The sequence below is a fragment of the Lycium barbarum genome, chromosome 6 (genome assembly GCF_019175385.1).
Source record: "Lycium barbarum isolate Lr01 chromosome 6, ASM1917538v2, whole genome shotgun sequence".
NCBI lineage: Eukaryota > Viridiplantae > Streptophyta > Magnoliopsida > Solanales > Solanaceae > Lycium > Lycium barbarum.
The window spans coordinates 94,409,200-94,481,288 of NC_083342.1; the positions used below are offsets into that span (position 1 = coordinate 94,409,200).

At 36.4% G+C, this 72,089-nt stretch overlaps 3 protein-coding genes across 6 annotated transcripts in view; all 3 read left to right on the forward strand.

The window, feature by feature from the left end:
- Positions 1 to 10,051: 10,051 nt before the first annotated feature.
- Positions 10,052 to 19,016, forward strand: LOC132644874 (protein COP1 SUPPRESSOR 2). 3 transcript variants are annotated; one of them, XM_060361525.1, is made up of 7 exons: positions 10,055 to 10,240; positions 10,513 to 10,752; positions 14,599 to 14,722; positions 16,358 to 16,431; positions 16,756 to 16,913; positions 18,585 to 18,789; positions 18,926 to 19,016. In XM_060361525.1, exons 1-6 carry the CDS (start codon positions 10,173 to 10,175, stop codon positions 18,746 to 18,748), a joined length of 828 nt encoding a protein of 275 aa, XP_060217508.1. In that variant the 5' UTR covers positions 10,055 to 10,172; the 3' UTR covers positions 18,749 to 18,789; positions 18,926 to 19,016. The 3 variants fall into 3 exon arrangements, with proteins under 3 accessions (XP_060217509.1, XP_060217508.1, XP_060217507.1); XM_060361526.1 differs by lacking the exons at positions 18,585 to 18,789; positions 18,926 to 19,016 and adding an exon at positions 18,325 to 18,457 and having other exon boundaries at positions 10,052 to 10,240; XM_060361524.1 differs by having other exon boundaries at positions 18,585 to 19,016.
- Positions 19,017 to 22,876: 3,860 nt separating this feature from the next.
- LOC132644875 (uncharacterized) lies at positions 22,877 to 55,829 on the forward strand. Of its 2 annotated transcripts, none has more exons than XM_060361528.1 (19): positions 22,877 to 23,330; positions 26,312 to 26,443; positions 27,493 to 27,564; positions 28,114 to 28,184; positions 28,297 to 28,396; positions 28,491 to 28,589; positions 37,725 to 37,851; positions 43,974 to 44,107; positions 44,198 to 44,257; positions 44,529 to 44,764; positions 45,704 to 46,133; positions 47,751 to 48,074; positions 48,199 to 48,798; positions 48,881 to 49,054; positions 50,460 to 50,690; positions 50,770 to 51,053; positions 51,750 to 52,034; positions 54,305 to 54,419; positions 55,142 to 55,350. In XM_060361528.1, exons 1-18 carry the CDS (start codon positions 23,172 to 23,174, stop codon positions 54,372 to 54,374), a joined length of 3,588 nt encoding a protein of 1,195 aa, XP_060217511.1. In that variant the 5' UTR covers positions 22,877 to 23,171; the 3' UTR covers positions 54,375 to 54,419; positions 55,142 to 55,350. The 2 variants fall into 2 exon arrangements, with proteins under 2 accessions (XP_060217511.1, XP_060217510.1); XM_060361527.1 differs by having other exon boundaries at positions 22,878 to 23,330; positions 54,297 to 54,419; positions 55,142 to 55,829.
- Positions 55,830 to 68,940: 13,111 nt separating this feature from the next.
- The window catches only part of LOC132644876 (uncharacterized), a 6,214-nt gene continuing 3,065 nt past the window's right edge, over positions 68,941 to 72,089 (forward strand). Inside the window, exon 1 of the mRNA XM_060361530.1 lies at positions 68,941 to 69,517. Within this exon, the coding sequence (XP_060217513.1) occupies positions 69,074 to 69,517 (444 nt within the window). The 5' untranslated portion in view covers positions 68,941 to 69,073. The remainder of the gene's footprint in view (positions 69,518 to 72,089) is intronic.

Consider the following 72,089-nt stretch of genomic DNA (forward strand, 5'->3'; position numbering starts at 1 on the left):
TCAACATAAAGAGTCTATGTCCCTCTTTACTTCCAAATATAACAAGTAAACCTCACAACTAAGTCTTGTATCACCAAGGTGCTCCATTTTCTCATATATCATCATCAAGACCAAGTCATATTCAATATCAATATACATATGGAATGAGAATGCATGCCAAGTATAATATCACCATCAACTGTAATTCATACGTCAATTTTTTATCTACGTATTATGATAAGTTTATATCACAATTCAAGTCTAAACTTATTATCCTTCCTTTCTCTGATGGTATGTGTCACAATAAAAGAGAATTGGGTACAACACGTATCACAACACAACTATTCAAGTAGTAAGTCTAATCACAATAACAGGGCAGTAAGCCACCATCAACAGCAACCAAGATAATAGAATTCCATCCCGAATCGCCACAGTATGAATACAACTACACCTTCACAATGCGTAAATAACGACGACAAGCCCACATAATCAGAAGTCATACCAACCTAGCTAATATCCTACCAAACACAAGTATATAAACAGGGTTTCTAATTTAATGAGGTCCGCTGCAGTAGTCCCCGCTTCGCTGCAGCGAGAATCACTACTGCTGCAGCGAACCTGTGGTAGCAGAGGTCTGACCGTTACATCAGACAATGGGTAGATTTCTTCGTACTTCCTAAGTTAAAACCCTTAGAACCTTATCATTTCACTCCATCATTCTCTAAGTATACTTGGGAGATTTTGAAAGCCTTGTACCTGTTGTGTTAGTTTCAACTAATTCTTGCTATTACTGGTGTTGCTACTTGGTTGAGTTGAATAGATGAAAAAGATAATTGCACAAATGGTTAGAAGTGTTCTAGGCCGAGCACTAGGACATTCGAAGTGGTAAATCAATAATGAGGTTTGAATAGAATCAAGTTGTGGAGAAAATTTTGGAATTTGAGTTGAGGGCATTTGAGCAAAGGCGCCTTGGTGGGTATACGTCAGAGCAGCAGAAGGGTTGTATATGTGGTATGTTATTTCGACCCCACTCCCCACCTAACTCCAAGAGCAGTTCCCAAGAACCCTTGAAGCGAATTTTCTAAGGGTAGGTCACTACTCCTTTATCAAGGTAACTTTCCACCATTAGTTTTATTCGTTCTTCAATCCTGATAACTTCTAGCATCATTAAAAGCTTGTTAATGGAGAATTGAAAGGTTAGAATACCTAAGTTTATAAAACCCTAGAATAATGAATGGGTTATTGATATTATTGATAATTGTTCATCTAGGAGTTTATATAATCACTTCCTAGGAAGATAATTTCATATTAAATGGTGAAATTGTTGAATTGAAACCTAGGGTTAGCATAAAAATGGAATATTTGACCTAAAAACTATGTAAGGAGGGTTAAATCGATTAGAAAACCCATTAACTGGTTCAATATGATGACTGAGACTAGAATTAGGATGATTATGGTCTTAAGGATTAATTAACCAACTGAAAAGGGTAGAAGTAATTAGGTCTTCTTCCTCAAATTATTGTTCTTGTTTGAATAGAAGGTTTATCACTTACTTAGCATCATATTGCTAGACTTTGACCATTCTGAGGCACTTTGGAAACAGAAGGCTCGTGTGGAGAAGTTCGTGGCTCCTGTTCTGCATTCGAGGTAGGTTACGGCTTACTTTAGTTAGACTTTGATTAGCGAAACGTATATGTTGTGTAGAACTGACAAGAGAAAGCAAGATTAGGTTTTACTCATATCATGCATGTTTAACTTATATTCCGCATCAGTACATGTCCCATGTTGATTCAGCAAGCCATGTGGTTCGCTCGGTCACATACAGCAAGGCACCGAGTGCCGTGTTACGCCCAGACCATGGTTCGGGGCGTGACAGGATCTCTATTAAGAGCTTCACCAACACTAAATTTGTCTTCAATACTCAAAACAAGAACTAAAAGTTGGACTAATGAATGTTGAGCTCAAAGCCCTAGACAAGTATTTATAGTCAAAGCACAAAAAGTGTAAAAAAGGTTGAAAGTGACAAGTTGCATCGGCTCAGATGTGGCCGCATCTCAGGCTGCATATCGAGTATGCGACCGCTTTCCAAAGCCCTAGATCTTGAATTTTCTCTTAAATGGTTTATGCAGACCTGTTTATGACGTCGCATTCTACAAATGTGGTTGCATCCTTTAGTAGCCGCCTCATTTCCTACGCTTTTAGGTTGCTCACTATTTTGCTCAGGATCTGAGAATACGGCTACATTCAGAGTTTGTGGTGCCGCATATGCATCACATTCTGGCTGATTTTGACAGTATCTCTGATCTGCACATGCGACCAACTTACGATCACATTTGTAGTTTGTGTCACCACATTTGCGCTATTTCTGACCTTATTTCAGCTCTTTTGTTCTCTTTTCATCCTTCAACTCCAAAAACCTAAAACACGAGAAAACACGATAAAAACGGAAAATAATACTTAAAAGACTCCAAAAAAGTATAATAAGGGGATGTAAATGGTCCAAAATCCACGACATATCAGAGTATGAGAAGGATGGAGTAACTTCTAGAAAAAGAGAGTGACTTCATCTAGTGCTAGAAAAATCTCATGGACCCAATGACTAGGATATAAAGGCTATTTTCTTAAAATTGCACATGGCACCTCCTTAATTTAAACTCTATGGAGAATAAACCCTTTGTCACTCAATTATATAACTGGCTCAAGAAGATATTTATAAGCAAAAATGTAATCAATTGTAATGTACATAATATATCCAGAAAACTCGGGGTGTTACAATTCTCGACCCCTTAAAAAATTTCGTCCCGAAATTTACCTTATACTAGTCTCAAAAAGGCACTGCAATCAAGTCCACAGAGAAAAATTAGATCTTGAATCATGAAAGGATAATCTTTATAAATTCGGTTAACAACAACCTGGGGACCCAAAAGATTTCCGACAAGCACATCAAAATCAAGTCTCGTAAAAATCACACCTCTAGAAAATGCAAGTGATGAGAAACATAATAGTCTGTAGAACATAGATTAACAACCTCATTAGCTCTATTAAACAGGAGGCCATGTCTTAGTTCCTATAGAAGGGAAGATCACATTGCATGAGGGACATGTACATGATGCATACGAACAATACAACAAAAGTCCTAGAATCACAAACCTAGGCTCTGATACCAAACTTGTAGCACCCCCTTTTGGGAGGATGCTACTTACGAAACAAAAGCAAATTTCATACCTTAACATTCAGAAGAAATTTATTTGATAAGATATTCACAATAATTTAGTAGCGGTAGAGGCCCATGTAAACAAGTTTCAAAAGTGAATACCTAAGTGTGTCACATGGTCACATGGTTTATTACTATAGCATGAATAATAAGCCCCAATAATTATAGTTGTTGAACAAGGAGGGGAAATATGAAAGAAAGAGATGAAGAGATGTCTTTTTTTTTTCAAGACATCTAAATAAAAGGAGGTGGAGAAAGATGGAGTAACTTCTAGAAAAAGAGAGTGACTTCATCTAGTGCTAGAAAAATCTCATGGACCTAATGACTAGGATATAAAGGCTATTTTCTTAAAATTGCACATGACACCTCCTTAATTTAAACTCTATAGAGAATAAACCCTTTGTCACTCAAATTATATAATTGGCTCAAGAAGATATTTATAAGCAAAAATGTAATCAATTGTAATGCACATAATATATCCAGAAAACTTGTACTTATCGTTTACTTTTGTATGTGTGTCATATGAGAATGATCATTTGCATTTACATTATGTTCATCGCATATTCATATGATGCATGCCCTATGGACGATATGATGATGAACGCATAGTGCACATACCCATTTGCATAGTTATATGTTGCATGCCATATGGACGAACTATGATACACATGAGTGCATAGTAAAGGTTGACTATGGACGGCCTGATGATGAAACACGTAGTTCATCCCAGGCAAAGGTGAGCCCTTTGGACGGGCTAGCGAAACGCCTAATTGCCACCTCATGGTCTTTCATATGTACATGGTTGCGTTTATATTGTATGCTGTATCCCACGCATAAACTATACATCTTACTTGTTCTAAAGGAAGTATAAAGAACATATCTAATGTACGATGATCCCAAGTGCTTTAATGAACGATCCCAGAACGATGCTACACATAGCAACCCAACGATATTCTCAGGAAGAATCAAAAGAACGTTCAAAACGACTAAGTATAGTAAGATGTGTCATGTGACGTTCAAAGTATTCTTTGACTTCCTGATGTATTCATTTGATTGCGTTTCACTTGTATCTTCTTTCAGTTTCAGTATTTGCATATACTATCCAGTTTGCCTTACATACAAGTACAATTCTTTCTGTACTCACGTCCCTTTTATCGGGGGATGCTTTGTTCATGTTGCAGGTTCAAACGTACAAGTTGGCAGACTTCTCGCTAGATATTGCGGCATTCAACAACAGTATTGTAAACTCCATTTCTATTTGGAGCTGAGTCAAGCCTAGAGTCCTCGTGTATAGAGATTACGGGTAGGTCGAGGCCATGTACCAACAATATATTAGTTGTTTAGATTTAGTATCTTAGTGGCTTCATAGACATCTGTGGTCATTGTCAGTTATGTTCACAAATATGTATCAGTTATACAGATAGTTGCATACTAAAATATCTTGTTATTTGTTTTTCCAGATATCTCAAAATTGTGTACTAGTCATATGAGACAAGTTGGTTCGCTCGGTCAAGTTAAGGCACCGAGTGTCAGCCTCGCCTCCCCAGGTTTGAGGCATAAAAGTTAATAATTTAGAGGGCAAATTATGTATTTAAAATATTTAATCGAGATAAAAGGGGACAAAATTGTTCAATTGAGGAGGAATTTAATTTTTAAAGCAAAGTTCAAAGGAAAAATAATTTTCACCCAATTTCAATATCACATAGGTGAAATAAAATAATATCATCATTAAAAATTAAATGGAATGATTCTTTTTTCTTTTGGACTCACTAACAATAAAATGGATAAATAGGGAGTAGTATTAAAAGCTTTTAAAAATAAAACAGTGATCTCTGATTGTAAAAATTGAGCTCTTTCATCACTATATTATTGACGAATTACAGTAATATGATATATAATTGACACCATACAATACATTTCTACTACTTAGAAGAGTGAGATGTTAATCGCTCTTCGTCGTCTGTCGTCGTCCCATGTTAAAAAAAAATTGGGTTTCATATTAAAAAGGCCCATAACAAAAAACCGTCGTCGTCCCATATTAAAAAAAAAAATTGAGCCCCATATTAAAAAGGTCCATAACAAAAAAAAAAAATTGTGAGCCCATATATATTAAACCACAACTAATATTAAAAAAAAAGTGAACCACATATTAACAAAATCAAGCAATATTACAAAAAAGTGAGTCCCATATATATTAAACAACAACTAATATTAAAAAAAAAGTGGACCCCATATTAACAAAATCAAGCAATATTAAAAAAAAAGTGAATCCCATATTAAAAAATAATGTTAAAAAAAAATTGAACCAGTATTAAAAAAAAAAAGAGAAGAAAAAAAAGTGGAACCCACCACATCCAAACTCACGGGAAAAAAAAAACTGAACCCCATATTAACATAATCAAGCAAAAAAAATTGTGGGCCCTATATATATTAAACAACAACTAATATTTAAAAAACAATTATAGGCCCCATATTAAACACCAACCAGTATTAAAAAAAAAAGGTGGAACCCACCACATCCAAACTCACGGAAAAAAAAAAGTGGACCCCATATTAACAAAATCAAACAATATTAAAAAAAAAGTGAATTTCATATTAAAAAAACAAACAATGTTGAAACAAAATTGTGAGCCCCATATTAAACACCAACCAGTATTAAAAAAAAAAAAAAGTGGAACCCGCCACATCCAAACTCACGGGAAAACAAAAAAGTGGACCCCATATTAACAGAAGCAAGCAATATTAAAAAAAAAAGTGAATCCCATATTAATAAAACAAACAATGTTAAAAAACAAATGCTTAGAAAATCAAACAATTAAATCAAGAATGATGGACTCATTGCCACATGTGTATCAACCCATTAGTGAGAGCAAATGAAATTATTGTACAACAACATACTTAAAATACTTATATATTAAAATAAGATAGAATTTAATTACTTTTTCATTTTTTTCCTTACTCAAATAAATGTGAAAAGAGATTAATGTCATAAAATAAAAAATAATATTAAATGGAGATCAAATAATTAATAAGCTAAATTAGTGAAATTATAATTCTAATTAACATTTCCTTAAAAAACCGTGTAAAAAACAACATGACAAGTAAAATGGGTTAAACAAAAAATATTTACTAAAAATTAAAAAATAGAAGTTCTTCATGGCCCCATATTAAACACCAACCAGTATTAAAAAAAAAAAAAAAAGTGGAACCCACCGCCTCCAAACTCACGGGAAAAAAAAAGTGGACCCCATATTAACAAAAGCAAGCAATATTAAAAAAAAAAAAAAAAAAGGAATCCCATATTAAAAAAAACAAACAATGTTAAAAAAATGCTTAGAAAATCAAACAATTAAATCAATAATGATGGATTCATTGCCACATGCGTATCAATCCATTAGTGGGAGCAAATGAAATTATTGTACAGCAACATAATTAAAATACTTATATATTAAAATAAGATAGAATTTAATTACTTTTTCATTTTTTCCTTACTCTAATAAATGTGAACAGAGATTAATGTCATAAAAGAAAAAATATTAAATGTAGATCAAATAATTAAAAAGGTAAATTAGTGAAATTATAATTCTAATTGATGTTTCCTTAAAAAATCGCGTAAAAAATAACATGACAAGTAAAACGAGTTAAACAAAAAATATTTACTAAAAATTAAAAAATAGAAGTTCTTCATTTAGATAAAAAATCAAATTTCTACTTTGTTTGATCTTAAACATGTAAAATTAATATAATAATTTGAATTAGAATTATCCAAATCAAAATTTGATAAAAAATTATATGTATTACTTCACTATTACAACTATATAGAAGAGCCGGTTTATAGAGGCAAGATTGTCGTCCGTGTTCGGTCCTACTTTTTTATTCAAGAGTAAAAAAATCCTTTGTGGTCCCATCCACTTTTTTATTTAAGGGCAAAAAAATGTCGTTTTATACTTTATATTACCAACTCTTCTAAAAAGTAGATAGAAATACTTTATTATATTTCTATTTTTCTACTATATAGAAGCATCGGTTTACCCATGCTTCGTCGACAGTCACTCTTAAAAAAAAAAAAAAAAAAACTTGACCCCACCCTCCCCAAACACATGAAAAAAAAAAAGATGGACCCAATATTAAAAAAAAAAAAAGTGCACCCCATATACTAAAAAATGAAACAATATTCATGTAATTCCCAAAGTATCCCCATCAAGTCAATAATAGTGGATTCATTGCCACATGCATATTAACCCATTAGTGAGAGCAAATGAAATTATTGCACAGCAAAAAATATGGACCTCATATTATTACTTTTCTTCAAAATATTTAATTGCTGTTTTTGCTATTCCGCCATGTCATTTATTTGTTATTTTTACTAAAATAAATATACTTAAAATATATATATTTAAAAAATAAGATACAATTTAATTATTTTTTTATTTTTATTCTTACTCTAATAAATGTGAAAAGAGATTAATATCAAATGAAGATCAAATAATGAATAAGATAAATTAGTCAAATTATAATTCTAATTCACGTTTCCTTAAAAAATCATGCAAAAGACAACATGATAAATAAAAAGAGTGAAACCGAGAATATTTACCAAAAATTAAAAAATAGCATTTCTTCGTTTAAATAGAAAATTAATTTCTACTTTGTTTCGTTTCAAACATGTAAAATTAATTTAATAATTTGAATTACAATTATCCAAATCAAAATTTGATAAAAAATAATAAGTATTTTACACTTTTAAATTAATCGAATTAAAATTGAAAGTATCAACTGATGCTTAAATATTGCTATTATTTTATCTCAAAGAGAGGAAAATAGTTTTCTTTTAAACAAGTCTTCTCTTTTAACACGAATAAAATAAAGTTTTAGATATGGAGCACAAACTATAATGTTATATTAATCGTATTTTGAACATAGTACATTTATATATTATCACTATCTAAACACAACTACATATACATAGATACACTATAATTCGAAATGTTGGGCCCGTGCACAGCACGGGCATAAGCCATCTAGTACTACTTAGAAGAGGGAGTTTGGTCGTCCCTCTTCGTCGTCCGTTGATGGGCCCCATTAAAAAAAAAAACTTTTGGGCCCTATAGTAAACAGACCCTAAAAAAAAATTATGAATCCCATATATATTAAACAATAACTAATATTTAAAAAACATTGTGGGCCCTATATTAAATACCAACCAGTATTATAAAAAAAAGTGAATTCCATATTTAAAAAATAAACAATGTTAAAAAAAAAAAAGTGAGCCCCATATTAAACACCATGCGTATTCGTAGCAAACACTAATATAATAAAGTTTTAGATACGGAGCACAAATTACAATGTTATATCAATCGTATTTTGAACATAGTACATATAAAAAAAAAAAATTGGGCCCCATATTAAACAGGCCCATAAAAAAAAATTGTGGGCCCCATATATATTAAACAACAACTAATATTAAAAAAAATGTGAGCCCCATATTAAACACCATCCAGTATTAAAAAAAAGGTGGAAACCATCACATCCAAACTCACGGGAAAACAAAAAAGTGAACCTCATATTAACAAAATCAAGTAATATTAAAAAAAAAAGTGAATCCCATATTAAAAATACAAACAATGTTAAAAAAAAATTGTGGGCCCCATATTAAATACTGTGCGTATTCGTAGCAAACACTAATATAATAAAGTTTTAAATACGGAGCACAAACTACAATGTTATATTAATCGTGTTTTGAACATAGTATCCCATATTGACAAAATCAAGCAATATATATATAAAAAAAAAAATGAATCCCATATTAAAAAAATAAACAATGTCAAAAAAAAAAAAGTGCAGACTTTATATTCTTAGCAAACACTAATATAATAAAGTTTTAGATACGGAGCACAAATTACAATGTTATATCAATCGTGTTTTGAACATAGTATATATAAAAAATAAAAAAAAATTGGACCCCATATTAAACAGGCCCATTAAAAAAAATTGTAAAAAAAAATTGTGGGCCCTATATATATTAAACAACAACTAATATTAAAAAAAAATGTGGGCCCCATATTAAACACCATCCAATATTAAAAAAAAAGTGGAACCCACCACATCCAAACTCGCGGGAAAAAAAAAGTGAACCCCATATTAACAAAATCAAGCAATATTAAAAAAAATAAAAATTGTGGGCCCCATATTAAACACCGTGCGTATTCGTAGCAAACACTAATATAATAAAGTTTTAAATACAGAGCACAAACTACAATGTTATATTAATCGTGTTTTGAACATAGTATCCCACATTGACAAAATCAAGCAATATATATAAAAAAAAAAATCCCACATTGTGGGCCCCATATTAAACACCATGCGTATTCGTAGCAAACACTAATATAATAAAGTTTTAAATACGGAGCACAAACTACAATGTTATATTAATCGTGTTTTGAACATAGTATCTCATATTGACAAAATCAAGTTATTATGTTTACTAAATATACTTAAAATATTTATATTTAAAATGAGCTAAACCGAGAATATTTACCAACAATTAAAAAATAGTATTTCATCAATTTCTATAACAAGTCTTCTCTTTTAAAAAATATTAATAAATTTGCCGATTTTGTATTCGTAGCAAACATTAATATAATAAAATTTTAGATACGGAGCACAAACTACAATATTATATTAATCATGTTTTAAACATAACATTCTCTCTCTATCTCTCTCTCTATATATATATATAATCACTATTCAAAGACAACTACATACACATAGATGGACTATAATTTAAAGTGCTGGGCCGTGCGCATAAGGCCTCTAGTAAAATATATAATTTTAAAAAGAAAGAAAACAAACGTGCATTCGTACAAAACAACATATAATGAAAAACCATCCAAACAGGGGTAAGTAACAGGGGCAGTTGTGTTTAGTTCCTCGGCTTAGCTATTTTTGTTCAGTTGAAGATGCGAAAGGAAAGAAAAGCGTGATGAAGCAGAGGAATTTCCGAAAGAGAAGTATAGTGGATGATGGTGAAGAAGACGAGCAGGAAAGGAGGTCAGTTCGTCAACTCTTCAATTAAGTACTTTAGGGTTTTCAATTTTAATCTGTTGCCCCCTTTTTTTCTTGTTTGTTATGATTCAAAATATAAGAAGATTTAACATATACTATATATACATAAACAATAAGTTTGATTTTATATATATAGTGTAATTTTTCGATAAAGGGGGTTCAGATGAACTCGTACCCTGTTTTTTTTTGTTTTGTTGGGGGGGGGGGGGGGGGACTCAAATGGAATTTGTTAATGAGGATTTGAGATGATGAAGCAGGTTGGCTTTAGAGGAAGTGAAGTTTCTTCAAAAGCAAAGAGAGAGGAAGCTAGGTGTCCCAGCTATATCTTCAACAGCATCACAGGTTACACCAGGCGTTGGCGGCGCTAGTAATAGCAATGCAGGTGGTTTAGTTCGCAAGGTGAACGATAAGGCTGATGGTGATGCAGAGAAGGATGAGTTGGTGTTGCAAGATACTTTTGCTCAGGAAACTGCCGTCATGGAAGAAGATCCCAACATGTAATACTCAATTTCAACCTGAATGTCTTATTCATTACCCTAGTGTTGCTCAATGCCTGTGGTCAGTGGTAAATGTAGCTTTAGCGCTATGGATTCAATCGAACCCCTTTATTTTGACACGGATAAAAGTTTTTATGTGAAAAACAACAAAATTTCAACAAATATATGACTCTGAACCCTATAATTTAAAAGTATAGTGAACTCAGGGCTTTTTTTTTTATTTTTTATTTTAAAGGTTAAGCATATTAAGTTAAAATTCTCGATCTACCTCTGCCTGTGGTACTGCATTAGGTTGATTGTTTTGTTGGTAACTAACTGTTTATTAATTACCAATAAAGTGATTACAAAGGTTGAGCTAAGCTAACACAGCTTGCTTCAGTCTTACAAAATCTCATCATTAATATAGAGCTCTAGAATATACTCTTATGGTCAGAATTTTAAATTTTGAATGAAAGTTCTAATACCATGTGTGAAGCACTAACATTGCATATGTAAGCTATCTCCTTAGCTATAACTTCCACATTTCTACTTCTTTGTTAAAAAAACCTTTGGTTCCTTTCAATCCATACTGAGTACACACACTCTGCATATACCATCTGGAAAGCCTGGGCTGCTTGGGACTTCCCCTTTCTATTCCTGATACTCCATTGAATAAACTGCTCCCAGTTAGTAGCTAGTGGAAAGCACTGCCTGTTTAGCCATACTAACAGTCTGTTGAAGAGACTCCTTGGAAATTCGTATTATGTGAAGAGGTGTTCTTTGGATTCATCCTCCCCTGCTTGCTGGTCTCATTAGGTTGATTGTTAGATAGATTGCATTAGGTTGGTTGTGTCTTCTTTGGAGTTCTTTTTCAATCAAGTGTTGCCTTCATCTTGATACAGTCTTAATAGCGGTAACTATCTCTATTAGCAGTATATTTCAGGGCAATGAACTATTCTTGCATCTGTCATTTCATTTGCTTATGGAGCCAAAAATGATACTACTAGGCTATATATTAGGCAATATCTTAACACTTTTGCTATTCAAATCCCTTCTTGCCATGGTACTACCGGGTAAGTTCAATATTGTTAGAGGTGTAATTGAAGATCAACGAGGTGCCAATTTTGAGTTTTTCTTTTTTCTTTTTCTTAAATCATGATTAAATGTCTGCTAAAGTGATCTCTGTGATGACGTTGAAATTTTGCCTTGCAAAGGCTGTATCTTTACTCGGAGCAAGGAAAGAATCTTGGCTCCTCAATTTATCTGATTGTCAAGTTGACCCTGGTTTCCCTTTTTAATAAGGTTGGTAGTGGACAAACCCGTTTTTGAATATCACATTTGGGAAAGGCATCCTAGCTTCTCCATTACACTAATTAATGCTTTGAGGGTATGGTCACTGGTATTCCACTCAGCAATTTGTGGCAGAGCAGCAATAGTGCAAAGCAGACTCAAAAGTTCAATAAGATACATATTGTTCATGTGCCTACCCGAGTCCAACAACTTAAAGCAGCAATTAGATGTAATTCAGAATTAAGTCCCCTCATTCATTATAATCTTTCTTTTGATACAATGCATGGAATGCTGACACAACACTTTTGATACAATGCATGGAATGCTGACACAACACTTTTCTTTCAAAAGTTGACTCTGCATTAGTGTTGTCAAAGCCACTATTAAGCCTTGAAGCTGGGTGTAAAACAGGTTAAGCGCTTCGCCTTACTTAGGCTGCTGTTTAGTTGCTACACCAAGGAAATTAGGGTGTTTGTCTCAACCACAGGCTTTGTCTTGAAGAGGGAAATACCAAACAATAATTTTTCACTTAATTTTGCAGTCCATTGTCATATAATTGTTCTTGTGTTTAGTATAATCATTCTTGAATGAACGTATAGCTTTTAAAAAAAAATTGGCTTGCGCCTTTTTCATTAAGCCTACGCCTTACTTGCACTTTGCACTTAAAGCCTCGAAAGACATCAATGTTTTTTTTTTCTTCACTACTCGCCTGTGATAACACTGCTCAACATAGACCTGAAAACAAACTTATTAGCTGCTATTCTCTTGATGTTAGGAAAGTTTTATGAGGAGTCGAAATTGGAGGTTTCTCTCTTATTTCACTCGTGATATTCATCATAATTTTTTTGACATAGTAATTATTTTACTAGTTGAAAAAGGGAAATATCCGCATATAACATGTATACAGAAGGTGCGGAGTCCTAATAAAAAATAAGTAAAATGAAAATGGTAGTGTGTCTCGTACATACACATGGTTCTATTTGAAAGCTTCAGGTTCTCCAAAAATGTACAAAAGAGCGTTATCAATTGCCTTTCCTAGTCACACAAACTACTAGTTGATGCCTTGATCTTATCTCAAGAATACATGATTTTCAGTTCACAAAAGAATACATGATCATAATATGTCCTGTAAGGCAAGACAAAGTTTACACTCATCTTATTGGTAGCTGAAGAATTAGATGTTTTTGGGGCATTATGGTGCTTATTTTCTAGCTGAAATATGGGAAAGCACATGGGTTTAGTGGGGGGTTGAAGTTCTGGAATTTGGTTCTCAGGGGTTTCACGTGCTGGATAAAACACTAACAAATTTGTGAAACGAAGGAACATATTCGACAAGTTGAAAAGTTGAAGTTCAAATTTTGGACCATGTTGGACTTTAATCTGAACACTAACCTGATCACTAGAAATTCTTGCTGGGGATGGGGGAGCTGGAGACTTGATAATGCGTGTTTAATGGTTAGGACTTGGGTATGAGATAGACTTGGGTGATAGAACGGAAGAAACATTTGAGAGAAAGGAAGCAGTAGGAATACTACCTAGAATAACATTCAAATAACTATGTAATCTCAGGGTGTAGAGACCCCGGTTTGAGCAGAGAATTAGATGTTAAACTATCATTCCTCTTCCTTACATTGAATCTACTGATAGGCCTAATAAGCTTCCAGATTTCCTATTCTTAGGAGGATTTTCAATAGATAATTAAGTAATTCTATTACTCGACTTCTAAGTAATTCTATTACTCGACTTCTAAAACCAGTCAGAATCTAAGTAAGAAAGACAAAGTCTTAATGCGTTTGGATCTCATTTACTGGACCCATTGAAGCTTATTGTAAAATAGTTAGTTATCAGTTATCACACATATATGTCACCCCAAATACAAGTTTCTGATTATTCCACTTGGTTGGTTTGCAACAATCTAAGATCAAAACAAAGAAGATATGTCCCGAGTGTGGCCTGTGGAGTGGAGAAGGTTTCTCTTTCTTGCCACTGTGTTGTGTAAGTGCTCGGCTTCTTGGAGATGGTTTGCGAAACAGAAAGTTGTACCAAAAGTCCAAAACATTACCAAGGGATCTACGTTCTAGATTCACTGTCCTTGATTATATCAATCTTTATATTTTCTTTTTCTTTAATGTAATGTGCATCACATGTGTAATGGGGGGATATATCAAAAAGAAAATAGGCTCAAGAAGAGTACTTGAATGTTGTAACTTCTATTAGATGTTATTAATTCTAGCACCCAAGGGTGTGGCCTAGTGATCAATAAAGTGGGAGGAGAACCATGAGGTCTCAGGTTCAAATCTCAACTGAGGCAAAAAACACTAGGTGATTTCTTTCTATCCGCCTAAGCCTAAGCCTCGGTGGGCTGTGTACCCGGTACCTAGTGTAATATATGAGGTGCACAGAACCTGGTCCGGATGCCACTGTTTTAAAAATAAACAAAAAAATAAATAAAAAATAATCGCTAGTTTTCTTAGAGGAATATATATCCTTTTATTGGTTCTCAAATTTTGATCATGCACATGTTTTAGCTATATATGTTTACTGCTTTCTTCCTTTTCTGCATTAAAAATTTGGCAGGTTGAGATATGTTGAGCAAGAGTTGGCTAAAAAAAGAGGCAAGAATGTTGATGTAGCAGATCAAGCTGAAAATGAGGTGAAACGTGCAGAAGATGAACTTTACAAAATTCCGGAGCATCTAAAAGTGAGTAGTAGATTTATAATAATTCTTGGGCCATCAAATTGCAAAGGAAATAGGAAAACAACATATTTTCTCTTTTGTTTGGCGTAATATGGTTATGTTACTATATTTGCTTTTATCTGTAAAAGAGAACCTACATTTGCTTGTAGGATCTAGCATCCTCACTTTTAACTTTTATTAGGTTCGCTTTATCTATATTATGTTCATGTATTCATCTGGATCCAAGTATTTAATGTTGCAGTTTTAATTTGCTTATTTATGCCTTGTGTCTTCTCTATTATATTCATGTTATCATCTGGATCCTAATAATCTGGATTTTGCTGTAGTCACCACAAAAGGCTGATATTTGGTACACAGCCCAATTTTTCTATTTTTGGTAATAGTAATGGTTTTATTGATAACAAAGAGCAGAACCCTCATTGTCAGATTATTATACCTTCTGTTTGCAGTCGATACTCTTGTTTTCTTATGTAGAGACAACGCATCTAAAATGTGTAACTGTGTGGTTCCAACTGTTCCAAGTAGTTTAGGGACTAGGGATCATTTTAAAGAAGGGGAAAATAGTTTCACCATCAACTTGTTCCGAGAAGTTACATGCACACTCTTAACTTTGTGAGCTTCCCTTTTACCCCTCTATTCTTGTTCGAAGTATAACTAATACCCCCTAAGAGGTGATGTGTAAAAGGAAGTGTTTTCACTCTCCTGTATGCACGTGAGAAGCACAAACAAATGGCATTTCTAATAGGAGATTATTCAATTAATAATGCTTATTCTTTGTGGGCCCTCTTTTCTTTTTTACTTTAATTTTTTCATTTTAAGCTTTTCTCTTTCTCTTTCTTTCTTTCTTTCTTTCTTTTCTCTGGACATGGAAACCTCCACCACCATCTTTTGAGATATCCAAATAGCAAGAAGTTCGTTTTGCTGTTTTCATCTCTTGGATCTGGAAGAGCAGCGCTGCTATGAAGCAAAAAAACCTTAATTTTCTTAGAATATAAATCAAAAAGCGAAAAGCAGCTACTGCTGATAACAAGTATGTGAATTGTTATGGCAATCCAGGAGCTAAGGGGCAGAAGAATTATGCATGAGTTACTGTGATGTAGCAATTTACTGTGTATTAGCATAGTTCAGCTAGCGCGTCCTATAGCAGTCCCTTTGGATTAGGGGTTTAGAACAGTGTTATCAAAAGCGCAAAAAAGCTCTAACGTCAGCAGGGGCTTTAAGCGCAAATAAAGCGTGGGCTTTAATGAAAAAAAGCGCAATGGTGCAAAAGTACAAATATATATATGTTTAGTCCAAGACTAATAATAATAAGCATGAATTACAAGTATATGGACAAAGAAATTGTAAAAACATTACGATAAAGTGAAATATCATTCATCTAGTGTCACCTCTTCAAGAGAGGCTCATTGGCAAGAAAAGTTCCTGTTTTCCCGTGCTACTTTTCAATCAATCATCAATCAATGACATACGCTGCAAACCTGAATTAGTTGGTGTCAGCTATGTGAATCCTCTAGTCTTTTTTTTTTTTTTTTTTTTTTTTTTGTGATAAGAAAATCCTCTATAGTCTTTCTGCTCTATCCGAGACTCTTCTTTGTATTATTTATTTTGTATTCATGAACACCCTTTTTCCCCTCTCAGGTGAAAAGGAGGAATTCAGAAGAGAGCTCCACTCAGTGGACTACTGGAATAGCTGAAATTCAGCTCCCTATAGAGTATGCCCGTTTATTCAGATGGTGTAAACACGGGTTTTATTAATACAGTTTTTGGATATTGATCAAATTTCTGTTAACCTTTATTTAGAAAAAAGGTTTGGTTGGAGAAAAGTTTTTCCTTTTAAGCTGGAATCTGCACTCTATTCCTGAGATGAATTTGAAGATTTTCTTGATATTGATTTAAACAGTGGAAAACTGTACATATTTTACTCTATTCATTTGGGAATATTAGAGCATGAAACCAATCCGTTCTTACTTGTGAATTTATACATGAGCTCTGTAGAAGACTTTTGATGTTCTTTTTCATATTTTTACTGGTCTAAGGTACAAATTGAAGAATATCGAGGAGACAGAGGCTGCTAAAAAGCTCCTTCAGGAGAAGAGGCTCATGGGAAGAGCCAGAACTGAATCTAGCATCCCTTCAAGTTACTCCGCAGACTATTTCCAACGTGGCAAAGATTATGCTGAAAAACTCCGGAGAGGTATGTTGTAATTGCTTCTTGCGACTAAGCTGCAGAGTTGCCTGATAATAAAAGTTTCTTTTGTATGAACTTCAAACCTAGACAACCTTTGAATCATTTGGGAAAATAATTGTATTCGCAGTTATCTTCACTTCCTAGTTCCATGATTTTTTTTAATTTTTTTTTTGGTTGTGACTTGAGAAAGGTAACAATTATGTAAATCGTCAGCACAAAGATTGTGCTTAGCTAATTACAGATTCCAAAAGACTACAAAAACATGTGCTTGTTCTTCTTACAAGGACTCTATGATGTCTTCTATGGATTCATCATCATTTGCATAATTTCTTTGCACCAATAGTTGAAAAGCAGTATGCAATTCATCTTTATCCTCTGAATGGAACTGCTTCTATCTTCAAGTCAACTAGCATTCCTTTCCTTCCAGTCTATCCACCAAATGCAAGAAGGATCAAGTTTCAGAGGTCCTTCTGGCTTACATTGTCTACCTGATTACGCCAGCACCTCAAAAGATCACCTCTGAACTTTGGCATAGTCCACCTGTGTCCAACCATTCTGAGAAATAATTGCCACAGCTGAGTAGGTGACCCCACAATGCAAAAATGCTGGCTATTTGTGCCTGACTCTGCATAACATAAGTAGTACCTGGAACTCATCTGAATCCCTGGGTTAAGCAAGCGCCTAGCCACCAACCAGGCAAAACAAACTACTTTGAAAGGAGCCTCGATGTTCCAGATCTGCTTCCAAGGCCAGTTGTTGCCCACTTGACTGTTTCCTGAGAGTAAGGAATAGGCTTTCATTGTGAAAACCTTACTGTTGGTCCCCTTCGTAGTTCCATGACTTCCAGTCTATTAGAACCATCACTTGCCATAACATAGGTTAGCCCTTGTTACAGGACACCACAAATACCCGCTGTTAGAGCCCACATATCTCATGTTTTTGGGAGAAGAGGCCGTGTAGTTTTATATGTCATCTGCCTCACAATTTATGTCAGCCTCTCAAATTTTGATATCAATCGACCACCTATTCTTACACTGTCCAGTTGCTACAGATGTGTGGAATATGTTCCTCACTATGTTTGGTTTGCAATGGGTTATACCTCACACTGTCAGGGAAGTTTTTGTCTGTTGGAGTTCTTGGAAAGTTGGGAAGGCCATCAGAAAATCTGGTCTATGGTCCCTGCTTGCATTTTGTGGTGCTTATGGTTGGAAAGGAACCAAAGATGTTTTCACGGTATTGTAACTGCCAGCTCAAATCTCAAGGCCAGATGCCTGACTACTCTTTTTAGCTGGATTAAATTTACCCCTGCATATAACCCAGTCTCTTTTTTGGATTTTATTAGCTCCTTAGTCTTATGATAGATTCTTGGATTTGTCAGCTCTCTAGACTTATGATAGGTTTTTTGTTATCTTTGTAGGAGCTGATATTTCCTCCTCTTTTGTAACTATGCATCCCCTTGATGCCTTTGTGATTATAAAACACTTACATCATCAAAAAAATCGACCAATAAATCCTTTGAAGAGTATCTGATCTTCGTACTATAAGCTCGTATATTGGGTTTAAATTTCTCCTTTGGGCCAAGGTTAGCCCTGGAATTGCTTGCAACTTTATGAAGTGCTTGTTTTCTATTCCTCATTGTTTTTTTATCACTAATGATGCAAAACCTGTCTTTAACAGAACATCCTGATTTGTACAAGGATAAAAGTAAAGATACCGGACATTCAGAATCCAAACCCAATGATTCAAGTTCAGATGTAGGCGTTAAAAGGCAAGCGGCGACTGATCAGTTCATGCTTGAGCGCTTCCGTAAAAGAGATCGCCATCGGGTCATGCGTAGATAGTGTGCATGAACATGGTTCTCCCTCATGTTCCTCAGTGAAAGGTACAGGTGTCCAACTTCATTTGCTGTCTCTGAAGGCATAAGCTGTTTTGACATGGAAGTAGCTGTCATTTCAACCTTACCAGCCCCCGGTTTTACATTTTCGTAAAGGATCTTTACCAGCCCATTTTGTATGCAGATTAATTTCCCGACATCGAGAATATGACTCTTCTTAGAGATGACAATATGCTTTGCAAATTTTGGCAGTGGCAGTTTACTGTTGTTTTCCATTTTTTGGGTCCTTCATCTATTTCTATTTCTTGTTTTTCATAGTGTTGCCTTTATGTCCCAAAAAAAAAAAAAAAGATGTTTGGGCTAATTTGTTTTATTTCATATAAATGTGTACTTCTCTAATTGGGACCGCTAACCAATTTTTAAGTTATGAATAGCCCACGGGTTAGACTTGGCGTGGTTTGTTGGAACTATTTTTTGCGCGGATTGGCCTTCTTTTTGGGGTGGTCTTTAATTTTTGTTCCTCAAATTGGTTTTCTTTAATTTTTGTCCTTCGCCTGATACCTCGAGGTTCTGGGTTCGAACTTCGGCTCAGTCAAAAGAAAGGAATTTCGCAAGGCAGAGGTTTGGATTCGCAAGGCAAAATTTTGCCTTTATGCCTAATTTTGCTACAAAAGTTTGCCTTTATGCCTAATTTTGCTACAAAAGTTTGTCTTGCGATTTTTATTTTTTTTGATTGAGTCGGGGTTCGAATACCAAATCTCATGGTATTAAGTGAAGGCCAAAAGGACAAAAATTAAAGACCACCCCAAAATTCCGGCAGTCCTGCGAATTGCCCTTGTTGGAATAGATATGATCAGTCTGGATCCGACCTATTGCAATTGTATTGCGGTGCACGTGTAACGTGTTTACGTAGAAATAGTTCTAATAAAAAATGATTATTAAGCGATGGCAATTTTTTTATTTTTTTTTTAATTCAACGTGAGGGGCGAGTGCTACCTGTTGATTTTATTTTATTTATAATATGAAAAGAGATTCTAATGATCATTGACCAAGAATTGTCAGCGACAGCATGTTATCATTGACCAATACTTCCGTTGGAGAATTCTTGACCTTATAATGGCCAGGAGCATACATCCATGACTGTGATATGGATAAATAATCTTATGATTGTGATATAAAATTTATCATGGTAAATACCCTGAACTAAAAAATACAAGTTAGATTTAATCCCAAATTTTATATTGGAATAACCTACTTGATCCCTTCGACCAAATTGCCCTTTTTATATTTAGATGGGAAGTTTTATTTTGCTCGTCCCTTAAATATAAAGCAAATAAATTCAGAATAAAACAGAAACACTCCATAAACTAGTAGTAAAACTGTCCTACCATATTTTTGGGTTACAAATTATCAGTCAGAAAGCCATAGCGACTGAGATTTGCTGCGACCTCTTAGACATAGCCATATTGTAGAGTTTCATGCTAACATAAATGGTGACATCTTGATTAGAAGAGCCAACATATTTAGCACAATCTGTTGATCGGCGGCTCCAAGAACTAGGATTCTGGGGCTAAACTTACTTACTATAAGTCTCTCTCTTTCGTGGGGCCTTGGAGCAATAAATTGTTCAGTAACTATAATTCTTTCTTTGTGGAAATCACGAGTACCGTTCACCGTTTGGCCTTGTTTTTTAAAATAAATTACTGTCGTGAAGTTTCAGATTCAACAGGTAATATTTCATGACAATATCTTGAAGTTATACCTGTAAAAATTATAACTCTATAACATTGATTATTTTTCAATACAAAGATTTTAAAAAAGGGCTATTTGTAAATTCTATGAGTTAAATTTCACCCAAAAGGTTTTTGATTAGGTTAAAAAAAGGGCTATTTGTAAATTCTATGAGTTAAATTTCACCCAAAAGGTTTTTGATTAGGTTATGAAGCTGCTTTTGCAGCCAAAAGATATGATTGAGCCTATCGGGAAAGTATGTAATTGTTGTTTGTTGATATTGTCAATGTCACATGGATGTTATTTTACGCCAACCAGAAGATAATATAATAATCCTAGTATCTACATGTGGGAAATGGCAACTCATTACACATGAGTAATCAAAAGGAATCATCCCAAATTGCACATAAGAAGGCATGAAATTGTGGATGAACCATAAAATAAATGAATTTACATGTATACCTCGTTTGTGCTACACTAAGTTTATGGGGTAGGATTTTTTATTGTGATATTAAGTTCCTTTTACAGCCAATAATAGTCGAGAGATCTGGTTATTGATGTCGATGATAATGATAATGTTGATTGTGATGTTGATGTTGACATTGATGTTAATGTTGATGTTGATTGTAGGTTGAGTTCCTTACGTGAAAATATCACAATGTTGAGAAAGTAGGTACATATGATGCATTTAAGGAATCATCCATCGTTGATGAACAAGAAAACATAAAGCATCAAAGAATTGAAAGACAAGTGAATTAATAAGTACCCACCAATTGTTAAACTCATAGCAAGACAATGCTGAGAAAGTAGGTACATATGATGCATTTTAAGGAATCATCCATCGTTGATAAACAAGAAAACATAAAGCATCAAAGAATTGAAAGACGAGTGAATTAATAAGTACCCACCAGTTGTTAAACTCATAGCAAGAATAAGCAAACTTAAATTACAAACACTATACATGACCATTTGATATTACGATTCATTCATTGATGGAAGTATTTACTTTATCACCTTGAACGGAGATTTTTCTGTTATAGTTAGTATGATTAATAGAAAATTTCAAGTAATCATTGCTTTTGAGTTTTATGTGAATAACTTAAAAGACATAAGGAAAAGAGTGAAAATCTCAAAATCTGATGAAATTCATAAACATTGTGGGAAACATCAATAAAGAATGATAAGTCCGGAGTCATTTATTAGCATTCAGACACATGTTGAAAAATGACGTGACAAAAGATTTAATTAAACATTCCTTGGTATAACTAAGAGTTTGATGAATAGTTATTAAGTACCAAAATCATTACAGATGTAGGTACTTACACTGTTTGAGATTTGCTAAATTGAATTTGTGATAAGACTTTCTCTAATACTCTTGTAGAGTAAGGTATTGGATAGAAACACTGTTTTAAGGATACCTAGCACAATCACAATTTTAAAGACAATAGAAAAAAATAATAAACTAACATAATTTTATAGATGATAGAAAAAATTATAAACTAATTAATTAGTGTTTACTTTATAGGTTACTCCAAGAAATTCAAAGAGCATAGAATATAAATCTTATCTTAAATTTTTAATTATGACTCGAAAAATTGTAGAGACACTAAAATTAGATTCCTTGAAAAAGTTAAAACATGTGAAAATAATAAAAATCTAAATAGGTCATCTTATCACAAGCCTAAATCTCATAGTACATAATTATTTTTATTTAAAATGGATAAATTCTTTGTTCTCGTCTTTTATCTTAATGCGGAGAAACGTCAAGTGATTGGACATTTATCTTGTCGCTGAAGCAGGGATCCTACGACGAAGGTTGGAGCAATATGAGTTAGGTAAGAATTCACATATCATCTACTCCTTCTATTACATATATCAATGAATCAATTAAACTTCTACTGACGCACACATTATTGAGCTATATATATATATATATATATATATATATATATATATATATATATATATATATATATATATATCATAAGATCCTGCTTTCTTAACTTGTTCCTACATCTCACGAAATTGAAATTTGAGATGCTCCAAATTTAAATATAAAATAATCAATCTAATTTTATTTCTTACTTATTTTTCAACGAGTCAGAAACAATAACTTAAGATATTTGTCCTTTTTAAGATAAATTATTTTTCCTCCTCCCGACCATGAAAAAAAAATCACGTGGTAATCAAAAATTTAAGGTAAGACATTTCTAACATCCCTTATATGAGTTTAAGTTACGTGCACGGTCAGTGTAAAAAGTTTTAGCACAATGAAACATTAGGGGACTAAGCTGAAATTTGCAGAAACTTAAGGAACCAAAAGTGGAATAGTTGATTCATATTGCGGTAAAGTAAAAGTGTGGATTGGCACTAAAATCAGCCTCATTGGTTAGGTCGTTGAGACGCTAATAAAAGGAAGAGAAAGATGGATAAACTTGTCGGAATTACTGCTACTACTCTCACTTGTTCACGTTCGAAACGTTTTTCTGTAGGTCCACCAATCCTTCCTCCTCCACAAGATCTTACATCTGTCTGCACTTCCTGAAAACCACTCTTCATTCAAACTTCCATATGCCTCCTGATTTTCTTCACTGCACTGTTTATATATACTTACTACTACTACTACTACTAGTTGTTCTTACTTACAATTGAGTTCAATTTGGTGATCTAGTTTTGTGCATTTCGGAGAAAAGGTGATTATGCGATCGATGTCGATACCGAAGGAGCCGGAGCAAGTGATGAAACAGAGAGATGGATCGGTTTTGGGGAAGAAAACGATTCTGAAAAGTGATCATTTTCCAGGTTGCCAGAACAAACGATTGTCTCCTCACATTGACGGTGCTCCTAATTATCGCAAGGTTTTTAACCTTTCTACTACTTGTTCTATTTTGTTTAATTACTGCTTGCGGTAAACACATTCAGTTTATTTCCATACTTTTTTTTTTTTTTTGGATATTCTAGTTTAATTGACTTATCATGATTGAATTTCTCTAGCAGATTAACTTTCCTACTATTGTGATCATGTTTTCTTTTATTATTACTCACTAATTTAACGCCCAAGCCAAAATCTGTCTCCAGCAAATTTCCTAATTATCGCAAAGGTTTTTTTCTACTTGTTCATTTTGTTTACTGATTGCGGTGCCGCATACATTTTATTTCCATACCTTTTTTTTGATGTTTTAGACTGTTTGACTTATTATGTTTAAATTTCAGATTAAGTTTCCTTTTATTGTGATCATGTTTCCGTTTATTACTCACTAATGTAACGCCCAAGTCAAACTCTGTATCACGCAAATTTCCTAATTTTTTTTTACTGTACAATTTTTTTTAAAGTTTTGGTATTCCTTTTGTGGTACATTTTATTGATCATAACTATCAAAAAGGAATGCTAGTTGCAACTATTTGTAGGTGACTGAAACACATCTCTCGTTGATTAGCTAAAGCCCTTTAATTTCTAATGTTCTGCAATGGTTTCGCGTAGGCCATTTTGTATACATCATCTGTTGTTGAATCAGAAGGGGAACCTTGGAGCAACGGTAAAGTTGTCTCTTGAGTGGCCTATAAGTCACGGGTTCGAGCCATGGAAGCAGCCACTAATTCTTGCATTAGGGTAGACGGTCTACATCACACCCCTTGGGGTGAGGCCGTTCCCAGATCCTGCTAACGCGGAATGTTTTGTGTACTGGGATGCCCTTTTTATCTGATTTTGAATCATTGTAAGATTGGACGAAGTGCAACATTACATAATTCTACATGTATAAAGAAGTTTAAGTACACTATGTTATCATTGTCAAAAAAAAAAAAAAAAAAAAAAAAAAAAAGAAGAAGAAGAAGATTAAGTACACTTGCTTGTGGTTTTTAGCTTTTTGGTGTAACCTACAGGATGTTAAAGATGAAAATAGTATGCTTGAATTTATAGACTCAGTATAGGTGGAATCATCTCTCTTTTGCTTTTTACAGAATGGTTCTGAATTTGTATTTCCCTGGCATTAACTTAGTGCCAAATTTCTGGTTTAATACAATTACTACTTACCAGTACACAACTCTACATGTAAAAGTTAAAAAGTATTGCTAATCATTCAGCTCGTTTATTTACTCCTTTTATCTTGTTTTTCTTTTCTTGGCTTGTGTTTCGGTTAAAAGCTATGTTGCTCGGACTTGGGTGCGGGTGTCCGATACAGGTGCGGATCTAGAGGTCAGATCCTTCATGATCTAAATTTTAAGATTTGGGGGTACGGATTTAGGCACGGATACGGGTGCGTGGATTCTGCTAAAAATAATTCAAATATCTAACAATAGAGTTATATGTCTAAATTATGAGACATTATTAAAAAAAAATTCCGAGAAGAAAATATTGATCAAGAGGAGTATCCTATAATGAGATAAAAGGAAAAAAGGACTAACATAGAAATTTCTATATACAAGCTATTTCATTTTCTTAATTTTTCACCTTAGCTTTTGTTTTGATTACAAAACTCATTGTATCTGTCCCAAATTTCTTTTTCGATTTTGGTCAAAATACCCAAAATCAGTTGACCAAATCCAGTACGGATCCCACTCATGTCGTGTCGATACAGGTGTGGCACCGAAAGTAAAGAGTCCAAGCAACATAGGTTAAACGTAGTGTACCCCATTCTCCTATTCATTCAATATTAAACTCTAAAGGATATTAGAAAGTTGAAATTGAGGAGTTACATAATGTTAGTTATTTACTTCCCCTCTTTAGATGCCTTTTTAGTTCTCTCTCTTTTGATATGTAAAGATTTTATATGAGAATCACCTCCTGCACCCTTAAAGCAAGTGTTAAGTGTCATGGAAGTCTATCTCTCATGATGAAGCGGAATGCCTAGAATTCCACTCTTTATAGGTGAATGTTGTGGAAGCAGCAAAAGACATTGATGGTCAGCAAGCGCATTACAGAAACATTCTTTACAAATGAAATATATTATGTCGTTTAAGTGAATTTACTATGCATAGTGGCCTCAAGATTGTGAATTGTGATGTATTAGCTACATTGTGCATGATTTCTTGAAAAACATTCTGCAGTTGGAGGGGAAAAAGCTAGACAAAGAATGATAAAGGTGACATAGACAATTATGAGGGGGAGGAATAGAGGAGCTTCTGGAGAATTTAGAATATATCGTCTCCAATTGAAATAATGTTATTATATTTTGTTTAACTTTGGGAACACATAGAGTATTGACTTGTATTGCTAGTTGGAGGACTCTCATTCTGAAGAAATTTTTTGTATTGCGACAATGGAGTGATTGATAGTTGCAGTTGAGAGGAAAAAGATGTAATATATGGTCTAAAAGATAATGATACATCAGGGCCGTATACTGGAACTTCATGCTGATCTCGACTTGTTTAAGCTATTGTTAGTGCACATTATGTTGCGTTGTTGTTGGTGGGCGGTCAAAGCAACTTGTATGCTCATGGCATCAAGCTGATTACTTTGCTCTTGGATGGCTATGTTGGAGAGATAGCTTGTCTATTTAAAGGGGCATACTTCTATGCGACCTTCAGTCTAGTTGATTTCATTTTATGCATGCCTAAAATGAGATGTGCAATTTTTTTTTTCTTGGAGAAAAGATGCCAGGTTTAGTCACATTTTGTTCCTTATAATAGTACTAAAAATACATGCATAGATGGTCTCTTATTTTCCAATGCTTTTGTGATGACTACATATTTTGCTTAGCTGATCATCCATATTATTGGACAATTTAATTATACAAATTTAAATCCTTGGTTTATCTATTAGCGACGAGGGTTTGCGAGTTCGTGATTATGTTTTCCCATTTACATAACTTGCCCTCCCTGACTAAAGAATTTGCATTAGGCCGACTCTTTGCATGTTCATGGTGTTGCTATTCCAACAGTTGAAGGCATCCAAAATGTTCTCGACCATATTGGAGCTCAACTGAGTGGAAAGAAGACTCACATTCTCTGGATTAATCTTCGCGAGGAACCGGTAATAGTGCTTCTTTATTTTTTTGTATCTGCATTTCATTGTATTTCTTCTGCACTTCTGTTTTATTTTATCGTTTTCTTGTAAATGGTCATTATTTCATAAATAATGCAGTATAGTTTTGTAAAGAAATTTCTATACTTTTAATAGATTCTTTTTATGAATTAAACATATAGAATAATCTTATAGGCAATGTTTGCACGTTGTGTTGCACCTTTAAATCTCATTATTTGCATTCCACTCATCATACAATATATAGTTCCAGATCCAGATTTTCTTTTGTTGCTCATTGAGCCTTCGAGTGCACAAATTTTATCACATTGTTTTTAATTAAATAAAAGACCATCATCTCTCTCGTCTGTCTTTTCCTGACCTCCCCCCTCTCTCCCTCTCCCTCTCTCCCCCTGTCTTCCTCTCTCTTTCCTTTCTTCTGCTGCAACCTTTTCCTTCTTTGCTGTCTTTCTTTTTTTGGGGGCAAGTTTGATGAAAGACTTTCCGTGTATACAGGCTTCATTCAAAAGAGTATAGACACTTATCTATTCTGTAGTTTTTTCTATTTCGTGCATTGGGTTGAATTATTAAAATAAGTGCTATTACCTGTCTTTAGATAGCCCATGGATTTTTTGTTTTAAGTGAACTTGTTTAGATAATAGGGCAAACTTATACTTGTTACCATTCTCCAAAAATAAATAAATAAAAAAAAAATTGCAAACTTATTTGCGTTGAGACTTTGTTTTATTTATTTCTTGAGAGAGAGGACCAATCCTGATTAAATTGTGTGACGTCATGTTCTTTGATAAATTACCTGAGATGCTACAATTGATATCCATCTTCATGAAGTATCTGAAGGTGCAAATGTCTGTGTTACTATTTGAATGAGAGATCATATAGAAAAGAAAAATTTGAAACAGATTGAAAGTTGAGCATTGGTATATTCATTTGGTATGCTTGATCTGTTTCTTTCTGGACATAAACTTTTTGATCAAAGATGCTGCAAGATTTCGATTCCTGAAAACTTTATCATGATTATTTCTTTTCTAATCATTGAACAGGTGATATATATTAATGGACGCCCGTTTGTCTTGCGTGAAATAGAAAGGCCCTTCTCTAATCTCGAATATACGGTGCGTCATGGTTAGGATTGATTTTTCATTTTGACATATTGTCGCTGAATTTATTTTATTTTATTTTATCAAATGATCATATTGATTCCGTGAGATTAGGACATTGCACACTTGTCAGGATTTATCAAAATAATATATCACATGCATCTACACTTGCAAGTTAAACGCTTCTGCTCATGGCATCAATGAGATATCATAAGATACATTAATTGGACATTTTACTTACTTCCTGTTCTTAATGTAGCATTGGTTTTAGGATTTTTGTGTAGCACTTGGGGGCATTCTTCCTTTCAGAAATTTACGAAAAGTTAGTAATATAAACATATTAGTATTACAACAATATACAGGATGATCCTAGTGCTTCTCATTATGGATAAAACCATTCTTCTGGCAAGGCATTTATTGATTTCCACACTCATCTTGTGTTTACTTGCAACTTTCTATATCTGGCATTTGTTAGGTTCTAATGCAAGTTTCTAACTTTCATTTTTTTCCTAATCTATCTGTTGAAATTCTTCTTGATATGAACTTAAATTTTGTATTAAATAGGGAATTAATAGGAAAAGAGTGGAGCAAATGGAGGATCGCTTGAAAGAAGATGTTCTGCTAGAAGCTGCAAGGTTATTGTTTGCTCTAATTTTATTGTTCGTGAACGAAGAATATCATAGGTTTTCACTAAATTCATGGTGCTCACGTGATCAAAATTTTTATCTTCTATTTGATAAACAACAGATATGGAAATAAGATCCTTGTAACTGATGAGCTTCCTGATGGTCAGATGGTGGATCAATGGGAACCAGTAACATATGATTCTGTGAAAACACCCTTACAGGTTTCAAGAGTTTACGAAAGCTTTGTTGAAGTTGGCGTCAAAAAAGATTGTATTGATTGCTCATTTTCATTTTGAACATCTCCCTCTAAGTTAGGTGTACGAGGAACTGCAATCAAAAGAGTACCTTGTTGAATACGAACGTGTTCCTATTACTGACGAAAAATCACCTAAAGAGCTGGATTTTGATATTCTTGTGAGTATTTGTATCTTTATTTGGCTTTGGCTTTCATTCCCATTTTTATGTTGAAGATACTTGCTTGTCATCACAAAGACATTGGAGGTTCCTCTTTTTAGGTTTTTATTATTCTTTGTCAGAGTTTAAGTTGGAACATAATACTTCATGCATCGGAATATAGTTTTTTTTAAGTTGATTTTGATGGCCAAATCGTGAAAGTTAGACCATAAAAGTTTATGAAAACTTTGGTCTTGTACAACCAATCAATTTTTTGTGAATTATCGATTTTAGTATCTAGTTATCATCTTTCTGAAATCCAAATATCACGATAGAAATCGGTCAATTTGTTAGTTCAAAGGTTGAGGGACTTGTGATTTAGGTCTCAGGTTTGAGCCCTCCACCATGTGAACTAAGCCTGGTAGTTAAATGCAGGAGGGTATTATCCCCGAGTTTTGAAGGTTGCGGTTGGTCCTAAGGGTTGGTCCCATATGAATTTCTCTCTTATAAGAAAAGGTCATTTTGAATATCTATCCTCATTTATGTGATGCACTTTTCTCTTTAGTCTGTCCTAAAGAGAATGATACCTTTCTAGATTCGGAAAGTAATTTAACTTTAAACTTCCCATTTTACCGTTAATGAGATGATTTATAGCCAAACAAAAATCTATGATAGAATTCCAAATCTAATTGATTTACTCCACAAACTAAGTATATCAAATGCTGGCCACGATGTATGGAGATAGGGGTGGGGGATAGAAGGTTGTTCTCCGCTAAATCTTATTACAAAACGCCTCTGAATAGGGAGGAGGGACTTTCCATATAGATCGATTTGGATTTCAAAAGTATCGAGAATGGTGTGTTTCTTCACTTGGCTAGCAGTCAGAGGGATGATCTTGACGGTGGAAAATCTGAGAAAGAGGGTACTTATGTTGGTGCTTTCTGTGCAAGGTTTCGGGTGAAAATGTCGACCATCTCCTAATGCATTGTCCGATAGCAGTCGATATTATGGTGGAAATGCTTACATGGTTTGGTATATTTTGGGTGATGCCAAGCACGGTGAAGGTAATGGCCAGTTGGAGTTATGGTAGTAGGATACGACGCAGGGCATGTCAGCTAGCGCCACTAACTCTTGTGTGTGTTGTTTGGAGGGAACGAAATAGGAGAGCTTTCGAGGGTGTAGAGATGAACTTTGTTCAGTTAAAGAGTAGTATTTTATCCCTTTTTTCCTTTTGGTGCACCCATAAGTTTCCTTTATCTATAGAAGATTGAGTATGTTTCGTAGAAAACCATCTCCTTTTGTAGGTGTTCTACATTTGTAGTATACTTCTTGTATACGAGCGTGTTTTTGTCATACGTTAATACTATTTGTTACTTTATCTAAAAGAATATCTATGGCTTGTTTTAAATCACAAGTTTCAAAAGTCTTTCTTTTTTTCTTAAATTTCGCTCTAGTCAAAGTGCATCTCATAAATTTGGACGGACGGAGAAACGAAGTAAACTAAGGACACCAACGTGTAATTCATCCTAGCTGTTCCAAGAGAAATTAATTTATTAAAAGGGTAGGAGTCAAGGAGGAGGACAAAGAAGACATAAAGTATTCAAAGCTCAAAATTCAAGTCTTCTCTCTGGAGGTCAATAAATGATGTCCCCTGTTATAATTACAAAATTTGACCATAATTTTTTTCTTGAAGTACTGTTGTCATTTGCAATCAATGTTTAATTATGTTACAGTTATTTTTTCTGCATTTTAGTATGTTCCTTTCAAGGGTTTTGGTCAAATATTGCAATAGGTATTGGTCAGTTGAATTTGAAAATCAATCTGGGACACTTAAACTCCAAGGGATATTGAAAATAAGAATTCCTTTAGGTGATTTCTGTTGAAAGAATATAATTTATCAATAGAAGACGATGACAAAGGAGTAGGATCAGACTTTACTTTCTTATTGCTGCTGATTTTATAAAACTTACCTTTTTGCAAAACACACACAAAAAAAAAAAAAAAAAAAAAAAAGGAGAAGAAGAAGAAAGAAACAAAGGAGGAGGATCAGGTGTCTTCAATAGAAAATTTAAAAGATTGTAAAACAGGAAAAACCTAAATGGGAAGTGAGTGTACCTTTTGAGTTCTATTAATGCTATTCCAGCGCTTTGCACGATTGCTATTCTAAGAATATTCTTTCCCTAACTATTGGTGGACGTGTACTTTTGTCTTCAGAAATTGCAGTGTTTTGCTCAATGCACCGACCAAGGTTCATTGCGCACGCCATAATGACTTCTACTGACCTTCCCTTTTCTTCCAGTTTGCCCACGAGACGTAGTCAAAAAATCCTTTCTTCTTTGTTATGGTTGACTCTATTTACTTTCGGAAACTGCAAGAGTCAACCATACTCCATTAATCCCCAAATCCACGATTGACCCTAAATACTTCTGAGTGATGGTTGGTTCTATTTACCTATTCCACATCTTCGATGAGGAGGCTGCAATAGCTCTTTATAACGGACAGAGGTGGATACGGAAGAAGTATCTAAGGGTGGGGAATTGGCCGTGATCTCACGGTACGAGGAGTATAGGAGAAGGAAATGGATGTTGTCACTGGAAGAAATTCATGTAAAATATAGTTTAGGAGACCTATTAAGTTTTTTCTTGATGGAAGTACGTCGCTTGAACTGCTGCAAAAAAAAGTATATCACTTGAACTGGGACTTGAATACCGGTCACAGGAATCCTCACAAGGTAGGATGAATTCCCACAGCTTAAATCCCTTGGGCTTTTGCAGGGTGGTGGAACTCTAGAGCTTTCTGTTGCGTGAACACCTATTTCTTTTCACACCCTTTGTGGTGTATTTATATGTATCCCTGAATCCAACTAGGGTTTAGATTGTGTATTATCTCTTGGGTTTGAATTAATAATGAGCTGGCACTTCTAATAGTTAGCACCCTTTATTGGTGGACCAGTCCTAAACCTGACAGCTCACACATAAAGGAGTGCTTAAGTTTCACCAAGCCAATGTCTGGTTCTTCACCCAAAGATGTTTTTTAGGACAAGTAACTGTTTTCAGGTGCAAGAGGAAGGGGAGGGGGATATGTGTATCTCTTTTACTGCTCGTTGCCCCCCCCCCCCCCCCCCCCCCCCCCCCCCCAAAGGCATATACATGTTTGGAATTTATTGGGTAAAGCCAATTAGAGCGCTGCTTCGCGGATGGAAGTACAAAAGCGGATAGAAAAAAGCACGCGATGCAACTCCTTAAGCGCTCATGTGGACAATATTGAATGAGAGAAACATATAAGGTCTTGAAGAAGTGAACTCTAATTTAAATATTAGTGGAAGATTGTTGTACTGATTCCTTCTTTTTGGAGCATACATCCCATTCCAATTTGTAATGATGATTAGTTTCTATTTGTGGAAAAAGATGTGGTTGTATAAGTTCTAATTATCGTCTTAAATACTCCTTGTAGGCTGAGTTTTCTATCATATTAATACCAGATCTTACATTTATTACAAAAAAGGACAGTTATAGTATTAAAGTATTCTTCTTCCTTTATTGTTGCTTTTCAAAAGCATTTATGATTTACATTCCTCCAACTTATTCATGTCTTCTAGTGTAAACATCTCATTCAAGGTAGGAGACGGGAAGAAAGCTAGTGTTTGGGGACTTAAATGGTGTGAGGACAATTTTTTGAAGGATGAATTTCAGGGTCTGCACAGAATTTCTTGCCAAGAGACTTGACAATCCAACAAATTAGAGGGACACACGGTGGAGAGACTTTTTTGTATTTGAGATTTAGAAGGGAGTTCCATGATTGGGAGGTGGCTGAGATCGAAAAACTGATGGCTTTACACCATAGGCAAGGTTCTCCGGTTGATAAACCCGATGCTTTTTGGTGGCATTTGGGGATTAATGGAGTTTTCTCCGTCATGTCTTTTTATGAGAAATTTTTGTTTAAGGAGGAGTTTACTTTTACATATAGCACAATATGGATACCAAAGGTGCCGAGGAAGGTGTGCTTTGTCACATGGCTAGGTATTGACAATTTTGGCACTTTATATAAGTTCCAAATGACTGGACCACTTTTGCGTTTAATTTTCAGAAAAACAAGTGAGGGAAGGTTTCTAGATTGCAAATTAAAACAGATTTAATGAATTATTGTTTTCCATTTGACCAACAACAACAACAACAACATACCCAGTGTAATCCCACAATTGAGGTGTGGGGAGGGTAGTGTGTATGCAACCTTACCCCTACCTTGTGAAGGTAGAGAGACTGTTTCCCATAGACCCTCGGCTCAAGTATGAAAAGAAAATACAATAGTGAAGAAGCAATGCTGAAAATATGGAGAAGAGAACAATAGCAACAGTTAATAATACAATAACCGTAAAGGAAACAACAGATAACAATAAAATCGAAGAATAAGCTAGTAGTAGAGGAATACTATACTGATAAGGGAAACTAGACTACGCTCGACTACCTACTTTCTACCCTAATTCTCGACCTTCATATCTTCGGGTAACGTCCTCGGTAAGTTGCAGGTGTGCCATGTCCTGTCTAATCATCTCTCCTAACATGACCACGCATCCATCTCAACATTTTCATTTGCGCTGTTTTCATATTCTGGACGTGCGAGTTCTTGACCGGCCAACACTCCGCCCCACACAACATAGTTGGTTTGATAAGCACTTTATAGAAATTACCTTTAATTTTCCATTTTACCAATCAAAAAACAACAACAACAACAAGCCCAGTATAATCCCACTATGTGGGGTCTGGGGAGGGTAGAGTGTACGCAGACCTAACCCCCACCTTGAAAGGTAGGGCGGCTGTTTCCGAAAGACCCTCGGCTCAAGAGAGGAGACAAAGAGATGAAAAGACAAAAGGTTAGATATGATTAAGCGTATCGAAAACAATATGAAAGCAAGGAATAACAAAGCAAGACAGTCATGGTAAAAGGAGAATTAACTGCTATAGATAACTATGAAAATGAAAACAATGGAAGTAAATAAGTCATTATAAACCAACAGATACTCGCAGAAATCAAGAGACAAGAAACTATAGAACAACATAACTACTCTTAAGGGAGGATAGACGCGACTACCTACTATCCTTCTACCCTAATCTCAGTCCTCCATACCCTCCTATCTAAGGTCATGTCCTCCGTAAGCAGGAAATGCTATGTCCTGTCTAATCATTTCCCCCCAATACTTCTTCGGCCTACCTCTACCTCTTCTGAAACCGTCGCTGGCCAACCTCTCGCACCTCCGCACCGGGGCATTTTCATCTCTCCGCATCACATGCCCAAACCATCTCAGCCTCGCTTCCCGCATCTTGTCTTCCACTGAGGCTATCCCAACCTTGTCTCGGATGACTTCATTCCTAATCCTATCACTCCTAGTGTGCCCACACATCCATCGCAGCATTCTCATTTCCGCCACTTTCATCTTCTGAACATGAGATTTCTTGACTGGCCAACACTCCGCCCCATACAACATAGCTGGTCTAACCACCACTTTGTAGAACTTGCCTTTAAGTTTCGGTGGCACCTTCTTGTCACACAACACTCCGGAGGCAAGCCTCCATTTCATCCATCCTGCACCAATACGATGTGTGACGTCATCATCAATCTCCCCATTTCCTTGTATAATAGACCCAAGATACTTGAAACTATCTTTCTTCTGTATGACCTGGGTGCCAAGCTTCACTTCCACGTCAGCCTCATGTACTATATCACTGAACTTGCACTCCAAGTACTCTGTCTTGGTCCTACTCAACTTGAACCCTTTAGACTCCAGAGTTTGTCTCCAAACCTCCAGCTTAGCGTTAACCCCGTTGCGAGACTCGTTAATCAGGACTATGTCATCCGCAAATAACATACACCATGGCACCTCACCTTGAATTTGTCGCGTCAATCCATCGATCACCAAGGAGAATAAAAATGGGCTAAAAGCTGATCCCTGATGCAGCCCCATCACCACTGGGAAGTGCTCTGAGTCTCCTCCCAAAGTCCTTACCTTGGTCTTGGCCCCATCATACATGTCCTTGATCGCCTTAATGTACGCCACAGGTACACCTCTAGCCTCCAAGCATCTCCATAGAACCTCTCTCGGTACTTTGTCGTATGCCTTTTCTAGGTCGATGAATACCATGTGCAAGTCCCTCTTCCTCTCCCTATATTGCTCCACCAGTCTCCGTACAAGATGAATAGCTTCTATAGTTGAGCGCCCCGGCATGAATCCGAACTGGTTCTCTGAGATAGACATAGGGCTGTGCATGTTAACGGTTAAACCAATAACCCGAACCGATTATTAAGTTATTGGGTTAATGGTTCGGATTAATGGATTACCGGTTCGGGTACCGGGTGGTGTTTTTGGGTTATTGGCTTATTGGGTCGGGTTGCGGGTTGACCATTTTTGTTAACGGGTTACCCGATAACCCGATAACAATTTAATTAATTACACTTCTACCCTTTCATATATATTAAGTCACTTACACTACAATTAGGGTTACTTCATTTCATTTCATAAAACGCCTCTCTTTAAGCCTCTCTTACATCTTACTCATTCATGATGATTCTCAAGCCCCTCAAGCAGATTTGCTTGTACACTGTGATCTTGGATCTAGGCTGTTTATTAGGTGAATAAAGTTACTTTCTTGATTTATTTGATTCGGTATTGCAGTGCTTCTTTCTAAATACTGAAAGGTAATTTCCCAGTTTCCATTATGACTTCCTGATTTGCCTTGCAAATTGCAATCAGTGTGATGGCACTATCAGCCTTCTATTTACTCCCTTCTCTTCGTTCTTTTGTTGTGTGAAATCTTAACGGTTAAACCGATAACCGAACCGATAACATACAACAACCGATTAACCGATAACCCATTACCCGATATTTTAACGGTTCTTTATCGGTTTAATATGTCTACAAACCGATAACCAATAAGTTAAACCGATAATTTTAAAACCCGAACCGAACCGACCGATATGCAGCCCTAGATAGACACGCCTCTCCTCACCCTCATCTCCACCACCCTTTCCCACACTTTCATAGTGTGGCTTAGCAGCTTGATCCCTCTGTAGTTGTTGCAACTTTGAATGTCGCCCTTGTTCTTGTACAATGGAATCATTGTACTGCATCGCCATTCTTCGGGCATCTTAGTTGTCTTAAAGATGACATTAAAGAGCCGCGTCAACCATTCTAAACCTGCCCTGCTGCAGTCTTCCAAAATTCCCCCGGAATCTCATCGGGCCCGGTCGCTCTTCCCCTACTCATCCTATGAATAGCACCCTTAACTTCTTCAACCTTTATATTCCTACAATATCCAAAATCACGACACCTTTCGGAGTACTCCAAATCTCCCAACACAATATCTCTGTTCCCTTCATTGTTCAAGAGTTTGTGGAAGTATGACTGCCATCTCCGTCTAATGAGGGCGTCCTCCACTAGTACCCTACCATCCTCATCCTTGATGCACTTCACCTGATCCAAGTCACGCGCCTTCCTCTCCCTCGCCTTGGCTAGTCTGTACAACTTCTTATCCCCGCCTTTGTCCTCTAGTTCTGCATACAGACGTTCAAAAGCTGCTGTCTTTGCCGCCGTAAACGCTAACTTTGCCTCCCTCCTCGCCATCTTTTACAATTCCCTATTCGTTCGCCTCTCTTCATCATCCTTACTGTCTACCAACTTCGCATACGCCACCTTTTTTGCTTCCACCTTCTCTTGAACTCCATTCCACCACCAGTCCCCTCGGTGCCGACCACGGCTACCTTTCGAGACCCCCAGCACCTCTCTAGCTACTTCCCTAATGCAACTGGCCGTCCTATCCCACATATTGGTCGCCTCCCCACTACTCTCCCAGGCTCCCATAGATCTCAGCTTCTCCCCCATCTCCAGGGCACCCGTCATGGTCAAACTCCCCCATTTGATCCTAGGCCTGTCGTCCACGACCCTCTTTCTCTTCCTCATATTGATTTCCCAATCCATCACCAAGAGCTTATGCTGGGTCGTTAGATTCTCACTCGGGATCACCTTGCAGTCTTTACAAAGACCTTTATCATCCTTCCTAAGGAGTAAAAAGTCTATCTGCGTCTTAGCCACCGAACTACGAAAGGTTACCAAGTGCTCCTCCTTCTTCGGGAAACTCGAATTGGCCACCATCAGCCCAAAGGCTTTTGCAAAATCCAACAGTGCAACTCCTCCTCCGTTCCTGTCCCCGAAACCCCAACCTCCATGCACATCGTCATATCCCCCTGAAATTGACCCAATGTGCCCATTGAAATCTCCTCCGATGAATAGCTTCTCAGTGGACGGTATACTTCCCATCATCTCGTCCAAATCCTCCCAAAAACGTCTTTTCTCCTCCTCGCCCAAGCCCGCTTGCGGCGCGTAAGCACTAATAATGTGCAAAATAAACCCTCCAACAACCAGCTTAATCATCATCAACCTATCGCTGACTCTCTTAACCCCTACCACCTGTTCTCGTAAGTCGTTATCTACTAAAATGCCTACCCCATTCCTATCCCTCGACCTACTTGAGAACCATAACTTATACTCATCCACATCTTGAGCCCTGGATCCTACCCATTTAGTCTCCTGGACACAAGCTATATTGATCCTCCTCTTCTTAAGAATCTTAACTAGTTTGATGGACTTCCCCGTTAGAGTCCCAATATTCCAAGACCCTACTCGTAGACTAGAGACTCCCTTAACCCACCTACCCCCTCTAACCCTCACCCCTTACCAATCAAAAATAAAAAAATAAAAAAAAATAAAGGAAGGAAAGGAAAGGAATGCGATGCTGTTTTATAATCTAGAATGTCTTTAATTTTGTGTAACTGGTGGGAGGGAGCTAGCTGGTTATCTTTCACCTTTAAAGTTAACCCTTCACGTTTCTGTTAGAGCATAGCAACTGTCTTGACTCGTCAAGCAGACTTCTTTTGCGTATATTGACAGGATATGGTTGTTTAACTTTTTTCTTTTTTAAGCGAGTAGTCTAAAAATGGATGGCAGACATGTATTTATGACCACATTTACGCTCTTAAAATAGTGCTTTGTTTAAATAAATATTTCTGTTTCAAGGTGGAGGCACTCTTCTAAAACATTTCCATTGATTTGATTCGAACATATGGCTTCGTCTTACTCCTGTTTTTCTGGCTCCTTTTGATCTTTAGGTTCGTAGAGTTTCTCAAGCTGATGTGAAGACACAGATTATATTTAATTGTCAAATGGGACGTGGGCGAACAACTACAGGAATGGTGATTGCTACATTGGTGTACCTTAATCGAATAGGGGCTTCTGGTAATTCTTATTTTCTCTCATGTCAGACCTGGCATTTCCCTTCAATGTCCAATTTTGAAATATTTCCTGCCCTAAGATTTTATTCTCCTTTTTTTTTTTTTTTTTTTTTTTTGGTTGGTATGAAGTAAGTAATTCCATTAATGGCATCCAGTGGATGCAGAAAATCAAAAGTACATAGTGCTAGAAAATATAAATGGACTCTCTCACAGAAAGGTAAACTAAATTGTTAGGGAGCTGACAAAATCTAAAAGACTTTCTTGGCCGTTTACTGGTAAGAGATTATGCCGTCTTTTTATTCACTGCAGTTTCACCATATACGTCTGGCATTTCATTCTGAACGTTATAGGGTTTAGCTGGGCAATGCCTAGGCCAACTACTGAGCTCCTAAAATGTTGGTACTTGAAAGGGCTAGTGATGGACAAGCAAAAGATATGGAATACAATGCCTGTCACCATCTGGTGGATCATCTGGAAAGAAAGGAATACAAGAAAATTTGAGAGCAAAAAGGAATCTGTTATCAGCGTTAAGAACAGATGCATTTCTTTATTGTTTTATTGGTGTAAGATGGCAATTGCAAATGATGTAGAGGCCATGATAGACTTTTGAGCTCATTAGACAACCTGCAACGAGGCTTTCCTATGTAAATACCTTGCAGCAGTTTTGGTGCTCTTTAATACAGTACTTCTACCAATAAAAAAAAAAGAAAAAGAAGAGTCTCCCAACTGAATTGGTTAAATAGCCTTTGCAGAGTGAATGGGAGTTGATGCACCATCAAAACATCTTCGCTTCCTTTCTGTCCAGATACACCAAAATCTCTCTTGCTCCTTGTTCTAGGGTTCTGTTTTATTAAGCCTTTTTAGTTGGAGGACCTTCTTTTTTTCCTTTTTGGAAATAGTGACCTGGAATTTATTTATTCAGGGAAGGGATTCAATACCTTACTTTGATTTTTTTTATCAAGTAATAATTTTCTTATAAGTAGGGCAGAAAAAGAGCCCGTATACAAGAAGTATACCAAGAGAGAAGAGAAAATGACTTTTCCAGAATAGTCACTGGAATGGCGGAATCAATGTTAACAGGAGGAATTCAATACCCAAACTCTAATACCATGAAGAAAAAGATGACAAAGAATCTTTTAAGGAATAGCGATGGAAATTTAATGCTTAGCTGAGCGACTCAATATACAAATTCTGATACGTGAAGAAAAAGGAAGAGAAGACTCTTCCAGAATAATGAAGTTCAATGTTTAGAGGAGAGACTCAATTCCTAAACTCTGATACCATGACAAAAAAGAATAGTAGAAGACTTTCTGGAATGATAATCGGAAATTCAATTCTCACTGGGATGCACCGCCTAGAACTCTATCTCATGAAGCAAAAAAAGAGAGAAAGTTTGGGATATATTTTACTTAAAAAGTCAACCGAAAGATGCCAAAATTGTGTAGATGATGCCAGAAGGATCTCCAAAGAGAGACACAAAGCCATCGAAAGGGTCACTGAGAAGAAGTGTAGTGTCGTTGAAGCGATCATATAAAAAGACAAGAATGTTTTTTGAAGTATGAGCCTGGGAAGCCACAAAGTAAAAAGTTAAAAGACCAAAATGCCCATCAAAAGTTAAACGACCTTTTTACCATTTACGAAATTATTATTCTAAATTTTTCTGGACAAAGATGTAAATGTTCATTCTAGTAAAGATAATTTAAAAACAAAAACAAATGTGCGACCCATTGATATGCTTTAATGCTTAGCTTTAAGTAAGACTTTCGATTTTCCGGGGAACATTTCATCTAAGCTTGAGTGCAAATCCTCTAAAACATGACCATTGTAAATAAATACAGAAGTAATTGAAATTTATTACAATACTTAAAATACAAATAAATGCCATGTACAATTAAAACTCGACATACTAACCAAACGTCTCTTCGTGAATCTGAAACCTGAAGAACTTGAAGAGTTGACATTAATACAGTAACAAAAATTACGTAATTGATTTTTCTTTAATGGGTACATCAACCAAACTTCTCTTCTTTAAGTTTAAACAGATGAATTGGAAGAGCTGCAATTGATAAAACAATATATATATATATATATATATATATATATATATATATATATATATATATATATATATTTACCAAATTCATCTACATAATTACAAATTATTTCTAGATGGTCATTCTCGATTAAGTGTATTCATTCTAATTGGATTACTCTATGTATAATGGATTGTGGTACCAACTGACAAGCCGTCGGCATTGATGTCTATATTGATATCAGAATTATGAGATTAATCTACATGCTTATGATACACTGGCCGTATTCATCCATTTTGGAGATTCTCCTATTCACAACAATCTGCATGATGTGGATATATATCATTCCCTTTTAGGAGAGCATGGTATATGTCACTATGTGCTCCCTGCTCTGATCTACTATATCCTGGAGTACCTCAATTTTGGGGAAGGTTCATCCCACTATTTTGTCGATAAATATTTAGTTTGTTATTATTTAATCATATTGTCTCCTCATTTTTCCATATGCTATGTACGTACAAAGCTCAGGAGCTCACCTCCTTAATTTGCTCACCGTTGATGAGAATTTCCCTTGATGGTAATATCTATATATAGTTGACTATGGTGTGTTTTATGTAGGATTTTCATTTTAGTTGATTAGTTCTCAAGGCATTATCTTTAGCTGATTGGACCGGCTATAGAGATGATCAATATGTAGATTGATGTTGCTAATTTCATATATTCCTATAGAAGTTAGTTATCTGATTCTAATTTACGCGGAAAACAAAAAGGGGAACATATTTAGTACTCCAGATCGACATGAATATTACTTTTCTTTGAATCCATATCACCCAAACATTATACAGAGTAACAAGAATAGATTAAATTTTTAGCAAGGTTGATTTAATTGACCGTAAATATCACATGCACGTTTCTCTTTTTTCTTATAAGAACATTTTATTTTGGAGCTTCATACTCTGTTAAGAGACACACGTGCTCAGAAACTAATCTATATCAAAATTGTGGAGACTTTAATACCATATGAAAATAGACAAGAAGAAAAGAGAACTTGCTTGAATTGGTTAAGAAAGACCTACAATATGCTTCTTATATACTACATGAAATAGGAAGACTTAGTCGTGAGGAAAAAGTACCTAAAATTCCGAAATTCACAGTTGTGAAAGAATGAGAAAGAATATTCTATACTACTAACTTAAACACAGAGAATGAATCTAGACTACTTTCACATATAATTGCATTAATTCTCTTGACTTTTAACAGCTTCCATGCAGGGATTTTTCCCATCATATAAAAAGTTTGATTTCATAGAAAGAAAAAACATAAACAGGCTCTAGTCACACTTTTTCTTTAACTATGACAGCATTGAACATGATATTCCTATGTCTCTGGTGAGGGACTCCAGCCTCATTATGACACAGATTACAGGTCTTATTCGTAACCTCATGAAAACCATAGGTTTTTGCTTCTGTTTACTCATTATCAGTTTACAGTCCCAGTGTTAAGTCCATTATTCCTGCTAGTAGTTGATTCACGCACTTAGGAGAATGTCAGTGATGCCTGGAATAATCAGACCCCTCTAAGGGATTCCTTTCCAGATATGTTCATTTTTTGCAACAATCCAGAGGCTAATGTCAGTGATTGTTGGACACCACAGGGTTGGGATTTATCTTTTAGGATGCTACTAAATGATTGGGAAGTGGAGAGAGTGGCCAAATTGCTAGAAGAAATAGGGATGTTTCCTGGCACCAACAATGCACCTGACTCATTGAAATGGGAACATAGTGAAGATGGGGCTTTCACTGTTAGCAGGGCTTACAAAATGGAAAGCAACCAGCAAAACAACTGACAAAAAAGCTTGTGGAGAAAGGTTTGGAGAAACTTAGCACCAACCAAGGTAAAGGGCTTTACATGGTTGGTTGCTAGAGGGGCTTGCTTGACACATGCAGTTCTGAAGAAAAAAGGAATGACTATAGTATCTTGGTGTTCATCATGTGGGGAAATAGAAGAGACCAACAACCATTTATTTTTGCATTGCAGCTTCACAACATAGATTTGGGCCATCTTCCTTAGTCTCACAGAAACAAAGTGGACCATGCCTGAACATACTGCAGATCTGCTAAGTGTTGGATTAGAAGAGGGGGAAGTAAGAGCCAGAAGGCATGGTGGACCCACACTGCATATGGTGGACAGTGTGGAAAGAAAGGAATAGTAGTTTTGAAGATAGGTCCAATTCTATTCAGAAGGTTAAGTGGAATTGTATTGTATCTTTTTATTTTTGGTGTAAAGAAAAAGATGCAGAGGAAACAGAACAGTTGGTAGAATTATTAGGATCTCTATAAGTATTTCTGTCTCTGTTTTTCTTTTGAAGGTCCCCAGCATCTCCATGATGCTGAAGAATACAAAATTACCATTTTCCCAAAAAAAAAAAAAAAAAAAAAAAAAGAAGAGAAATACGCTTAATTGGACAATGAGAAATAATCATACATTTTTATATGTCTGATTGCCGCCCAACCCATTCTAATTGTAAAAATGGCTAAAAAGAAACAGGGAAATGGGTAGTGGAGGATGAAAAGGCATGTGTAATTGCAAGTAGTACAATTCAGATGATCAAGCTCACCTGTGTTAGGCTACTTTGTTTTTGGTGTACAAATGCATACCCTGAGGATACAGAGACAATCCTAGATGTTCTTGATTCATTTTAGGATTGCAGCTATGCTTCGGTGACTCTTGTTTAATTTTTTTCTTTTCTCCTTTTTCTCTTGTAAAGGGGTTTTCAGTACTTCCCCAGTACTGGTCTATAATACAAAATGTTATCTGTTTCAAAAAAAAAAAAAAAAAAAACTTGCAAGTTGAGCTTTGACAATCCCGTGGAAAAACTCCGTAGGGAAACTCTATAAGATTCATCTAATGAGGTGCAGAAGTATCATTTTGGTAAGTCCGGAGATTGTTATGACAGGAAAGTATTCATGTGGACTTAACTAGGAAAGTGGTTATGGAGGTTTGGGTTTTGCTCTTTGGAGAGAGGTGACCGTGGAGAATTATGAGGTCTTGGAAGTGGGATGAAAGACTAAGAATGTCATACTTTTATATCGATGCTATATATAGACGAACTTATTGAAGAGTCGGGAAGAGTTTAATGGGAATATATCATTCGAGGCGGGGGATGGGGGTTGGGTAAATTTTTGGTATCATAGGTGGTGTGGGAACGATGCTCTGATAATTTCAATCTAAAAGGAGATGCTAGTTTAACAGGTACGAAGGTTGCAAGGTGAAAGTTCACTGCGATTTGGTGTTGAGGAGAAACTTACAAAACTGGTAAGTTGCAGAATTTCAAATTATAGTTGATTCTCTCCATGAAGACAGGAAATGCATGATATATGGAGTTGGAGGCCTAGGAATAGTTGTGTCTTCTCTGTTAGCTCCTAGTATGAGAAACTTTTGGTAATGGAGGAGACTGTGTTTTCATATCTACCAATATGGATCCGTAGGGCAGAAAAGGTTTTTTTTTTTAATTTGGCTAGCTGGGGGAGGGGGATGATCTTGATGATTGAGAATTTGAGGAAGAGGAAGATTACATTTGTCAGTTGGTGTTTTATGTGTAAAAGCTCGAGTGAATAAGTGGACCATCTTATTTTACATTGTCAGTTGGTGGTTTGCACTTAAGTGGATGCTGCCAGCCACTGGAAAACAAGTGTAATGTTTAGTTGGACCCTTAGGAGACGGAATGATTTTGTAAACTTGAAGAATAGCCTCTTGTCCCTGTTTCTTTTTGAGCGCCCACGAGGTTCCTTATATGTATAGATGATTAGGTGATGCACTGTCATTTACAGAAAGTCGTATCTTTTTTTAAGGTTTTCTACTTTTTGTGTATACTAGTATATCGGCAATTTTTTGCCCTTCAATAATAAAATTTTAATACTTTGTCACCCAAAAAACACTGTGATAGCAGATTCCCAGAACTTGATCTAAAAGATAAATCTCTAGACCTGTATGACCTGCCGGGTCTGCATGAATCACTCTTATAGTTTTCATCAGTTCTCTGTTTAAATCTTTGAATCCTGAAAACATTAATTGAAATGTTTTCATCTAACAGGAATCCCGAGGAGCAATTCCATTGGTAGAGTTTCTGACTGCATCTCCAATCTGAATGACACATTAGCAAACTCAGAGGAGGCAATTCGTAGAGGGGAATATGCTGTAATTAGAAGCTTGACACGGGTATTAGAGGTAGCAAAGCAGTGTAACTTTGTATTTCAATAATTTTAGCAGATTTGGCATTTTGTTTGATTTAATATTGACTGGAGTTATGCTTTAAAGGGCGGTGTCGAAGGCAAAAGACAAGTGGATAAAGTCATAGACAAATGTTCCTCTATGCAGGTAGGGTTGTATTATGTGTGAGAATATGTTTTGTTTTACTATGTTTTGCCTTTGGTTATTTTTTATGCACAATTTGCTATGCTGTCTTCTTGTTGGTGTGATCTGCTTCTTGTGATGAGAACAATCCATGAAGAATCTTTCTATCATCCCTTTTATTTCATCTCATTTTAGAATGCTAGAACATTTGCAGTTTCTTTTTGTGTGGGTCTGAGATAAAAAAAATTATGATGCAAATTTTCCATTTAAATTTAATATGTGCATCTACTTGCAGAATTTACGTGAAGCTATTGCCATCTATCGCAATAGCATTTTGCGCCAACCTGATGAGATGAAGAAAGAGGCAGCACTTTCGTTTTTTGTGGAGTACTTAGAAAGATATTACTTCCTCATATGTTTTGCTGTGTATCTCCATACACAACGAGATGCACTTTTTTCTACTCTCCCTGCTCATTGCAGCTTTAGTGATTGGATGAAAGCAAGACCGGAGTTGTATAGTATAATCCGCCGGTAAGGATAAAGCATTCTGCTATTGTGTTTAAAGTGCTTGCCTTACATGATTTTATGTTGCCACTTTTGTCATAGTTATTCTTATTATTGTTTTTACTCTTTTATCTTTTTTGACACATAAATATTACTGCTATAACTGACTCTTTCAGGTGGTTATCTTACACCTTTTTTTGTGTCAGTATTTTATCACTGATTCTTGTGTATACATTTGTTGTTAGGCCTGAAAAACTCTTGTAAGCTTGCATAATTTGAATTGTCCGATATTTATGTGAGAAGTTAAAGAGATACCTCCAGAAAGCGAACATAATTTGGCCAAATTTGACATCTGATCTCTATATACTAAACTGGTTTTCAGTTCAGTTGTTGAATTGCACTTGATCACCCTAGCAGCCATGCAATCTACTTGTTCATTAAATATTTAAGTATTCTAAGCTATCAATATTATATGGAGAAAATTAACTTTGATATTGCTCAAGAAAATCTATGCAATCACTAAATATGTTCAATTGGTCCTGTCTTAGTTCCCTTTAAGTTATTTGGCTTGGGGCTTGGGGCTTGGGGATTGTATTCGGAGAGGGAAGGTAGAAACAGCTCTGTAAACTTATGGATCTGAACTTTGAGAAGCCTCTCAAGTTTACTAAGTGATCACTACTATGCGTTACATTGATCTAGTTACTTTCCATATGTGGCTGATGGTCTGATTTCCTTAAATTTATTTTAATGTAATGAAGCCTTCCGTATAACATCTCATCTGTGGGGATGGTGGTTTGTATTGAAATAGATATTACTATATACACTAGTTTAAGTTTCTTGACGTTGGACTAGTGTTAATAGAACTTTGTGAACACTTGTATGTGCTCCAAAGGGATGCTTTTTTACTGTAGAAGCCCAAAGAAATCCTGTATTATTGGATAACTTATATGCTAGAGTTGGCTGCAGGTTGCTAAGGAGAGACCCAATGGGAGCACTTGGCTACACGAGCCTAAAATCTTCTCTTGATAAATTAGTTGACACTGCGGATACTCGCCCTTCTGAGATGGGGCAAGTAGCAGCTTTGAGGAACGGAGAGGTTCTTGGACCTCAAACTGTTCTTAAGAGTGACCACTGTCCTGGCTGTCAACATCCTGACTTGCCAGAAATATTAGAAGGTGCTCCTAACTTTAGAGAAATTCCAGGATTTCCTGTGTATGGTGTTGCAAATCCAACTGTCAGTGGGATTCGATCTGTAATTCAAAGGATTGGTAGCTCCAAAGGTGGACGTCCAGTTTTCTGGCACAATATGAGAGAAGAACCTGTTATTTACATCAATGGAAAACCATTTGTGCTCCGTGAGGTTGAAAGGCCATACAAAAATATGCTTGAATACACGGTATGAATGCAATTTCATGCAAATGTTAGATAAATAACTTCTGTTGGACCTCATTACTGCTGATGATGCATAAACCCTTCATTTTGCATTGACATACCGTTGCCAAATGTGTGTGACATTGAATGGTATCATTTTTTGGACATGATTTAGTAACATTATATGGATCCTTTACAATATGTACAAAACAATCAAAATTTGGATGGACCTGTATCAGATCCATACTTGTCTAGGGTACTCGTACTTGGTCCTCGTTTCTAAAACTCTTACTTGAATCCATATAATATAAATTAAAGGAAGCTTATGAGAGCTGGAATCTATGGAGAGTTGACAAAGCCATCAAGCAGATCTGGAACATGGTACCAGCTTGTATATTTTGGTGTATTTGGTTAGAAAGGACTAGGAGATGTTTTGATGGGGTGTCAACGCCTTTAGGTCTTTTGAAAGCAAGAATTGGTCCCTGTTGGTAATGCGGAACAACTTTTGGATTTTACTAGCCCATTAGTTCTGGCTTAGATATTTGTACAGCCAGCAGTCTTCTCTCTTTTTTTTTTTTTTTTTTGGTGTAAGCTCAAATGCTATATCTTGTAATTCTTGCATCTTCTTGATGCCTTTGATTAATACCACTTACTTCATCCAAAAAAAAAAAAAAAATTGCTGTTGGTGCAACTGTTGAAGCTTTATGCCAAATTTTTAGACTTCTATTGTGCTGCCAGAAGCAATTCCACTACCTTTTGGTTTTCTCTCTTTGGAAGAATGCAGCTTCTTCTTTCTTTTTTTTTTTTTTTTTTTTCACATAAAAATCAAGAAAAGTAGATCATGGAACTTTTGTTTGATTATAACTTTTTATTTTACTACCTTTTAAAGTTCTTGCAATTTCTTGTGTCACATGCTATTAATTATAGAAGATATTCTTATTGATATTAATTCCAATGAGATCTCAGTATACTCCCCTTGTTTCAATTTACATGTCTTACTTTCTTTTTTAGTCCGTTTAAAAAACAATAATATTTTCTATATTTAGTAACTCTTTTGTTCCAACATCCTACATGGAATGTTTAAGACCACAAAGGGCATTTTGGTACATTGCACGCATGTTCAGTATAAAACCACAAGATTCAAAAGTCTCCCTTATTTTCTTAAACTACGTGCCTAGTCAAATTAACATAAATTGACACGGAGGGAGTAGAACATAGTGCAAATACCTTTGCTTTAAGTCCTTTTTTGAGCCTTTGGCTGATATTATTTTATCAAACATGACAATCTAATTAGTACTTCCTTCGTATTGAATAATCAGATTGCATAAATTGGAGTTCGTTCCAAGGTAGATTTCAAATGGTACAGGTAGTTCTGTTTTGAAGTACGCTTGTGTTACAGTAACGAATTTATCTTTCACTTGGAAGTTGTTAAAGTTCCTGTTTTCTAGCTTTAAAGCCTTATTTTGTTTTTTGCGGTATACAATATTTTGATTTTTACTGCAAGGGCTTTTCGTATTACAATGTTTGCTGAAATACAAGATACTTCTTTTAAGTTGGTCTGCTTTGGGGTCTTGACTCCTCTATTACTTGTGATTTCGAGTCATGATGATTAAACTGGCTAATTACAACTACATGGATTTAGGGGATTGATCGTGAAAGAGTGGAAAAAATGGAAGCTCGATTAAAGGATGACATTATGCGAGAAGCTGACCGTTATCAAGGAGCAATAATGGTTATTCATGAAACTGATGACGGTCAAATATTTGATGCTTGGGAACATGTGAGCTCTGATGCAGTTCAAACTCCCGTGGAGGTCTTTAAGTGCTTGGAGGCTGATGGTTTTCCTATAAAGTATGCTCGTGTTCCAATCACTGATGGCAAAGCTCCCAAAAGTTCTGACTTCGATGTATTGTCTTTTAATATAGCGTCTGCTTCCAAGGATACTGCTTTTGTCTTTAATTGCCAGGTAACGTATAAATTCTTCTTCTTCTTCTTCTTCTTCTTCTTCTTCTTCTTCTATTTACTTGTATTTTCTGAGACATTTGGCTCCAAACAGATGATGCTGATTTTACTTATTTCTGCTATCACAGATGGGTATAGGGAGGACTACTACTGGAACTGTAACTGCATGCCTTTTGAAATTACGTATTGATTGTGGGAGACCCATTAGAGTATTGCATGATGCATCAAATCTTGATTTAGGTGGTGGTATGTCAAGCGGTGATGAAAATGAAGGCCAAGCCCATCCACCTGCATCATTAGTATTGAAAAGTAGACCTCAAACACATACAAATGACACATTTGGGATAAATGACATCCTGTTGCTCTCGAAAATAACAAGATTGTTTGATAATGGGGTGGAATGCCGAGAGGCCTTAGATGCTATTATTGATCGATGTTCAGCTCTGCAGAACATACGCCAAGCGGTCTTGCAATACAGAGAGTTGTTTAATCAGCAGCATAATGAGCCTAGAGACAGAAAAGTAGCACTAAATCGTGGTGCTGAATACTTGGAAAGATATTTTCGTTTGATTGCTTTTGCTGCATATCTTGGCAGCGAAGCATTTGATGGATTTTGTGGACAAGGCGAATCGAGGATGTCATTCAAAGATTGGCTGCACAAGAGGCCGGAGGTTCAAGCAATGAAGTGGTCAATTAGATTAAGGCCTGGGAGATTCTTTACCATCCCTGTAATGCTTCTGACATCTGTCTGTCTCATGGTTATGGATTCGTTTGAAGCTCGATTTGATTCTGTTATAATTGTTAGTGCAGGAGGAACTAAGAGCTCCCCATGAGTCACAGCACGGGGATGCTGTTATGGAAGCTATTGTGAAAGACCGGAATGGCTCTGTTCTTGGGAAAGGGTCTATTCTCAAGATGTATTTCTTTCCTGGCCAAAGAACTTCTAGTCACATACAAATTCACGGTGCTCCTCATGTTTACAAGGTATGCTAAATATCCACTATTGTCAGGACAATAAGAGAAGCTGAATTTTTATTTCACATGCCTAATAGGGAGATAGTTATGCTTCTGTTTAGGGCCTTTATGATAGAGATATGCCATGTTTTCCCCCAAAATTTTCATGACATAGATTTGAAACCAAGTGACATAAACATCATATGGCAAAGAATAATTTGCAACTAGATAGAGTAATAATGCTTTGAGACAATTTTAGCATACAGTATATTAGTGTATGCTAATTTTTTTTTTTTTTTCTGTTTCAATTTTTTTTTAGCATACATTCATATATAGAGTATTATGTTACATCTGTAAATGTGTTGTTACTAAGTTTAACTTAACATATTTTTTTGGTTGCCCATATTGGGCGCGAGACCAATACATAAATAGACTTGAGAAAATTAGGATCAATGCAAAAATGTGAGTGAATACTCTGATGAAATGCAAATACACACAGGAAACCGGAGAGAGAATATACCCACAAAATAACACACAAGAAACAAAAAAAGAGAGAAGATAGTCCATGATTATGGCTTGATTTGTTGGATTGCTATTTTTCCCAACTGTACTAGAATATTAGAAAATGAAAGCACTAAACGACAAGTAAACCCTAAATGGAAAACAGAGGCACACCAAGAGCAGAGAAGCAGCTACATAGAAGATGAGTACAAAAGAGGCTGTCAACCACAATGGAGAGTTTAAAAAGCTGCTACACAAGACTAACCAGAGCAGTGTACAAAAATAGGGTCAAACAAAGAAGTCCGAAGTATTGTACCCCATTTAGCGATGCAGTATGGGGCTGGTTTATCTCTCTGCTACTATTAGAGATCTAAATGTAAAGCCAGTAATGAAAGACGATGGAACAGCAAGATCAGGGAAGCAGAAAATTACTATGCTTAAGAATATTACAGAAGAGACTGTCAACAACTATCGAAAGTATAAAACTTTAGTCAAACCTTACCAAGCAGTGTCTAAAGAATGGGTCAAACAAAGAGGTCCAAAGTGTTCTTCCCCTAATCAATCTACGATTCCGTAGGGGGTTGGCTAATCCTCCGCTATCTTTATAGATTTCTATAAAAATCTCCATAATCCAAATTGTCATGGCGTGGACCATCTAATCAGGCAGAAATCAGGTCACAGATAAATAGATAAAATATTCAAAACTTTTACCTAATTGTATAGGGTAAACTTTTTCACATTTGCAAATGTCATCCTCGTGCAATGCACTTACTTGACCTTGTAAATGGAAGAGTAGAATTCACTGACTGGAAAAAGGTAGAGGCTAAGGACATAATTTTGTAGTGAATAAGCATAGATTTTCAAATTTGTGAATTTTGAGCTTTATTTCATGGCTGAAACTTGAAATTCTTACTGAATTTTTCATTCTTTTTAGGTTGATGGATACCCCATTTATAGCATGGCAACACCTACAATTGCAGGTGCAAAGGAGATGTTAACTTACCTTGGTGCAAAGCAGACGTCAAAAGAAGGATTTGCTAAAAGAGTAATTTTAACTGATCTGAGAGAAGAGGCTGTTGTTTATATCAATGGAACACCTTTTGTTCTTAGAGAATTGAATAAGCCTGTTGAATCCTTGAAGCATGTTGGAATCACTGGTCCATTGGTCAGTCTTTAATCAAATTTCCCTTTCAAACAATGGATATGATGATTTTATTAACTATTTAACTTCATTTTCCCCACAGGTGGAACACTTGGAGGCACGGTTAAAAGATGACATCCAATGTGAGATTAGACAATCTGGTGGTAGGATGCTTTTGCATCGTGAAGAGTATAGCCCAACTTCAAATCAAGTTAGTATCATTGGATATTGGGAGAACATATTCGTAGATGATGTTAAGACTCCTGCTGAGGTATATGCAAGCCTGAAGCATGAAGGGTATGACATAACCTATAGGAGGATACCATTGACTAGAGAGAAAGAAGCGCTGTCTTCGGATATTGATGCTATCCAATACTGTAAAGATGAGTAAGTGGCAGCACCTAATTTGCGGAACATTTAAATGTCTTCAACTTTTGAGACAGGTCATTCAAATATTCACTAGTCGTTGTTGTGAGGGAAAAGTTGGCATATTAGGACTGAGGCATAATTCATTGATTGTATATGAAAGCTGGATACCTTCTTGTCCTTCTGCAGCCATTACCATGACATTGACAGATTGCAATAGATCTTGAAGTAAAATCATGCCTGTGGAATGGCTTGTTGCTAGCAACTCTACTATATCTCGGAGAATGTCCAATTGGAAATAATATGATATGCCTTGCTATATTATGTTCTTATAATTGTGAGCTTAAGAATCTTGATCGAACTATCATTAACTTGTCATTGCCAATTTATACTAGTTAGTGACGCGAAAGCTACATTCCTGGAGTTGTCTGGCTTGATTTGGTGTTTGAGAAGATTTAATCGTTCATTTTTTGATAAGATAAATGTTGTAACGTGCTTCTTCTTTTTTCGTAGTCTCTTCGAATCCAGAGAAAAAATCTATTCTGAGTCAGGTGCATGTGATTGACTGCCAAAGGGCAAATCTAGTGATGATTTTTTTTTTTACCTGTGTTGGTGAAGAATTTATTTGATAGTTATTAATCAGTGACTTCCTTTTCTACGTTCTCATTCGAAGGAAAATTGAACTAAATGTTTTTCCTTTTCCCTGTCTCTAAACAGTGCTGCAGGATCTTACCTTTTTGTATCACACACTGGATTTGGAGGGATTGCTTATGCAATGGCTATTATTTGTTTAAGGCTTGAAGTTGAGGCTAAGTTTTCATTAGATATTCATCGACCATTGGAAAGTACTGTTCTTCCATGTCCACCTCTAGAGAATTTCAATGTTCAAATTTCTGATGAAGAAGCACGGAGAATGGGTGACTATCGGGACATATTAAGCCTCACTAGGGTTCTTGTGCACGGGCCTGAGAGCAAGACAGATGTTGATGCTTTAATAGAAAGGTACGCATCGTCTACTATACATAAATGCATGGGTTTTCTTCTAGCTTCCTTTAGCAGTCCAGTCACCTGAAGTACTATACAGGAGATTAGTTGAGGGCATAGATTTCATACTCATACCATAAATTTTTTAAGGAATATTTAGATTCAATTAGGAATTCTCCAATCAACAGTAAAGGAACTAGTGACTGAACTTATCTGATTTTTGGGTGAAGACAATTAGTGAATCAAGTATATCCTTTAATGCTTATTAAGATATGTGTATACTAGGGGAATTGGGTAAAACTATTACTCCAAGATAAGAGGAGATATTGAGAGGGATGCAGTGACCCGTGGTATAGGTTATAAGGCCTAGGGAAGGGTGCTCGTTTCTGGTAAAGTCGTCTTACTATGGTACGTTTCTTAATAAAGATGTACAAATCTTCCCATGCCTATCTGTTTGGATCCCCAACAGCTCGAGAAAGATGTGTATTTTTTTTGTATGGTTGGCGGCTAAAGGAGTGATTCTGACTGCTGAAAACTTGAGGAAGAGGAGGAGCACTTATATTGGTGTTTCATGTGCAAAAATACAGGAAAGGATGTGGTCTGTGGACCACCTTTTATTGCATTGGTTAGATAGCTTCGCAACTATAGTGGAAGAGTCTAAGATGGTTTGGCTTTGGACCATGCCGGGTACGGTGAAGGCTTAGATAGCTTCACAACTTTGGTGGAAGATTTGGGGTGGTTTGCTTTTGAACCATGCTGTTTACGGTGAAGGATGTTATATTCAGTTGGGATTTTAGATGACAGAAGAGAAGACGTAGGGCATGGTATATTGCTTCATTGGCTTTAATGTGGGTAGTATGGAGAGCGAAATGGAAGAGCTTTTGAACGAAGTGAGCTTGATTTTGTACATCTGAAGAATAATCTCTTAACTTTCTCTTTGGTGTACCACTAGCTTCTTATTTCTAATGAAGGATGGGTGTCTTTTACTGCAGAGAACCATTTATTTTTGTACGTTCTCCATTTTTTGGTATACTTCTTGTATATTGGAGCTTTTACCATTATTAATGAAATAATTCCTTGGTAGAACAGACAAATAGATCTACCTTGGCTTTCTTAGGATCAAGTTCAATTGTATACTTTGTTTTCCTTTTGGTGTAAGGCGGACTTCTTAAATGAAGCAGAATCAATACTTAGCTTATTAGAGTCCTTATAGGATTGGAAAGAGTTTCTACTTTTTTCTCTTATGTAATATTGCCCGTACAAAATCAGGATAAACCTTCAGGACTGGGAAGTAGCCAAATTCCAATGCCTAGTAGAAATGCTTGACAAGCAAAAGCACATTTCATGCTAATCAGGACTCATGGAGGTAGGGGTTGGGAAAAATTGTTTGTTTTGAGTAAAGTCAAATTATCATAAGCTGTTGTTGAGGGAGGAATTAGGTTTTCCGTTTTCCATACTTTCTCAGTATGGATTCCTCAGCAAAAGGTGTTCTTTTTTACTTTTTTGGGCAGCGAGTGGAGCAATATTGACATTTGAGAATTTGAAAAAGAGGCGGATTACATATGTCAGTTGGTGCTTCAAATGCAATTGTTAAGGTGAAGATGTGAACCACAGGCTCCTCCTACCTTGTCCGATGGCAATTCGGTTGTAGTGCGAGATTTGACATGGCTCGGGCTGTAAAGGGCAATGTTGGACATCGTGAAGGAAGCACTCTTCAGCTGAAAATTTAGATAAGGTGTCGAGACTGGAATGTTGCTCGGCTAGCACTCATGTGGGTCCTGTGGAAGTAATGAAATTGGGGAGCTTTCAATGGGATAGAAAATGATTATTTGCATTTGAGGAATAGTCTCTCAGTTCTAATTTCTTCTTGGTGCACCGATGAAGTTCTAGAATCCAGTTCGTATAGAAGATTGGGTGTCGTTTGGGGAGTCATATTATGTTGTAAATTCTCTACTTCAATAATCAGTGTACTTCTTGTGCACTGGATATTTTCTCATTATTAATAAAATTATTATTTACCTTGTCAAAAAAGAAGAGAGGATGGCTTTTTGTACAGCAGGAAGTGGGAGGATCATTCTGACCAGCTTCTTAAGTTCGAAACTAATAGAAAAAACTGAATTTTGGTACTTATAGGTAGGCTCAAGTCATACTTCTACTTTGATATGGTGTAAGTAGGAATTGATCTAAGTAGTTTGATCTTGAAGGCTTAGATCAACTGAATTGCTAGCCACTGTTACTCTGAATATTTTCTCTGACAGTCTTTCTTTCAACTTTTCAAAGGTGTGCAGGTGCAGGTCATTTACGAGAAGATATAGTTCAATATTCACAGGAGCTGGAAAGGAACTTAGATGGAGATGAAGAACGTCGAGCATACCTCATGGATATGGGCATTAGAGCTTTAAGGTTGATTCTCAGCCATCTCTTTTTAAATGAAGAATTTGTTGATAAAAATGAAAGGGAGAATCAGAGAACAGAATATGCTTAGTTTTCAAGGAACAAACATACTGCCCCTACACCATCTTCGAAGTCCTCCTTTGAATGCTTGATTAAGATTAAGCTGAAAGTTCTATTGTGCTGCAGAAATGCATATAAACCGAACTTCCATTGTGCAGCAGAAATACGTATAAAATATTGAAAATTTGTTAGAAAGTGGGGAAAATTTTTCCTTCTAGAAAGTGGACGGAGCGCGGGACAAACTAAAATAGCTAAGTTGCGCGGACTCTTCACTTTCGATACTGCACCCGTGTCGGATTCTCAAAAAATACACTACTTCTAGAGAATCCGACACGCACCCGTTGACATTTTTGAAGCGCCCGAGCAACATGACATAAGACATAATCTGGACTGTGAGTTACCATGAAATAACTGACTAAAGATTTTATCCTTGAGAAGCCCATATTTCATTCATATGATATATTGTCATATACAATTAGCCTCTTCCTTGGAATGGAAAGGTTCTATTGAGAAATTGAATTGCTATTTGGTCCAATTTCAGTGGGTGGACTAAGTATCCCTTTTCCCAGAGCAATGGCCGGTAGACATTATAATTAAGGTGTTTTGGTGCGAAACAGGCAAAAATTTTGAACTGTTTTAAATAACAGTTTTATTTCTTTTCTTTTTTGCAGGCGATATTTTTTCCTGATCACATTTAGATCCTATCTCTACTGCTGTTCTCCAGCTGAGATAACATTTAGTGAATGGATGGACGCAAGACCTGAGCTTGGCCACCTATGTGATAACCTTAGAATCGACATATAATAAGGATAATGTCTAACACATATCCTCTGTGTGCATATCTACAAACTCGCAGAGATTTGGAATAAAGTTGATCAGATTGAGAAGTTGCTGATTTATCATTTTTCGAAAGGAGCTGCTAGCTATAGCATTTAATTCGTTCAGAAGATAGACGGCCGTGCTGCAGCCAAGCAAAGAGGACACAAATTGTTAGACTGAAGCAACAGATGTCAAGATGATTTGAAAGAACTATTGCCATGTGTAACATAAGGAAACTTTGTAGGTTAAGGTGGGTCAAAGTTGCAAGTTAAGGAATAATTCAGTACTCTAGTGATCAAACTGTAAAGTTAGCTTCCGAACCGATGTATGTGTATACTAGCTTTTCTGTGTATATGCAGAGAAATATAAAGTAGTATCCTAGTTGCAGATGTAGTGTCATGTTACGTGTTAATAACTATTGACATGTATAGAAGCTGCTTCGTACAGACATGGATTTAATTGCCTTGACAGGTCATAAACGTAAACTTTATAGACATAACTATTGGTTGTATATGAGTTGCAACGAGACTGTTAAGACTAGTCACCGGACAACTAAGAGATCCCTGTATTTGTTTCAAACAAAAATGGTGCAAAGATTTTTCTGAATTTCTTTTTTTGTTTCCAGCTTTTGAATCCAAATTTATTTCGACAAGATGTCATTGGAGTAAAATTGAGATTTTTTTTTCATAAATTTGAAAATTAAAAAATGTATTATTGTGACTTAGCTGTTTGTAAATAGAGTTTTAAAGCGGGGTGTGGGCAGATTGTGAGAGTTGATGGTGGTTAGGTTTTTTTTTTTTTTTTTTTTTTTTTGTCGGTTACAAAAAATCTAGTAGTAAGTGGAGAAGGGAAGGATGGGTTCATTAATTATCCAATTTGAACTGTGCACTAAACGTATTCAGAAATGTCTCAGTTATAAAAAGATGATTGACCATCAACGAAATTTTAGGACTTTTTTAAGTGGTTCTCAGGTCAGCTTGTGTGTGTTGGTGACCCTACATCTCAATCACCATTAAAGAAAGACACTTCATCAACATTGTAAGAAAGAAGAGAAGATGAAGGCTGCAATATGTTTTGATTTAGGAATTAATACAAACAAAGAGAAAAGACTATTTGACTCAGGTCACTCTTCTAGTTGCTACGTGGAAAGGTTTCAAGACATTAGCTGAGAACATTCTAGTAGCAGTCATGTGCACATCATGTGCCAGCTATTTAGTAATTAACTTTTATTTACTTTGCCACATATGTTAATAAAATTCCTTCCACAATGTTTGTTACAGTTAGGCCAATAGGAATAGGACAACTATGTACTATTGTTAGCAGATTTTCATTCTATTTTTGTATAAATCTTGTACAGTCCCAAGCAATAACACAGAAAGAAATTTTTCACAAATATTTTTCTCTTGTTCACTCTTTCATGGTATCAGAGCAAAATCGATCCTTTGTTCTTCAGTTTAATCTTTTCCTTCTTTTGTTATCTTTTTCATATCGCAAAGAACCCAGTATTTCATGAGCGGACGAAGCATGTTGACATTGATTGTCACTTCGTCCATCAACAATTTCTTCCTGGTCTCATCTCCCTTAACTTTGTCCGATCTGCTTCTCAGTTGGCTGATTTATTCACGAAATCTCTTCCTGGCCCTTTACATCATTCAACTTTGGGCAAGTTGGGTGTACTCACCGCACCCTCCAACTTGAGGGGGGGGGGGGGGGGTGTTGGTGACCCTACATCTCAATCACCATTAAAGAAAGACACTTCATCAACATTGAAGAAAGAAGAGAAGATGAAGGCTACAATATGTTTTGATTTAGGAATTAATACAAACAAAGAGAAAAGACTATTTGACCCAGGTCACTCTTCTAGTTGCTACGTGGAAAGGTTTCAAGACATTAGTTGAGAACATTCTAGTAGCAGTCATGTGCACATCATGTGCCAGCTATTTAGTAATTAAATTTTATTTACTTTGCCACATATGTAAATCAAATTCCTTCCACAATGTTTGTTACAGTTAGGCCAATAGGAATAGGATAACTATGTACTATTGTTAGCATATTTTCATTCTATTTTTGTATAAATCTTGTACAGTCCCAAGCAATAACACAGAAAGAAATTTTCACTTTTTCGGTGTGCAATAATGCACGAATTAAAGAAATCACATACTAGTATATATGTCTATCAAAAATCACATTTCTACCTCCAAGGTAGAGGTTGGATATTGAGATCTGGGTACCTTCTATTCTTTGCAGACCCCATTTATGAAACGGAAAAGGGCCATATATACCCCTGTACTATCGAACAATGGCCAAATATACCCCTCGTCATACTTTGGGGCCAAATATACCCTTATCGTTATACTTTGAGGCTAAATATACCCCTCATCCGTTAAAGTTGTCCAAGGTGGACATCCGATCCTACGTGGCTGCCACACATTTGATGAGGTGGATGCCACGTGGTGTTACACCTCAGATTTTCGCACGTTAAAGTCGTATCATGAGTTATTCGATATAAGTTCAAAAAGAAATTATGTTGAGGATAAAAGGGATTGAGTTCATTAATAAAAATAGTTACAAGAGTCTATAAATAATATTAGTAAGTGGCGGAAGATTTGGAGGGTGAATGAATCAAAGAAGCATGAGTTTCGACAAAAGTCGTCAAGTTGGGAATACGATAACTTGTACTATTGGGTGAGATTAGAAGTGCTCCACATGCTAAGAAAGTAATGATATGAAGTATTTGAATTGTATAATGGTCTCTTGTTAAGTTTGGAAGTCAAACGAGTTGTAATACGAAAGTCGACAAAGGGCGTCGCAAGTTAAGTTTGTAAATTTCACTAAAATTTAGGTCAGATGTCTTGGAGTTTTTCTCTCAATCTACTTGGATTTACGGGGTGATCCACCTACCAAATCGAAGGTCTACGAGTCTAGTTTCCAGAGCATTTTACCGTTCGCCGATATGACATCGGAGTAGAGAGATATTCGCATTTCCGTCCAGGGACATAAACTGTCGCGGGAACAGTGCTCTAGGTCGGTGGCAGCTTATTCCTTTTTAAATAAAAGACCCACAAATCAGATTGGAACCTCATTTCTCTTCAAAGAACAAACCCTAAACACTCCCTAAAGTCTCTCGAACATTTCTCCATCAATCATAAGCAAATCCAAAGGCTAATCAAGTGACTTTAACGTAAGGAATCACGTGGTAATCGTAGAATCGTCGTTTCTTCGTTGTTTCGCTTTTTGGAAGAAATCTTCAACTTGAAGAAATCTTTGTTTTGGAGTGATTCTTGAAGTTTAAGGTATGTTCTACCCTTCTCATGGTCCTCTTAAGCTTCTACAAATATTTAACCTAGAAATTGGAGGAGAAATCCCATAGGACAAGTCTTTATTAACTCTAAGGAACTCTTATGGAGGAACTTGATTGTTTGGGGTTGTTTCTTGTGGTTTGAATGTATTATTTAGAGCTATGAAGTTATGGATGGATTGATAAGGAAGATTAGGAGTAAAAGAGAATAAAAATGGTAGTCTTGAATGAAGAAATCAACTACAAATGATCCTACGAACTTACGCCCGCAAGTTGTTCGATGAAATGCCTCAATGAGTATTTCCATAAGCTATCAACTTGGAATTGATCCCATATTGGTCGTATGATGTAGGTGATCGTTCGTAAGGCATTCGAGGACTTGGGGAAATGTATACAATTCCGTTGACGAGGTATGTAGGGCTTTCTATTCTCTTTGTGGCATGACTAGATTTCAAATGACCTTTCATTGAAAAGTTGTTCCGCTAACTTGGATTGATCGCGTTCCATGATAATTGAGCTGACACATACTCATCTATGACTTGTACCAAATTATGGTCCACATCTCCTTTTGGCTATCGATTAAAAGACTTTCAGTTCAACTTGTGTCGAATATGTCCCAAAATGGTTAAGCTTACCCTTTTCTCATGAATAGCTTGTATTGAAGTACCTTTCACATTTCGTATCCCTCTTTTTTATCGAATGAAGAATGATATTAGTTATGGTACTCTTCACATCAAAGTTGAGTTGATTGTACTTCCTTTAATTGAGTTAATCATTATCTTCTTGTCTATTGCTCCAAGGTGACGAACCTCTCGTTGGCACACTCTTTCCGATAAAATTTGTGTCGATCATATTTCATAAGAGTTTGGCTAACTTTGGCTTCGTGAATAATTCATAACAAGATGTTTCCTTGTACTTTTACTTCTTTGGCCTAATGATCAAATAATGATAAACGTAGCGACAATAATGATAGTCGGAGAATAACGACGATAGGTCACTCCGACTCTTTCCATGATATCTCTTCTGAGGCCAGTCTTGCACTGCACTTATATATATATATATATATATATATATATATATATATATATATATATATATATATATATATATATATATATAAGTATTCATTTTCATTACCGAGCCGCGCTATAATCGGCCGGGTAGGCACTTATATGTGCACCTAGACATGTTTTTTTCTTTACCGAGCCGTGTTGTAGGCGGCCGGGTAGGCACGTAGCTGTGTATTGCCACTGATCAGTTGGGCAGAGATGATGTTATGATGATGAGCTCACCCCACAGAGGGATTTATTATTGTTATATGATATGAAATATGCCTCCACAGTGAGGAATGATTTTACGCGCATGCATCTACTTTATGTCATGATTATGGTCGCCCTCAGTGGCCTCGTTCAGAGTTTCAGGTTTTCTCTACATCTTTTCCCAAGTTATCTGTATCTCTTATGCTTATGTTATGTTTATGCTTACTGCCTTACATACTCGGTACATCTTTCGTACTGACGCATTTTGTGCGCTGTGATCATGCCCACAGGTACGGTAGACGAATTGTTGTACCTTTCTCAGTAGGATACCAAAGTTCAGCAGGGATGTTCGCACTCCATTCTCCTGAGTTGCTGGTCAAAGTCATTAAATATATATATATATATATATATATATATATATATATATATATATATAGAGAGAGAGAGAGAGAGAGAGAGTATGGCTATGGGTATGTCGGGGCCACTGTCCCGACCAGTTGATACATATTAGTGCTCTTAGAGGCTTACAGACTATCAGTCAGTGTACAGGTATTGTGTTTGGCCTTGCCGGCCTTCTGACTAGTTGTCTTTCTTGGTTGTGGCCTTGTTGGCCCTTGTTATGCATATATGTGTTGGTGGGCCTTTTCTGCTTGCAGGTTGTTATGATATACTTTTTACTATTGTTATTCAGCGGCCTTGTCGGCCTATGATTCACGTTACAGAGTTTAGATATCACAGTTGATTCGCTCGGCCCTTCGGGTGCCGGGTGCCGGCCACACCCCCAAGGTTGGGGTGTGACAGGTGGCATGCCCCCTCAACACCCCTAACCCATTTTATCCCTCTGATACAACCCAAATTGCATCAAAGCCTTTCATAAGGAGCCAAGCTCGTGAACTTCAAGCAATGCAAGGGTTATTCATGAAAAGGGGCGTACTTGAGTACACTCTAGAGCCCTCCCGGGGATTCCAAGTGTTGATGATTGCATGGGAGGAGGGATTGGAGAAGAGTGTTGAAGATGGCTATGCTTGCAATGAGGCTATTACTTAAAGGCTAGCATTTTCAAGTTTCATTAATGAGGAAGACCAACCAAACAATGCCCTTACTTCCTTAAGGGTAGAATTGTAATAGCTTAGTTGTCTTCCTTAACTTTCTAGTATAAATAACTTGTCTAAACATTTTCTAGGGTAGATTTGGATGAATATTGAAATTACTAAATTCATTGAGAGTAGAGAGCTTGTGAAGCTTTTGATTATGAACCCTATTGAGAGGATTGGTTGCTTGGGATCACAAGTCCCTTGAGGTCATCCTAGGAGTTTGGTGCTCTATTGATTACAATTTGAAGGTCTTAGTTATTATAGAACTTTGGTCGTCAAATTGTGTCTTTAGTTGTGTCAATCTAGTTATCCTTTGTTTTCCTTGTCATTTTCTTGTTCTTTTTATTTCCTTTATTGTATCATTTGGTATCAGAGCCTAATTTAGGTTTGTTCCAACAAATCTAATCTTGGGATTTGATTCATTAAAAAAAAATCAAAAATTAAAACCCCAAAAATCTTGTGTTGTTTTGTTGATTCTAGTGTTAGATCCGAGTTTCTTAGTGTATTAGGATTTCAAATATTGAGTTTCAAGTCATTTGAGTCGTTTTTTTGAGTTTTTCACCATTAAAGGACCTTGAAGGTTGAAGAACTCAAAGTGGGTTTTGTAGTAGAACTCGATATTGAAGTTTGAAAGTTATTGGGTGGTGATTCCTTAGTGAAGAAGGTTTAAAATCTGAAATTTGGGACAAAAAGGATTTGATTTGAAGGAGTTGAGATTTTAAAAGTTCTTGGTATTCTTGAAGATCTTCAAATCTTCAAGAGGAAGAAGAAGGCAAAGAAACTGTTTGATCTCAAATATCTTCAAATCAAAGGTTGAAAGGTATTTGTGGGCCAAAGAGGAAAAAAGGAAAAAAAAAAAAAAAGGAAATCAGAAAATTCAGTCCACTTTCCACCCCCCCCCCCCCCCCAAAAAAAAAAAGCCTGCACGCGCATGCACTTCAGATTCAGAGAGTGTGCATTTCAACACTTAGAAAAAATTTCTAAGTGTTGGACCAAAAACCACCCCAAATTTTTTCTAAGTGTCCAAAACTTCTCCAATTTTTTTCTAAGTGTTTCTCCATTTCTTATCTACTTTCTTTGATTCTCTAAAGCTAATTAACAACTAGTAATTATTCTTACTTGTTTGTTAATTAGTTCTTGAGTCCCATTTCTTTTCGTACCAATTCTCTTTGTTCTTTTCTCTTTTAACTTCGTCGAAACTTCTTGATTCAAGTCCGTTAGTTTGAATTGAGTCGTTTTTCTAAGTTAAACAAGAATCTATTCCGACCAAGAGTAAAACTTGAATCCCTTGAGACTAATCGGCATTAACAAGAACACAATCATTAGCCGAAACAATTTGTGAGGCAATTCAAAGGTGTGCTTACTTGAGAATTTGTGAGTTATTTATCACTAACTTAACGTGTTTGCTTGTTTTGTGTGTGTTTTTAATAGGTACCATAGCGAATGAAGATGAAACTCCAACTCCCACCCGGGGAGTAACACTTGATGATTTGGCCAACATGATAGCCACCTTGGCTAATTGAATAGGAAATGTGGAAGGAGAGATAGGGTCTTTAAGGGGAAGTGTGAGGGAATTGTCATCCTCACCACAAGTTCACTATCAAGGAAACACAAGTGGCTTGCCTCGAGCCACTTCACCTACCTTGTCCCCTGGAACTATCCACCAATTTTACAACCCCACTCCTCAAACCACCAACACCTTAAACAATACCCCACCACCTCCACAAGACCAAATTCCAAATGAAAACCAAATTCCAAATGAAGCCGAACCACGACCAAATGTCACTCTACCCCGTCAAAACCTTCCAGACCCCCCAACAAGCTGTCCGAAATGTCCCACCCATGAATGATGACTATCAAGGATAAGTGTATAAAAATTATGTGGTTGATCCTTTTGCTAATCAAGTTAGGGGACAACGAGGACAAATACAAGGTCCGCAACGAGGTAGAGGTGGAAGGAGTGGCCCTATCCCTCAAATGGGTAGGCAAAGAGGATATCAAGCTCATGATGGTTACCAAGGTCGTGACTATCAAGGTTATGATTATGATGAAGAACCTTATGGGAACTATGGGAATGGTGGAGGTCGAGATACGAGTCTCAACTCCATCAAGGTCACTCTCCCCAACATTCAAAGGGGGTAGTGATCCCGACGTATTTCTTGATTGGGTAATGCATTGTGATAGAATCTTCTTGACAAATGACATGTCCGAGATGAAAAAAACATCTTATGCCATTGCTCAATTCGAAGGCTTCGCCTCTACATGGTGGGAAACTCAAGTGAAAGCGAGGAAATTGCATGGACTTGCCTCTACACCTACTTGGGAAGGGCTAAATAATATCTTGAGGTGCAAGTATGTCACCGAACGTTACAAGCAAGAACAACTCAAAAAGATATATACTTTGAGGCAAGGAAAAAAGAGTGTGGAAGAATACTATGATGAGTTCCAACTTGTGAAGATGAGAATAGACTTTGAAGAGGACGCATTGAATGCTATAACTCGGTTTCGAGCCGGGTTAAATGGAGAAATTGCTTCCCAAATGAGACTCCATAACTATAGTGACATTGATGAAACTCTTGAAGCGACTATTGAGATAGAGGAGGGTCTCAAGGAAGACAAGATCAATAAGTCGAGAGGCTACATAAGTTCATGGAACAACAACAAGGAAAAAGGAACATCTTCCTCCAATTGGCAAAATAATAAGGGCACCATGCAAGAATTCAAGAAGCCCTTTGTGAAAAACAATCAAGTTAAGAAGTAACCCCAAAAGATTGCTCCAAAAGAAGGAGGAACAAAATCTAACCCGATCCGATGTTTTAAATGTCAAGGCTTTGGCCATATAGCAAGTGAGTGTGCCAATCGGAGAGCATTTATTCTAAAAGAAGCGGGTAGTGATGATGAAGGAGAACATGAGGTGGAAGATGATGAAGGTAATTATGGGAATGATGAATGTGGGAGTGATAAAGAGTAAGATAATGTGGAGGGTGACAGAGATGTCACCGTTCCAAATTGTTTGGCAAGGAGGGTAATGGTATGTATGGCCAAGCCTCAAGAAGGGGAGATCACCGTCCCTAACTATGTGGTAAGAAGAACAATGATAAGCAAGGCCATGGATGATCCTAGCCAAAGATAGAACCTTTTCCATTCTAAATGTGTTATCAACCAAAATGTGTGTGTCATGATCATTGATAGTGGGAGTTGTGCAAATGTTGCAAGTACGACGTTGGTTGATTTCTTGAAACTTCCCACCACCAATCATGAAAATCCTTACAAACTCCAATGACTTAATAAATGTGGAGAGTTGAAGGTGACTCGACAAGCCTTTATCAAGTTCAAAATTGGGAAGTACCAAGATGAGATCCTTTGTGATGTTGTTCCCATGCAAGCTTATCTCCTTTTACTTGGAAGACCTTGGCAATATGATAGGTCAACCAAGCATGATGGAAGAACCAATTGGTACACTCTTGTTCATAATGGGCTTAACCATGTGTTATGTCCTATGACGCCTTTGCAAGTTGGTAAAGTTTACCACAAAATGAGGGAGTTGAAAGAGAAGAGCAAGGGTGTACACGGAGATAGTGAGGGAATTGGGAAAAAGAATAAGTCGAGGGGAAAGATAAGGTGGCCCTTTTGGAAAATCTAGGAGAGATTAGGGAGGAGAGGGCCAACCCGAATGACACCAAAGAACTTCAAAAGCAAGTGGATGAACTCCTTGAAAAGGGGTTGTGCGAGAAAGTATGAGTCCATGTGTCGTGCCCGTGATCTTGGTGCCAAAGAAAGATGGAACATGGCGCATGTGTGTTGATTGCCGAGCCATCAACAAGATAACGGTAAAGTATCTCCATCCCATACCTCGTCTTGATGACATGCTTGATGAATTGAATGGTTCATGCATATTTTCTAAGATTAACCTTAGGAGCAGATCCATCAAATCCGGATGAAACCCGGAGATGAGTGGAAAACGACATTCAAGACCAATTTTGGTCTATATGAATGGTTGGTGATGCCTTTTGGTCTCATTAACGCTCCTAGTACTTTCATGCGATTAATGAATCATGTGATGAAACCTTTTATTAGCAAATTCATGGTTGTTTACTTTGATGATATATTGGTGTATAGTAGAACCATGGATGAGCATGTTGATCATTTGAAATGTGTGTTTGAAGTGCTTAGACAAGAACAACTTTATGCTAATGTGGCTAAATGCTCTTTTTGTGTTGATGAAGTTGTTTTCTTGGGTTTTGTTGTGAGTTCAAGGGGCGTTGAGGTTGATGAATCCAAAATAAACGCTATTAAGAATTGGCCAACTCCTAAATCCATTGGTGATGTGAGAAGTTTTCATGGATTGGCTAGTTTTTATAGGCGGTTTGTTAAAGGATTTAGTACCATAGCCGCTTCTTTGACCGAGGTAATCCGAAAGGATAAGCCTTTCTCTTGGGGTGAGGAGCAAGCAAGGGCTTTTGAAACTTTGAAACAAATGCTTAGCTCCACACCGTTGTTGCAATTACTTGATTTTGATAAAATCTTTGAAATTGAATGTGATGCTAGTAAAGTAGATATTGGTGCCATTTGGATGCAAGACCAAAAACCCATTGCCTATTTTAATGAAAAGCTTAAGGGTGCGATGTTGAATTACTCCACCTATGATCTTGAATTGTATGCTTTGATTAGAGCTTTGGTTAATTGGCAACATTACTTGTGGCCTAAAAAGTTTGTTATTCGAACTGATCATGAGTCCTTGAAACACCTTAAGGCCCAAGGTAAGTTGAACAAATGGCATGTCAAATGGGTTGAATTTCTTGAAACTTTCCCTTATGTAATCCAATACAAAAAGGGGAAGGACAATGTAGTGGCAGATGCCTTGTCTAGAAAACATGCTTTGATAAATACTTTGTCTTTCAAATTAATGGGTTTTGAAAGCTTGAAGACATTGTATACCGAGGACCCTATTTTTACAAAAGAATTTCAAGATTGCGAAGAATGGGAAAAGGAAAGATGGATTAGGGATAGGTCTTCTACTCCCTATTCGAAATTTGATGGTTTCTTGTTCAAGAACAAGCGACTATGTGTTCCCATGAGCTCTTGGAGGGAATTATTTGTGAGGAAGGCACATGATGGGGGATTAATGGGACATTTTGGAATTGATAAAACTTTGGGAATTCTTGTGGAGCAATTTTATTGGCCTAATATGCGTCGGAATGTTGCTAATATTTGTAGGCAATGCATTGAGTGTCGTGGTGCTAAGTCTAGGCTCCTTCCCCATGGTTTGTATACCCCTCTCCCTACCCCACAAAGGCCTTGGCTTGACATTTCAATGGATTTTGTATTGGGTTTGCCAAGGACAAAAAGGGGCAAATATAGCATTTTTGTTGTTGTTGACCGCATTCAAAGATGGCTCATTTTATTGCATGTCATAAAATTGATGAAGCATCTCACATTGCATCTTTGTTTATTGAACATGTGGTCAAATTGCATGGTATTCCCAAAACCATAGTGAGTAATAGGGACTCTAAGTTCCTTAGCCACTTTTGGAAGGAATTGTGGGGACGACTTGGGACTAAATTGTTGTTTTCTACATCTTGTCACCCACAAACCGATGGCCAAACCGAGGTTGTGAATAGGACTTTAGGTTCTATGCTTAGGGTCGTGGTTAAGCGAAAATTAGCATCCTGGGAAGATCATTTGCCTTTAGTTGAATTTGCATATAATAGAGTCATTCATAGTACAATTGGCATTTCTCCATTTGAGGTAGTTTATGGTTTTAATCCACTAACCGCTCTAGATCTCACCCCTTTGTCTCAAGATGTTGTTTTGAGTTTAGATGGAAACAAAAGGGTCGAGGCCATGAAGAAGTTGCATGAAAAGGTGAGACTTCACCTTGAGAAGAAGAATCAAGAGATGGCCAAGAGAGCAAACAAAGGCCGCAAGAGAGTTGTGCTTGAATCGGGTGATTGGGTTTGGGTACATTTTTGCAAGGAGCGGTTTCCCAACAAAAGGAAGACCAAGTTGATGCCTAGAGGAGATGGTCCATTTGAGGTGCTTGAGCGACTCAATGACAATGCATACAAGATTGATCTTCCCCCGGAATATCAAGTCCATAACACCTTCAATGTGTGTGATCTCTCTCCTATGGATGTGGATGATGGTGACCCCTTAAATTTGAGGACAAATTCTTTTCAAGAAGGGGAGAATGATATAACCCAAGTTGCATCAAGGCCTTTCACAAGGAGCCAAGCTCGTGAACTTCAAGCAATGCAAGGGTTATTCTTGAAGATGGACGTACTTGAGTACACTCTAGAGCCCTCCCGGGGATTCCAAGTGTTGATGATTGCATGGGAGAAGGGATTGGAGAAGAGTGTTGAAGATGGCTATGCTTGCAATGAGGCTATTACTTAAAGGCTAGCATTTTCAAGTTTCATTAATGAGAAAGACCAACCAAACAATGCCCTTACTTCATTAAGGGTAAAATTGTAATAGCTTAGTTGTCTTCCTTAACTTTCTAGTATAAATAACTTGTCTAAACATTTTCTAGGGTAGATTTGGATAAATATTGAAATTACTAAACTCATTGAGAGTAGAGAGTAAATATTGAAATTACTAAACTCATTGAGAGTAGAGAGTTTGTGAAGCTTTTGGTTGTGAACCTTGTTGAGAGGATTGGTTGCTTGGGATCACAAGTCCCTTGAGGTCATCCTTGGAGTTTGGTGCTCTATTGATTACAATTTGAAGGTCTTAGTTATTATAGAACTTTGGTTGTCAAATTGTGTCTTTAGTTGTGTCAATCTAGTTACCCTTTGTTTTCCTTGTCATTTTCTTGTCCTTTTTATTTCCTTTATTGTATCACCCTCCCCTCTATTTGTTCTTCCATCACTAAATTTTTTTCCCCTTTCACCACCCTTGCCACCATTACCGCCACCATGACCGCTTCTTCAAATTCCAAGCAGCATCACTAAGCAGATTTCAGCAATGTTTATGAACAAGTTTAATATTTCAATTTACGAGTAATATTTTTGTACCAAAAAAATAGACGGATTAAGAACATTACAAGGTAAACATAGTAAATGCCTTTGCTCTTCGAATAGTAAAAACTCTAGTTGTATACGGATAATCTTGGATTTTCTTAGCGGGTTCACAGGATTTAATGAAAAATGGTTGTGGATTCAATCAGTTTGGTTTCACTACTCAGCAGCAACAACAACAACCCATTCAACAGAATTTCCAAGAGCAAATTTTACCCCAGAAAATCAATCAAAATTCTCGATTTGCCTGCATAATTTTCTTGCCTTGTAGACATCTTTCTTCATGCAAAGCTTGTGATTCTCTTTTCCATCAATGCCCTGTCTGTGGAATAGCAAAAAAAAGCTAGCATTGAAGCCTTGATTTGATCAGTAAAAAAGAAAAACATTAGTAAATGGGTAGTTAAAATGGGTAGGGGTGTTGAGGTGGCATGCCACATCATTAAATGTGTGGCAGCCACGTAGGATCGGATGTTCACGTTGGACAACTTTAACTGATGAGGGGTGTATTTAGCCCCAAAGTATAACGACAGGGGTATATTTGGCCCCAAAGTATAATGAGGGGTATATTTGATGCTTTTCCGATAGTACAGGGGTATATTTGGTCCTTTTCCGTTTATGAAATTACACTGGGCATATTATTATACATACTACTCCCTTCGTCCCCAATTTATGTGATATAGTTTGACTAGACACGGAGTTTAAGAAATAAAGGAATACTTTTGAAACTTGTAATCTAAAACAAGCCATTGATATTTGTGTGAATCTACATCATTTCATTAAAGATAAAAGGGTAAGTTTCAAATCAAATTATTTCGAAATATAAAAATATATCATTTTTTGTGACAGATATATCACATAAAGAAGGAATAGGATTTAACTAACCGAGACTATATTATTCTCAACCCACTCTTGATCACTAGCCGTGGGTGATTAAACGGCACCATGTAGAGACACGTTTACTCTTTTTTTTTTTTTCAATTGGTTATCATGTGACCCCAAAAATTCATGCTACATTTTGCTAAGCAAATAGAGTGAGGATGAAATAGGAAGGAAGAGTAATAGAAAATGATGACAACTGAACCGGCCCAATCCACGCGAAGAAAACAAAAACAAAATGCAAGTCGTCCAGTTGTGGTGGCAATGGCATACGGGGCATACCTCTTGTTCTTCAATCCCTCTATCTTCAATTTCATACTATCAAGCCAAAGCAGCCATTAGGCACCGCCACAACACTAGTGCATTATCCCTGAGTTTCTACACAAACCCTAACCTAACCTCTCCAAGATTTCGTCTTGCTACTTTCACACCTGCTTCTAACATCGGGTTGAACGATACCGTTGATGATACGGGGGAAGAAGGAGATGATGATGGAGTTGAGATTGAGATTGAAAAAATGGGGAAAAATCGAAGGAGGATTCGATCTAAGGTAGCTGTGAATGCGAGCTTGCAGAATGTTTGGGACGTTCTCACTGATTATGAAAGATTAGCTGATTTCATCCCTGGTCTTGCCGTTAGTCAGTTGCTTCAAAAGGAACCTAATTTCGCCCGACTTCTTCAGGTCTTTCTATCTATTTTTTGCTTAAACTAAACACATGTACAATGTACCAAAATGACTTTTCATCTTGTGATCTTAAACATGTCATGCTGAATGTTGGATTTAAAAGAGTTGCCAAAAAAGGAAAAGATACATTCTTGTTTGAAATGAACTAAAAAAGGAAAGTAAGACAATCAAATTCAAATGGAGGAGTACTATTATACTCCCTCCGTCCCAAAATACCTGTCGTCCTTACTAAAAATACTTGTTCTATACTCCCTCCATCTCAAATTATTTGTCGTGATTACTAAAAATAGTTGTCTCAAATTATTTGTCGGTTTAGAATTTCAAGGCATAATTGATTTTTTTTTCTCCATTTTACCATAGTAGAATTTTGTCCTTAATTGAGATAACACATAAATAGAGTAAACATTTAATGAAGAGAGATTGTAACTTAGACATAAATAAGGTTAAAGTAGGTCTAATACCCTTCCTAATTAGCATTTCTTAAGGGGCGTGTAAAACATAAAAGCGACCGATAATTTGAGATGGAGGGAGTATAAAATTAAGTAGCTTTTTTCCCATTTTACCATTGTATCAGTTAGCAACATTTAAGAGGTTCTCGTTATTGATGGAGTAAATATTTAATGAGGAGAGATGACATGATGAAGTATGTTAAGAGGGTAAAATTGTCAAATTTTTGCCTTTATAAATGTCTTTTTAAGGGACGTGTAAATGAAAAATGCGACAACTATTTTGGGACGGCGGTAGTAGTAACTACTCCTATTGGAGATGTACTAGTTTGACCGTAGATGTGTGCTGGTGCGCCATTGTTGATTGTTTACTGGAACACGGTGTTTTTCCTCATAGTCCATAAGGTGAAATTTCTAGACTTGTTCAAACTATTACTTGCAAGGATAACAATAACAACTGGTGCTGCTGCTGCTACTACTATTGAGCTTGCAAATGAACATGCGTTAGGTCTGTTATAGACAATTGCATATGTGGCTTCTCAATCCTTGCTGCCTGATGAAATCTAATCAACTTGACTTCATACCAATAATATGTAAAACGTCAAATAGTACAACAGTGCTGTTAATTTGTTGAGTTCAAAATGTAGAACTCCGCAACAGCTTGTAACATCTCATCACAACCCAAAAAGAAAGTTAAATCTCCGTTGCACATGCCTACTAGTATACGATATGCTTATCAACATATAATAGTATACGATATGCTTATCAACATATAATATGGAACAAGATTGGAGAGAAATTCTAGCACCGAAATAAAAACCAATTTCGTCGGGTTAATTTACAAATCTCACTTTTTTGGGGACATAGGTGGTGCGGAGATGACATCTTGAGAATCATTTTCCCTAACTTGTATAGTATATCTTGTCAAAAGAGGATGCCAGTCTGTCATTTATGGAGTATGCAAGGGGGAGCAGTTCTTTGGGATTTGAGATTTCGGAGGAATCAACAAGATTGGGAGGTTGGAGAGTTTCAAAATCTGATTGGATTGCTTCACCAACAAAATGTTTCTATCGATAAGGTTGATGTTTGGAGATGGGGTACAGGAGGGAGTGATGTTTTCTCAGTGAAATCTTATTATGAGAAGCTCCTAATTAGAGAGGAGTCGACTTTTCCACATATTTCGGTATGGAACCCCAGGGCACCGCGAAAAGTTTGTCTTTTCACTTGGTTAGCTGTTTTGTGTGTGTGTTGGGGGGGTGGGGGGGGTGGGGGGGGGGGGAGGGGATTCTGAGATGGTTTAGAGTCGAGTGGGTTATGCCGGCCAATGTGAAAGATTTATTGGTTAGTTGGGCTCTTAGAAGACGGAAGAGAAGAAGCAGAGAATCGGATGTTGCTCCCTTGGCACTCATGTGGATTGTATGGGGAGAGAGGAATAGGAGAGCTTTTGAGAGTATAGAGAAAGATCTTGTTTACTTGAGGAATAGTCTTTTTGCTCTTATTTCATTTTGGTGCACCCATGAGCTCTATCTACAAGCTCTCGTTCCTCTACTTCTCTCTCTTTACATCAAAAATAAAAAGATACAATACAATTCCATTTAACTATGTGAATGGAATTGGACCTATCTGTCAAGAGGGGGTTGCTCAGATGGTAAGTACCCTCCACTTCCTACCCGAAGGTTTTGAGTTCGAGCAAAAAGCGAGGAGGGGTTAAAAAACAAGAAGAATTGGCCCTATCTTCAAAGCTTCTGTTGTTCCTCTCCCTCCACACAGTCCACCAGATGCAATGTGGGATGATTATCCACCATTTCTTCTGGCTCTTACTTCCGCCTTTTCTAATCCAGCAACTCAATAGATTTGCAGTGTGCTCAGGCATGGTCCATTTTGTATTTGTGAGGGTAAAAACTAGAGCCCATAACTGTGCAGTGAATTTACAATCCAGAAAAAGATGACGGTTGGTCTCTTTTGTTTCCCCACATAGTAGACATCTGGAAACAATTATCTGGCCCTTTCTCTTCAAAACTTCATGTGTCAAGCAAGCCCTTCTTACTACCAATTATGTAAATCATTTTACTTTAGTTGATGCTATGTTTTTCCAAACATTGTTCCACAAAATTTGCTGGGTT

Bases quoted from the DNA above. Each gene is read 5' to 3' on its own strand.
- LOC132644874 (XM_060361524.1), top strand. From the start codon at position 10,173: ATGAAGCAGAGGAATTTCCGAAAGAGAAGTATAGTGGATGATGGTGAA. The intron at 10,753-14,598 runs GTAATACTCAAT...AAAATTTGGCAG, and splicing joins ATGGAAGAAGATCCCAACAT to GTTGAGATATGTTGAGCAAG. The intron at 14,723-16,357 runs GTGAGTAGTAGA...TTCCCCTCTCAG, and splicing joins AAATTCCGGAGCATCTAAAA to GTGAAAAGGAGGAATTCAGA.
- LOC132644875 (XM_060361527.1), top strand. From the start codon at position 23,172: ATGCGATCGATGTCGATACCGAAGGAGCCGGAGCAAGTGATGAAACAG. The intron at 23,331-26,311 runs GTTTTTAACCTT...AATTTGCATTAG, and splicing joins GTGCTCCTAATTATCGCAAG to GCCGACTCTTTGCATGTTCA. The intron at 26,444-27,492 runs GTAATAGTGCTT...ATCATTGAACAG, and splicing joins TTAATCTTCGCGAGGAACCG to GTGATATATATTAATGGACG.